This window comes from Haliotis cracherodii, unplaced genomic scaffold, assembly GCF_022045235.1.
Source record: "Haliotis cracherodii isolate W230 unplaced genomic scaffold, xgHalCrac1.p SCAF_5, whole genome shotgun sequence".
Taxonomy (NCBI): Eukaryota; Metazoa; Mollusca; class Gastropoda; order Lepetellida; family Haliotidae; genus Haliotis; species Haliotis cracherodii.
The window spans coordinates 40128494-40186875 of record NW_027266308.1 but is presented as its reverse complement, the minus strand read 5'-3'; the positions used below and the strand labels follow the sequence as shown (position 1 = coordinate 40186875).

The following is a 58382-nucleotide window of genomic DNA, read 5'->3' as shown; positions in this document are numbered from 1 at the left end:
CGAACCGGGATTCGAACCCTCTTCATACGTTTCTGGCATGCCCAAGGGAGGCAACTCTGCACAGCGAACTGCAGCTCTTTTGACGATTGGGCCCCCTGTCCAAAAATGGTCTCAAACATACGTACGTTACTATCGCTCGTTAAAACTCCGATGTTCAACATTCAATTTATGAAACCCAATATGAACATGAAATATATAAAATGTCAGGAAATACATCTGACGCGCATTCATGGGTTTCGTTGCATCAGACATTGAAACATTCCCCAAATCGTTAGTTGTCTGTATTTATATGCTTGTGACCGAAACTCAAAATATAAATGAAACATACTTCACTCAACACGTTTTGTTGCAAAAGTTTGTACATTACCGATAAAAAATTGTGAAACTAGTGTTTCCTAGGAGAAAAATACCAACTTTAAGAAACGTCAATATTTCTTAAAACTATTGTACAATGTTGCAAAGTAAAGATGAAAATGGAAATATTCGTGACTATACCAAATTTGATTAAGGAAGTCCTTATGAACTTTAGCCATTTGTTGTAACCATTAGGATACTGTGACGTTAATTCTGAATCTACATGAAAGCCATAGCTGAAATGTATTGTATAAAGTTTTGCATGAATTAATAATGTGTATATAAAACATACGTTAGACAACCCCCAGAACACATTAAACAACTCTGTCTTAAGATTCCAAATGATCATGCATTTCCGACTGTGTCACGAGTTATAAGGTCATATTTGAATTTTACACAATATAGCCCACCTGGGCGTTGGTACAGGTAAATATTAATATTTAATCTTTGAGAGAACAAACTCATTCCCGTCACTGTTCATGACCGTGACATTTCAGATGGAACCTACGTTACATAAGGTGACGTATGGTTCATAATACTTTAATAGAGATATTTAATGTTGGAACAAGAAGAAATGTTTCTTTTAATTGTGTTGAAAATGTTACCCAAAATTTGCATCAAGTCACAACAAAATATAGTATATGTAATCACAGCTTTATTGTAATGTGTGTTAGGAACAATGTCTCTCTAATAACAATGGTACCAAGAATGAAGAAATATTCGTCATAGGTAACAATGTTCTTGTTTTAAAGTTAGTATTACAAGAAATCTTACACCGATTGCTGTAGAAAAAGGAAACAGTGTATGTTCTAGGGTCTAAATCATCAGATAATTATTTATTCATAAATTGTTAACTTATTTTATTTATGTTGAAGTTCACATGAATTCATTCTAAAATGGCGTTGTCCGAGTGGTTTGTGTAACTGCTGGGATTGCATTGTGTTCCACAGATATATTCGAGATACTGCGTAGTTTGATTTAAAATCCAGTGCTGACGTGGGATTAAGTGACGTAACACTCAACTTACACACACACGCATACATACATACCCACTAGGTGGAGATTGGCTCAAGAACCCACACTCCCTTCATTTAGGTTGGTTTAGTTTTAAGTTTTTCCTATTCATATCAAACAACAGACAACACAAACCAGATAAGGTCCCAATGTGAATGACAAAGAGTGACGTAACGCTCAACTTACACACCCGCGCACACACATACATACCCACTAGGTGGAGAGGTTGTGCGTGTGTGTGTGTGTGTGTGTGTGTGTGTGTGTGTGTGTTGTCGAGTAAGTGGCTGGGTGTGTGTGTGCGGGGGGGGGGGGGGGGGGGGGGGGTGAATTGTCGAGTGAACGGCTGGGTGGGTGTGAGAGTTGTCGTTTGGGTGAGTGCGATGTGGGTAGGTACATGGGCGAGTGAGTGCGTTATTGAGGTAGATGCACTTCCATACATGTTGCCTTCTGTGGTATTAACAAAGCGATAGGAACTATCAACTTTCAAAATCTTGGTGTCAAGGTCACAAGAAACAGCCCTATCTCTCAAAACAGACGGAGCTAGCAGTGGCGTAGGTTGACAAGAGGCTCCTTTAGACATTCTCACGCAATCTGGAAGCAGTAGTCTTGATTACTAACATGCAGTTACTGTAGCAGAAATATTGCTGACTGAAGCGGGAATAAGATTGTTCATGAGCTAGTCCTAGACCCAGTTCCGCTTAAAATTCTAATCAACCAAACAGCGCCGAGGCTTCTAGATTCTTGGTGTGAATGAGCGAGCATTCAGAAATGCATATCCGAAAGCCGACACCTGATTGGCTCAAACCCACGCTCCCTTCAGTTAGGTTGGTTTAGTTTTAAGTTTTTTTCTGTTCATATCAAACAACAGACAACACAAAACAGATAAGGTCACAATGTGAATGACAATGTTATACTCTACAGATGATACCTGATGGTGAACCTTTACGCGAGTCGTGTGTCACTCATGTTTGTGTCACACATGCTCTTTTTATCTTATTACATTCCGCGAATACTATTTTGTCCAGCTCGTGCTTTTGCCATTGTTTTGTTTCCGTTTAAAATGTGATTTGGTAAATCACCGTTTGGGACATCTTCCCGAGGCAAGGGTTTTAACTGACTATAAAAGTCCAGTTTCCACCCTTGCCGAACTAGTCTGGTCTTATGGAGTTACATTTTGCTTGGACTAACGAGTCTATACATAGTCCAGGAAAAATCGCGCCCCGAAATCGATGATTGGTCCACAGGAGAGGCATAGAAGGGACATAACTCTTAATAGTCACTGGTGGCGCTACGATCGAGCCCAGGAATTCCAGCCTACTTTTAAAATCAGTTAACTCTCTTGCCTCGGGAAGATGCGTACAGGACAGTATTTCAGTGGGGGTAATTCGAACTTTACTGCTATAGTGAAACAGCGAATATACGGAATCTCAGCCTAACCTAGGAAGAAAGCCCAAAGTGTTGGAGGTCGGTGAGGTTTACCGCTTCGATGTAGCCAACAAATATTTTGATGGCGATCCTGGGAACATTATTTGGCTAATTTTGGATTCGACTAACTGCTAAGGGACGCAGCTCTGCATCAAGCCGTACCTCCTTAGACCTCTAGTCGATGATATGAAGCAAGTTTGATATTTGTATCTTGAATTAAAAACATAACAAGAGGTGTAATGTCAGTCATTTAATTCATTTGAAACAAACAATAACTTACAGGATCTTATATCAAAATCCATTTCTATCACGGTTGCCAATAGAGCCATACATACACGAAACAGATACACAGATATGCTATCTTTGTTGATATATATTTTCCAATTTCAACACCTACTACAACCACTGACATACACTCTTTTGGATATACCACGAACTGCTTTCACAATAAGGCGGTTGTTCGCGACGAGGCGCATACGGTCATTATCACAACTTCTCATTAAGCCACTATTGAACGAGTCCGTAAAACTGTATATCACAAGTTATGTTCAGCTTTTAAAAATCCGATTAAAAACAGTATATCGTCAGGAGATCATGCAGTTACTCTCACGGGATGGTTGAATAGCGTGCCTTCGCTGTCCGATATGGTATGTTCTTATGAAACAATATAAATGAAATACTATCAACTAGTGCAGCGTGTAACTACAGGATGTACTTGCGTGTTTGGATGGCTCAGATGAAATTTCTACCCATTTCAGGCAATTGCTTTTTCTTCTCATGCATATTGAAGTACGGGAAAATTGTATGATGAAAAACATATGAATTACGAGTAAGGTGTCAATCTTAGGTTAGAATTCATTTTCTATTCATAGAAAAATCGTTGGTCATTTGTCAAGAAAAATAAGGAATTAACTGACAATCATTTCGAATTGTCAGGAGCTTAACTTGTCGACAATCACTTCAGATGATCAGGACTTGATTTTGTAGGTAATCGCCCAGGACGAATAAGAATCGAACTGTTGGACACTCATTTGGGATGGTCACGGGTGTAACGTTTGAACCGTCGTCCAGGACGAATGCTAACTGTCCCTGTTGACAATCACTTCGGATGGCCAGGAATTAAGCTTGTGGACATTCACGTCGGATGGTCGGCACTGAACTTGTGAACAATCACTTCGGATGGCCAGGAATTAAGCTTGTGGACATTCACGTCGGATGGTCGGCACTGAACTTGTGAACAATCACTTCGGATGGCCAGGAATTAATCTTGTGGACATTCACGTCGGATGGTCGGCACTGAACTTGTGAACAATCACTTCGGATGGCCAGGAATTGAACTTGTGAACAATCACTTCGGATGGCCAGGAATTGAACTTGTAAACAACCACTCTGGATTGCCAGCAATTGAACTTGTGTACAAACACTTTGTCAGGAATTGACCTTGACAATCTCTTCGGATGGTTAGAACTGAATTTGCGGACAATCATTTGAGCTGGCCAGGATATAAAGTTTAAAGCACTCGTTCAGGAGGACAGCAGCAGTCGCTGGACAAAGGGACGAATTATATTACAATCAACGGCCTCCTGAGTCCCCAGTTGTCTCTGTCGATGCATGTCCCGAAGTGTCATAGACACACCAGCTCTGGATGACATCCCTCCAGTATCAACTATTCGTTACATTGCAAGAGCTATGCACAGGACAGCCGGTCGTCCGATATGTTTGTTGGCTGTCTTGAGTCTCCAAGTAACAAACTGATCTAAACAAATAGAACGTTAAATTAGAAAGTGGAGTACAGTAAACTACGGTTATAACGAACTCAAAGGGACTACTAATTTTAGTTCGTTATAACCGTAATTCGTTATAAGCACATATCCAGTATAACTACAGCAAATAGTCGGGACTAAAAAGTTAGTTCGTTATATCCGTTAGTTCGTTATAAGCGTGTTCGTTATAACCGTAGTTTACTGTATCATCTCCGCAGCATTATCATTTGCCGAGGTTTTTAAGAAGGGTCTTATGAAAATCTTGATATCACATAAAAAGACACCCCTGTAACTGGAGGACAGACTACCAGGAGACACAAATTCTGTCCCCGTGAATTAATTAAGGTCCTACCATACGTTTGAGAATAAGGGCATTGATTCTCCGCGGATAGATACTCGGCAATTCTTTGCCACGAGCAGATCATTCTATAAGTTACCAACAGTAATCTTTGTTAAGGATATGTAAACTATATTCCCCGGTATTGAAGCTCTCTTTGTTGTATATGATAACATTCACTTTAACAGCCTAACACTCAACCAAATTTAAATCAGTATATAAATATATCAATATAGTTATTATTGAAATGATTGTAAATTCGTATAAGCACATTATCTTGAAATCTCTACCGTTTTTGAACGACATTGAAAGAGTTTATGAGCAGTGTTTATAGACACGGCGTGTCAGTTTACTGTGAAGGAAAGCCATAAGTGATGCAGGTCTTAGACGTTCACCCCTTTGGTGAAATCCACTAGCACGTGTATTGTGTTAGCAAACCTAGAAACATATTCAGGGCAAATCAGGAATCGAAACAACCGTCATATGTTTCTTGCACGTCTAAGGGTCGCATCAAAGCACTTAAGTCCTGGATCTTAGATGGCTGGGCCACCCATGCCTCTCAATTATTTGATTAATCGACTGTAGATTGTATAAAAACATATAAGAAGATACCTGATAAGTCATACCTCAGGTGAAGAAGGCATTTGGTCTCTGGCTTTCATCTCTGTATTATTGATGTAGTTCAAATAGGAATCCAGCAGGTTTTGCATTATCTTTTGCTGTACATCAGTTACGGCTGTTGGGGCCATGATGTCCGGGATTTGCTTCAAGTATTTCATGAAGAGATAGGGGGAGGCAGACTCAAACACCTGTGTGTTCCATACACCTGCGAGAGAGGATGGTATGGCGGACATAAATATGTCTCTGGAAACAGTGTTACCAGACTGTTGTTGTGGTCCTTGACATAAACATAGTCCTGTGACTTGAATACACTTACAACTACATTCGGTATCAGTCTCTGAGTCGGAATCTGTTGACATGTTACAGCTTTTAGCCCTCCGAGGCCACTCCGATGGTGCATTGTTGTCATATGCTTTGTCATACAGAACCTCAAACGCTTTGCTTATTTCCTTTAAGGATTGGTTCTCCTCACCTTGTTCGTAAACATCCCGAGTCTTTATAATGTTTGGTAAGGGGGCAGAATGTACGTCTCCTTTCCTAGTAACCTTTCTACGATTTGAGGCATCACTGTCCCTTAACGTGGTTTGATTCCGAGTCTTGCGTTTGTGCCAACATCCACAGCTACATTCTTGGCCGTACAGAGAATGGGAGCGAGTGCTTGTGGAATGTTGCTGGGACCTTAGAATAGAGTTGACGCTTGCATATGTAGTAGTGCCTACCGCTGCATTACCTGTGGAAAATTCGCCTGTTGGAGGTTGAGCCGCTGAGTATGTTGCACCAGTTGTAGCCTGCGGCGGAGACTGTCCATATTTCCTTATCTCGAGACCAACAGAAGATTTCATTGCCGATGTCCCGCTACCATTATTACTCTCAACATTTAGTTCATAAATACGCTGATTGCTCGTTGAATGATACTGTTTCCCTTGCTGCCAAGATGACGGGGGATTGCTTGTGGTCTTGAGAAACCTTTCACAGATGGTGCTTGTAAAATTTCCACTGTATCCCTCCTCGTTGTGACCAACATCAGGCTTTCGTCGTTTACCCCCGGTATCTTCCATGCTGCTGCTACTCTTGCGACGACAACTGTGCGATGGTGAGGCTGGCCTCTCGAAGTCCTCCAAAAGTTTCAACATTGAATCAATTTCATCACTGGACATGGAGTAAAGTGCTGACGGGTCTGTGACTGGAGCTTCATAACTCGTAGAATCTGTTGATGGACTATCCGGACAGGTACATTCAGATTCCACTGGCAAAACGGATGCTTCCTCCAAAATATAGTCTTCCTGCGCATCTTCCTGCTCAGTGGTAAACGGTCTTCCATAGACATCGTCATTATCAAGCCTTTTCTCCTCATCTTCATAAGTTTTATACTCAGATGCACTTGTAACAGTTGAAGATGTTGACGGTGGAATATAGAGGGAGCTTAACGATTTAAGAGACAGCCTGTCCCTTGGCAAGCTTGTGATCATCTGTTGCAGTGCATACTTCGACCAAGGTGTCCTCAAGACATTTGAACCACTGATCCCAGTGGACGTGGGTTTGGAACTGATTATTGGTTTATCAACAACAGAGTCTTCGGTTGTTGGCAAAGAGTAGTCCAAGGGAACTGATGAAGGCGGAGGATTTGGTCGTGCTTTGATCTCAAGCATCTCAATGTCGTTGCTAGAGTCACTTTCATTTGAATGTAAAACAAGGATCTCCTCAGTTTCGTCTATCATTGTCGGGTAACCACTAGGAGTACTTGTTCCTTCTACTCTGCAGCAGTCCAGATCCTTTTTCTTAGGTCTACCCATCTTAATAGCTGCAATGAATGAAGAGATATGTAAAGGTTTACATGTATAGAAGGTTCCATACTTGATAAGTTGAGACTTAACGGACAGTTTATCTTTGAGGTCATTGATAAAAATTGTACACTATCAATTTGATGTACAGTAAAACGGCGTAGCTTCCGTACAAGACATGATGAGTTATAACCGACAGTTATCAAGGTAACACTGCCTACCATCACGTGACATTCCAACGCTAAGGCACTTCCGGTACCGGCATGCCCTGCATGTGTTCCGGCTTCGTGGATTTATGACACATGTGTTGTCGCCCTTGCATTGATAGGTTCTATTCTCCACAAGACCGCGGCGAAAGAATTTCTGAAAACAATGAAATCATATCAAGATCAATGTCTCGGCCATCTGTTTTATTGATTGGGTTCATTTCAATATACCAACACAGTCCCCATCGTATACTGTAATTTACACACTGAAACTATATAGAATGTAATAGCAAAGACAAGGTAATTGAAGAATAGAGCAACAAAGCTGCGAAGCTCACCTGAAGTTTCAAGAAATATGGGCGTATAAGTAATATTTAGAGACACACTGTAGGTAAGATTATTGATGCAAAATGTTCCAGAGGAGCTGACGAAAATGCAATCACACTAGAAAAACAGGGGTTCTAGAAGATCAAAAGTCGTAGCTCTATCAAAAATCAAAATATGCCACGAAAAACGCCGTAGTTTATATCATTACCCAGACCACATACTTGTTGGACATGAAATCTCATAATGAGGCATGCAGGAATGGCGAGTAACTCTCAATATTTTTCAATATACCGGTCGGACGAGGCGAGTCTACATACGCTCACTTAAGGTGAGCTAAAAGGTAGTACCAATGCTCATTAAGTAAGCTACATACTACCCAGTCAAGAGCATGTCCCGGCCACAGGGAAGTGAAACTTATTTTGCTCGACTTTCTTATAACAGTCATTTATTGGTAAATAATTAACTAGTGGTTTAGTCACAAACCAAAACAACAAAGGTACAAATACATTTTCTGTTTAAATTAGTGCAATTTATGTAAAAAAAAAGCTTATCCAAAATCTCAGTATTACAGTATATACGACCAAAAACAACTAACTTAATACACAAAATGTATTTCCAGAGATGAAGGTTTAGCTTTGCAACACGCACCTTACAGCCCTCGCACGTGTAGACACCGAAGTGGATGCCATTGGCGAGGTCCCCGCACACAAGGCACAAGTACTGACCCTCTTCAGGTTCGATCCACTCGGGTTTTTCTGGGGAAAAACATAACATAGGAAACACTTTAAAATAAAGAGTACATGTACTCTAATGCCCTGGCCATGTTCCACGAAGTGACCTCAGAGCTAAGACGCTGATAACACTACATGGAGCGGGGCCCTGAGGGGTAAAGAATAGTGACATTTATTTAAGGGACAGGGGGCACGGGTGGCCCAGTCGTCTAAGGCGCCGCGATTCGATGTGCAGAGTTGCGTCCCTTGGGCACGCCAGAAACCTATGATTGCAGGTTTGAATCCCGGTTCGCCCCGATTATATTTCTAGGTTTGTCAGCACCATACCCGTGTTCGTGGGTTTCACCGAGGTGGTAAACGTCTGAGGCCTGCTTCACTTCGGGTTTTCCTCCCACATTAAGCTTACACGCCGCGATATGACTGGAATGCTGTTAAAAGTGGCGTTAAACCCAACTCACTCACTCACTATTTAAGGGACATATTGATATCATAACTGTCTAAAGATGGGAGTTATGAAGAAACATTTCGCAGTATCTGAAATGATCACAGGTATGAAGGAATTTGTATAATTGCATTTTGAAGAGACCTAGTATAAGGTCTGTCACGGATCTGCGTTCCAGAGACCAGGGTGTCATAAAACAAGATTCAAGTAATAATGACAACAAGGGAATAGGATCACATGTTACTAGCAGCTAGTTGTATCAATAGGCGACAATATATAGGATCAAAAACCAATTTACACTGACAATAATCACTGATTAATCAGATCAGAGCAAATACACAAGCTATTTACCTAAGCAACTGTATAACAGTAATAAAATGAGAGTAGCAAAATCAACACTTTGACAAGATATTGACAAGATGCGTAGACAGCCAATTAAGTCGGCTGCCACCAATTAACACCTGGGGTAATTAATTATATAAGTCAACAGTCTACCGAGAGAATAACCTCGGATGTGTTCAATAGCGGGTAGCGGGTCCCTAAAATAAATATCTTTGACAATAAGATAGGCAAAAGACGCCTGTGTATGAAGTAGCAGCCGTGTAGACTAAAGACTTAGTCACTTTAACTTGGCACAGAATTTCTAAACTTCCCCAAAATAGAAGGTAATTGACCCCAGGAGTATCTAGACTCAATAAAAAAGGGTTACTAGACCAAAAGAGTAACTTGACTCACAATAGTAAACAGGCACTTGATCTAAACTAGACAATCGCGGGAAAGTTGGTTATCCACGGATTACTGGCAAAACCCTAGCTAATAAGTTTAGCTCAGATAACCAGAATAAGTCAGTACTAGTTTTTTTAACACTGCCCCGTAATCACTTACGAACGAAACCTGAGTTTTGAATGACTACCCAATATCAAGACGACCTGTAAACTGTCTAGCGGAGCCTGATACAAAAGACACGTGATTTTGACAAGGGCGTGTGCGCGGACGTCGGTGAGAACAACCTTCTTGGTAAGCCGTGTGAATGCAATAACATGGAGAGCTTAGCCAAGTGTGTTTCTTAACATAGGAAACTAACTACTAAACCAATGCGGAAGATGTAAGCACCAAAATAAAGCGCTGAACATAGTCTATCCAACGGTACCACAACTGATTTACAAGCAGATATGTACAATAAATACCATAAATACATGTGAAACATCTACACCTAGAATAAATCATCCTCATTTGAGTGTTTAACGTCCACTTCTGGCGTTCCAATTTCGTGGATGGGGGCTTAATAAAATGATAAATGTGTAATATGGAATAATCATAAAAAAATGTCCCAAAAATGTTACTGAAGGGGGTAATTACAAAAGTAACAAATATATCCAAGAGCGAATAAAATGTTTTGAATAAGTGTAGTTAATTAAAAATATATTTAAAATATATCTTGATAGGAAGGGATGAGTATCCCAGTTAAGCTGATAGTTATAACAGGGGCCTATAAATAAAGACAAAGGGTTTAAATTTAGAAGTCAGAAGCCTCATTTATAAAATCCCTCTAATATGTGAAAATCATAGTCACAAAAATAGATTCAAAACATGAATAAGGTAGCAAACATATATGAAATAATATATATCAAATAAGTACATGGTACAAAGTGTACCATTAAATCGCTAGAGAATGAAATATATGTGTCACTATTTCTCAAACAATAAAATGCAAAGGCACTGGACAACGACGACTGCCGGAGTTTGCCGAATGGTAACGAAAGACGGTCAATTAAGGGAGAGGGGTGCGGTCGGGTCACTAGACCGTGACTAGACAGTTTATTTTGACCCGGTGACAAGGTCATAACAAAGAGATTACACGTTGTTTCGTATCTATTGCAGTTGTAACCTTACGGTCTCTATGTTGAGGTATAGGAGGTGCTATTGCCCGGTGAGATTGTAAAATAAGATAAATCCCATAAAACAACGTAATGCTTATTTGTTGTTGAACGTGGCCTGTACATAATGACGTCAGGACCAGACAATCCAGTGATCGATATTGTGAAGAACCACCCAATCGACTGTCAGCGTGTCTGACCACGCAGTCCATTTAGTCGCCTCTTACAACCAGCATAGGGGCGGTCGGGTAGCCTAGTGGTTAAAGCGTTCGCTCGTCACGCCGAAGACCGGGTTCGATTCCCGACATGTCTACAATATGTGAAGCCCATTTCTGGTGTCCTCCGCCGTGATATTGCTGGAATATTGCTAAAAGCGGCGTAAAACCTCACTCACTCACCCACTACAACCAGCATAGGTTGGTGACCTGTTCTAAAACTGGAATCATCACGGGTGTCATAGACAAATGACTGTGAGTGTCAGAATAGGCCCCAAGTACACCATGGTGTTCATCAGAGACTACTTAAACGTGGATTGGATGGTCAGTCGTACTCCTACAGCGTGATGCGACGCTCATGGTATCAACCAATGGATTGACCGGTTCAGATACGATTATTTACATATTTACAGGTCGTCGTACCATACTGCCGAAAGCAGTGGAAAACCACAAATATCACCGAACATGCATTGGTTGTACTGTATGTACACAGTGCCCTAGCCAGCCGGGTGGTCGGGTGGGGGGGAGGGGGATTTTTTTTTATAGAAGACAGTTTTTTTTAATCAAGTTGGGGACAAGTGAAACTTGTACAAATATTTGCCCCCCCCCGCCCTATCAAAAAAAGTTAACTACGGCCTTGGTACAGTGCTTAAAAGGAAAAAAATGGAATACTATTTTCATGTGTTGCTATTTATTTCTTTGAGCACAATCGTTTGTTTCTTAATGCTTAAAACTTAACAGATCTGACAAACTAGACATTACTTTGTTCTGGGGATAATGATATACTGGTAAACGAACCTCTTCTTGTCATTCCAGCTTTCAGGCACTTTTGGTATCTACAGGACTGACACCGAATCCGTGCTTGCTTCGTGACGTCACAGGTGCCATGGCATTTACTAGAAAAAACCGGTTCCCCCTCTTTCGTACAGCGTATGTAAAAGCTCTGCAGATAGAAAGATTTATTAAAATATAGATATACACTACGCGGTCACATGAAATCAATATGTGGGAAGGTGTCAGGACAGGAATGTTTCATCTCTCATCCGCATTATCAATATATCACAGGGATAAAACACATTATACAGGTTGGAGGAAGGCAGTTTGTATCGACCTTGCGGTCGACCTAGCAACAAAGTGTTTTACTTCAAGGTCGAAGTACATATATATTCAGGGATAATTGATGGTTAGTGATGAGTATCTCAGTATGGATCTAAGTGAACTAAATGAATGTTAATGTGCTTACATAGACCGAGATATCGAGAGTGCTCGCAATAACAGCATGAACAAGCGAAATATAAAACTTGACCTTGACGTTGATTGTCTTCGAAATTATTGATATGTGCCTGTCATTACAAAATTGTCAGTGAAACCATGGAGGGTAATATATCGTTAACAAATGTCACAAGAATCGGTTTTGTCTGGTATATATAATCCTGTTTGATTAGTAGTTCAGAAATGTCAATATTGACCAGGTTGTAACGCAAGAGTTATCTTTCCTGGCATAATCCATGCGCTTTGTTTATTAAAGATTTTGAACTCCGATTCTGTCTACGAAGACGGAGAGAAAAGTGATTTGGTGGTGATCTCGTCATTTGGACAATATGCTACCTTGCCCTGTATGTAAGAAATAAACGACGAATGGGAGTTGTTTATCGTACAATAAAACACTGTAGGACCCTCATGGTTTATTCTCCCTGCAGTGTTTTATTGTACGATAAATAACGACCACGAGTCGTTTATTTCTTATATGAGAATCAACATTCTGTTATAAGGATGTCAATAGATTGTACGCGCTTTAAAAACATTTACCCGTATATAAATAATGATGACTCCCCGAATATAATCCGACCTCGGCAATGTAGGACTACGCCATTTTATGTATAGGGGCGTTAAGTTTGGTATCCTCACAATTTTCACTTTGTTTATCTGCATCCTTTCTCTAAATACCACCATATCTCTCCCACCTTTGAGTGCGATCGTGGCGTTCATCTGCACGACGTCATTAAATAGCTAGCGCAAAAATGACGTCATGGTAGAACCCTGTTTTGTCGGGGAATAAACCACGCCTCGTTCGTCATTGTTTTTTTAGATTTATCGCGTAGCTCACTCACTCACTGTATACGTTATCGACTGGTCAAATGCCGTGTCATACTGTACTCTATCGTTGCACTGTTAAATTGAGTGAGGGAGTATGGTTTTACGCAGCTTTTAGCCATATTCCAGCAATATCACGGCGGGGGACACCACAAATGGGCTTCACACATTGTACCCATGTCGGGATTCGAACCCGGGTCTTTCGGCGTGACGAGAGAACGCTTTAACCACTAGGCTACCCGACCGCCCCGTTGCACTGTTAAAATAAATATGGTTTCCCAGTGTGCTGCTGTACAAATATTATCAGCAGCGGTATTTTATGAACCTTCAGCCATTGATAAAGTTTCTGTGTTTCAGGTTTATAAAGTGCAATTATTCGGTGTGTTTGTAGCACGGTTGCATTGATTGGCAAACAAGGCTTCGCGAGATAAATTATGGAGAAGGAAAATATTCCAACATCGATATATGGAATTGGATCCCACAGAATAGATCAGAATATTCCCTTGTATTATATCAGGTCAATGCAAGCATCGATGGTTTCTGAACGAAATAAACACGAGTATTTGTATTTTCTAGACAGATCGATAAATGCCGTCAGTGAATTCATTTGTTTCAACACAACAAACGTGTTATGGATTTCTGCTTCTGTCGTCGAGGAGAATTTGGGTTCATCACTTCTAAAATGCTAGTTTTATAATGTACTCTTCTTGAGTTGTGTCAGACCTGTCATATGTGATTGTATAGTTGTGTCATTTACACGGGCGCATATATACTTACCGCCCAAAGAAACGCGAATATCATACATGTTGGTTGGTTGGTTTGTTGTTTAACGCCGCACTCAGTAATATTCCAGCTATATGACGGCGGTCTGTAAATAATCGAGTCTGGACCAGACAGTCCAGTGATTAATATCACGTGCATCGATCAACGCAATTGGGATCCATGACATGCATCAACCAAGTCAGCGAGCCTGACCACCCGATCCCGTTTGTCGCCTCTTACGACAAGCATAGTCGCCTTTTACGAAGCATGGGTTGCTGAAGACCTATTCTACCCCGGATGTTCACGGGTCTACGAATGCCATGATATTTGTATTTGTTAGTAGTTATTGGCCCCCGGCAGTTCAAGACAAAGCAAACAAAATATATACAAGAGCAATAAATTTTTTAAAGAAAAGGACACAATGCACAATGAATAATTGTCTTGAAATATAAATTCACCAACAGATGGAAGATATTAAGTATTCTTTTATGCACACAACATTGACATTAAAACAGCAATGTACCTTCAGGTTGACAATCACACAGTGGTTGAGCAAAACGTATGCTTAGTCTGCTATACATCTGTTCGTATTAATGTCTGAGAGTTAAAAACATATTGAGTCATAATGAATAGCCAGAAGCCAAATGTATGCCCATATCTGTCTCAGTAATGTCATTGCTGTTACGTTGCGTGACGCAAGAGAGCACAGAGGAACGATCGGGTTAGAGAACACATGATTTTGTATGTCATGACACATAAACCGCAGTGGTGAGTTGAGGTGAAATGGGGTTTAACGTCGCGTCCGGGATCACCGTGTGCGTGCGTGCGTGCGAGCGTGCGAGCGTGCGTGCGTTCGTGCGTCCGTACATTGTGGATGTGAGTGACTGCTTGTACTAGTCCGGGCTAATGTCGATTTTATAGTGCTATCCCACTGAGACACCATGCCGCAGTTTAACATGAATACCCCACTCAGACACAGTATACTGACCCCGAGCCGACCGGCCCTTGTTTGAGCCCCTTAATGCCGAGTGCCAGGCGGGCTTACAACAAGTACCATCTTTTAACTTCTTTTGGTATGACGCGGTACCACTAGATTACTGAGGCGGCCTTAAACCGCCGAAGGTGGTGACACGTAGACTATTGACCGTAACAGTGGATGTTTATATGTATTTAGCTAGGATTGAATATGCAAATATTTGGTGAAATTCTCTGCTGAAGGTGATTTGATAGATATTACAGTAAACTACGGTTATAACGAACACGCTTATAACGAACTGACGGATATAACGAACTTACTTTTTAGTCCCGACTATTTGCTGTAGTTATGCTGTATATATGCTTATAACGAACTACGGTTATAACGAACTAAAAATAGTAGTCCCTTTGAGTTCGTTATAACCGTAGTTTACTGTACTTAGAAGTTGACGGATGACAAAGTAGAAACAATGTATGGATAACAACTTCTTTAAAACTGTAAATAATTCGCCTTTACAGTATCAAAGAAGTTGTTACCCATAAATTGTGTCTACTTTGTCATTATCTAATAGACTGACAGACAGCAACAAAGACACATTCTGATCCAGCAGACAAAACAAAATGTATTTAAGGGATTTGCAAACAACCCTATACTGACTTTCTTGACCCTCCTTTATAGTTGGATACTCTTTCCAGAAATCTTCAGAGCAAAAAAACAACCTCCATGGTTACTTTGAGCATGCTGTATATATCTTGGCGCATTGTATCGCTACCTCAAGATATTACCTATCCCGACCGTAGACGCGTGAAGATCCGGGGTAGAATAGATGTTCAGTAACCCATGCTTGCCATAAAAAGGCGTCTATGCTTGTCGTAAAAGGCGACTAACGGGATCGGGTGGTCAGATCGCCATCATATAGCTGGAATATGCTGAGTGCGGTGTTAAACAACAAACAAATAAAAATAAAATAAATAACCCGATCTTACGTCTTTGATACTAATAGTGAGTGAGTGAGTGAGTTGGGTTTTACGCCGCTTTTAACAGTATTCCAGTTATATCACGGCGTGTCAGCTTAATGTGGGAGGAAAGTTGATACTAATAGACCAACCTGTAGGTCCCGTGACCAAATCATGGAAACAAAGGTTTGAAAGTGTTTTTGAGTTTCCTGATGTATACTGAACAATTTTGACTTGGGCTGCCCGGTTGAAAATCCCGGGCATTTTGGAGAAGGGTCGACAAAGGTCAAACAGGGGTCAAAATTCAAAATTGTGTCGATATGCATATCAAATTACTCGTCCAGTCATAAGGAACCTAGAAATATATAGTTTGTTATACTTCCTTAAATGGGGGAGCTATGGCCATAAACGTTGAAAGGTCAACGCACTTTTGGCAGTCGGTGAAATTCACAAACACAGTTAACATTGTCCGAAAGTCATGATTTTAGTGTCTAATAATATGTTTTCTGACATGACAAATTCAACCAAGCAACTTTTAAAAGTAAAAAGGGTTACCTTGACCTTGAAAATAGAAAATGGTGGAATTGGCTGCACGAAGAATTGTCATGCTTCAGCAAAGTCATTGGGAACAGGATCCTCGGCCAATAAAGCAGCATATTTCAGAATCCATTGTCCAGAAATGCTTTTCTAACCTTACTTTAGTGTACAGTTCATCATCCTACTCTGTGTCATACCAATCAGATGCAGAGTCGGAATCACTGTCACAATCACTAGTATCTGAATCTGTGTCCGATTCTACAGAGCAGTTTGCTCTGCTATCACACAGATGTTCAGGCAGTGCTGGCTGTGAATATGCTGCGTTATTGGCCAAGGATCCTGTTTCCAATGACTTTGCCTTCGAGGACTGGACTACTGGGCGCTTTAGTCGCCTCTAACGACAAGCATAGTCACCTCCCACGGCAAGCATGGGGCACCATAGAAAGTATGAAGTGTTTTTTTGGATATATATGCTGTTAACATTAGTATTGAGTTGTTAATGATTGGTGTCAAAAGAGGACTTGCAGTAAGAATCCCTCTCAAAGCAAAGTTGTCGAAGAGAGAGAGAGAGAGAGAGAGAGAGGGAGAGAGAGAGAGAGAGAGAGGAGAGAGAGAGAGAGAGAGAGAGAGAGAGAGAGAGAGAGAGAGAGAGAGAGAGATGGCCGGATGTTATTAAGTGCGCATTCACACGTTTCTAATGTTGATGCCTTGGGACACTTAAACAAACATTATTGTTAGTATTATCAGCGCAATTGACAGTCCCGAAATCAGGGTAGTTTGTTTAATTTGTAATATGTGCATAACAAATATCCAACTAGTTCCCTGTTGTGGTTCAAGGCCTATGTTTCTTCACCTATGACACATCACGGGGGTTAACAAACATAAATGTGAAATCCTATTAAAGAAAAGCGTCCACGTCAGCTGTATCTGTATATTTCAGTCACCGCAGTCACGAGCGTTCCCCGCTCTCGAGGGGCTTGACTCTTGTCATGGGTTAAAATCTAATAGCATTCTTTTCATGCCCCCTGTTTCATTTTTCTCTATTTTTCTACGAATGATTAAGTTCGCTCTGAAATATGTTTGATTCATGGCAGGGGCATTCAAGAGAGGCTATTTGTTATTAAACATTAATAAGTGACCCATGTCCTTGGTTTATCCCCTTATTGCCGAGCGCCAGGTAGGGTAACAAGGTTTTTGGTATGACGCGAACCACCGACCTACCGGTCTCTGGGCTGACACTCTACCCACTGGGCCACGGGGGCGGTCCTGAACGTGACAGGCAGCGACAGTTGAAAGGTGATTGATAACGTCCGAGATCTGGACCAAGATTCTAGTACACAAACAATCCTAATCTAATCGAGGTTGATACGCTGCGTACGGATGCCCTAAGTAATTTGCTGATATAATAATAATGGTCGAAAGGGGCGAATGACGATACATGTACAATTAAAACATTAAGAACAGAAATTCAAATTTTGATTCAGAAGCAAGACGGACAATGGTCGCAAACCTTATTCCATTACAAGTACCTAATGCTGCCAATGTCAAAGAGACCTTAATTAAGACACTCGCTCCCAGCTCCTCATCTGGATAAAGCAACTCATTGCTGTCATGCAAGGAAGTCAAGACCATAAAAAAACATAATGTCCACGTTGGTAATTTTGACCGTTTCCAGAAATTATTTAAGTAAGAAAATATCACATTTCGTGAATGTATACAATATCTGACTCAGATGTTTTGTGTAACTATGGATCCACATTTAGGAAAGAGAGAGAATGCTACGAAAATATAACTTAAAACAGTTAATACTGTCCATGAAAGTAAGATGAAAATTCCCATTCTTCAAGTCCAATTCTCAATAATACACCAAACTATGAAAACACGTAAGATGTATCTCTTACTCTCACTGTATGCGTATCATATATGCCATACGGGTATTCTATGATTGCAACTTCTAACCGTGTGCTTTTCCCTGGAGAGAAAGAGTGGTCGAGGTCGAGGTCGAGAGAGAGAGAGAGAGAGAGAGAGAGAGAGAGAGAGAGAGAGAGAGAGAGAGAGAGAGAGAGAGAGAGAGACGGATGTCATATTAAGTGCTCACTTCTAATGTTGATGCAAGCACCTTGTGACACTTAAACAAACATTATTGTTAGTAATATCAGCTCATTTGACAGTCTCGAAATCTGGGTAGTTCAAGGTTGAAGGAGAGAGAGAGAGAGAGAGAGAGAGAGAGAGAGAGAGAGAGAGGGGGGGGGGGGGTATGTTATTTTATCAACTTTACACAGGTGTTTTTGTACAATTACTCTTGGTATAGCCAAGCAATATTCGAGTAATGGTAATCAAATATAAAATAATACACTTCCGTTATTGCGCAGTGAATCGTTTACCACAATGAATACCCGTCAACATATCAGCTTAACTGTGCTGAATGGGGCACAGGGAACCGATGCAACAGCCGGATATTCATAGCGTCAATCCACAGCGAGGCTTTTGCATTACCTTGTCCCGCCCACGTAGTGTAATAGCTATGTATGGATGATGTTGTCATTTATGTTTAACCAGTTATTTATAGTATGCTGGTCATCCTACAACGGTTGTCAATAGTAATGGGTATCAGCTCACAGGATGATCACTGTATGCGTATCATATATGCCATACGGGTATTCTATGATTGCAACTTCTAACCGTGTGCTTTTCCCTGGAGAGAAAGAGTGGTCGAGGTCGAGGTCGAGGTCGAAAGAGAGAGAGAGAGAGAGAGAGAGAGAGAGAGAGAGAGAGAGAGAGAGAGAGAGAGACGGATGTCATATTAAGTGCTCACTTCTAATGTTGATGCAAGCACCTTGTGACACTTAAACAAACATTATTGTTAGTAATATCAGCTCATTTGACAGTCTCGAAATCTGGGTAGTTCAAGGTTGAAGGAGAGAGAGAGAGAGAGAGAGAGAGAGAGAGAGAGAGAGGGGGGGGGGGGGGGGGGTATGTTATTTTATCAACTTTACACAGGTGTTTTTGTACAATTACTCTTGGTATAGCCAAGCAATATTCGAGTAATGGTAATCAAAATAAAATAATACACTTCCGTTATTGCGCAGTGAATCGTTTACCACAATGAATACCCGTCAACATGTCAGCTTAACTGTGCTGAATGGGGCACAGGGAACCGATGCAACAGCCGGATATTCATAGCGTCAATCCACAGCGAGGCTTTTGCATTACCTTGTCCCGCCCACGGAGTGTAATAGCTATGTATGGATGATGTTGTCATTTATGTTTAACCAGTTATTTATAGTATGCTGGTCATCCTACAACGGTTGTCAATAGCAATGGGTATCAGCTCACAGGATGACCTACTTTTCTGGTATAAATTGACTCCGTTCTTTTGACTGGAATGTCTGCTAATCAATGTGAAGGTCATTCGAAAACCGGTTTAGTTGAAACTGGTTTCTTGCCGTTCAATCGGTGCAAACAAAACTACCCAACCAGCGAGAGCCACATACCAATATGAATAAGGCTGATTTAGCATTTATGTCGAGGGTTATATGTGTAAGGTTTTACATTGATTGACTCACCTATGTGTAAGGTCTTCTTTAAAATCATGTCATGTATTTAGGCAGTGTAAGTCGTCGTACTTAGGACTGGATATTTAGGGGTGGGGTACGCGACACCCCCTCCCTATCATAAATGACCAGTGCTCAAGTTTATTATATTTTTATTTGGAAAAAAATGGAACTCATTCCATGAATAATCTTCTTTGTTCTATGAGGAGTTTAAGCCAACTTCGGTTACATACACTGAGCATGTGATGTAAGTTATTATCAATATTGCAGATGTATTGGTGTCTATTGATGTCGTTACAAAAAGCAATCAAGGTCATCGGTATCAGTTGCTGTCAGTGGGTGCAACCAAGTGCATCGTTTTTCAACCCAGTTCAGGTGCATTTTTGGTAAAGGGGCACATTAGAAATTAAATGTACAGCCTTTCATTCCTATTCAGGTTCAGCTTTGCAATAAAAGTAGGAAATTATTAGACACAGACGACCACCGAAGGAGCAAACTATAAACACATATAACCTTTTACTGGTGTGATGTCAAATACTCCATTATAAATAAATTTGTTTCAAACCTTTTTACAACAAATAATGCCATTTCCAAAATCATAAGAAGTCTCTACCAAAACAAAGTCCAATGTATGATAACGACTATATAATATTTATGAATCACCGTCAAATAGTGAAATAATAGCGAAATGTAGAAATACTATTGGGATTCATAGTATGAGCTCCACACATAGTAGTGTTGTCTACAGGAATACTATTGGGATTCATAGTATAAGCTCCACGCATAGCAGTGATAACGACTATATAATATTTATGAATCACTATATAATATTTATGAATCACCGTCAAACGACTATATAATATTTATGAATCACCGTCAAATAGTGAAATAATAGCGAAATGTAGAAATACTATTGGGATTCATAGTATGAGCTCCACACATAGTAGTGTTGTCTACAGGAATACTACTGGGATTCATAGTATAAGCTCCACGCATAGCAGTGATAACGACTATATAATATTTATGAATCACCGTCAAATAGTGAAATAATAGCGAAATGTAGAAATACTATTGGGATTCATAGTATGAGCTCCACACATAGTAGTGTTGTCTACAGGAATACTATTGGGATTCATAGTATGAGTTCCGCACACAGTAGTGTTGCCTACAGGAATACTATTGGGATTCACAGTATGAGTTCCACACAGAGTAGTGTTGTCTACAGGAATATTATTGGGATTCACAGTATGAGCTCCACACATAGTAGTGTTGTCTATAGAAATACTATTGGGATTCATAGTATGAGTTCCACACACAGTTGTGTTGTCTACAGGAATACTACTGGGATTCATAGTATAAGCTCCACACACAGTAGTGTTGTCTGCAGGAATACTATTGGGATTCATAGTATGAGTTCCACACACAGTTGTGTTGTCTACATGAACACTACTGGGATTCATAGTATAAGCTCCACACACAGTAGTGTTGTCTGCAGGAATACTATTGGGATTCATAGTATAAGCTCCACACATCGTAGTGTTGCCTACAGGAATACTACTGGGATTCATAGTATAAGCTCCACACATAGTAGTGTTGCCTACAGGAATACTATTGGGATTCATAGTATGAGCTCCACACATAGTAGTGTTGTCTACAGGAATACTATTGGGATTCATAGTATAAGCTCCACACTTAGTAGTGTTGTCTACATGAACACTACTGGGATTCATAGTATAAGCTCCACACACAGTAGTGTTGCCTGCAGAAATACTATTGGGATTCATAGTTTAAGCTCCACACATAGTAGTGTTGGTTACAGGAATACTATTGGGATTCATAGTATAAGCTCCACACATAGTAGTGTTGCCTACAGGAATACTATTGGGATTCATAGTATAAGCTCCACATATATTAGTGTTGCCTACAGGAATACTATTGGATTCATAGTATAAGCTCCACACATTGTAGATTTGTCTACAGGAAAATAAAAGCACAATGTTGATGATGTTAGTAAATAAATCTCCAACTTGAAATTGAAGTTGCTTTGATGTTGCACATAGGAAGAATTCAAATCACAAATGAAAAATGAAAAATATGTTTTAGTATTTTTGGCCACATGACCGGCCCATAGTACTAAATGCCACGGGACTAGCAGTAATGTGCGCAGCAACATCACTTTAAATAGAACGTGGCAACATTATTAATATTATAAAATGTGTGACTAAAAAGGTAGGTTGCTTTTAAAATACATTCCTAGATATGTTTGACATTTTGCGAAGATAATAACTGGCAGAATGTTTCTCTCGCTGGATAGATAAAGAAGTATGTCTCGATAAACTTTTTGCCTGCAACTGCATAGAAAGGACAAACAAGAAGGACGTATTATTACATGTTGCAAATTGCAGCTTCTACAAATGATTCCAATGAGGGACGATAGCGACATTGTTGTTGTGACAAACAACGAAATTTACATTTCATTCTTACAAGATCCTGTATATCTGTAAGATGTAATACATATTATTCAGGTTCAAGAATTGTTTCATAACAGGAGAATACGTATTTAGAAACGTTGAGTTACAGAAACTTTGTTATGACAATTCTGGAACTGTATAATTATCATAACACCGTTGTACAATTTGATGACTAAAAGGGTCTACATTTCCACTATCTTGGGCAATCCAAATATAGGAGAGCCAAGAATGAGCAACATTCTGAATTGGGATACCCGAGTCATTTTACCATTTTCATCAAACACGTTCAGCATTTCACAGCACACACGTGGATATTGTTTTTTATCCATAGATAACAAGCACCGTCGATTTTTTAACTGTTTTAGATACATATAAGTAAAGCGTCAAAAACTTTCCATATCCAGTAGAAAGCTTTGCATAGAGTCGATTGTAACGATGAACACACGAGAAATATCTACCGGTACTAAATAATAGCGCTATTGCGTGGAAATCAAAGTTACTAAAACATTTTCCATTCATGAATAATGTAGCTAACGTACATAGGATAACATATATAAAATCAATACATATGTATGCAATTAAACCGCTAGAGAATACGAAATTTACGGATTGCTAATTCTCTAACAATGAATGTGAAGACACTGGACAACGACGAATGGTGACGGAAGCCGGACAATTAAAGGAGAGGGAAAAAGTGCGGTTACTAGACCGTGACTAGACTGGTTTTACGATCCGGTGACAATAGATAACGTCTCACACGCCTTCGACCGAATTAATCAAGACGAAAAGACAATTCCTAAATATTTATGTGTTACAGTTTGCATTTGCGAGCCTCCATAATGCCACTTGTCAGTTTTCCTTGAGTAACCAGCATTTCTTTGCCCCATTTATTACAAAACATATCAAGGGCATACAGCTTTCTTTGCAAGTGAACAACACAATCATCAATTAAAGATATATCACCAGCAAACAACAATGATAAGATTTCATCAATGTCCTGTGAAACAAAAACAACGTAAATTCATTCACGAAGAAGATAAACAAAACTGGACAGAGAATACAACCTTGACGTACCCCACGTGATGACCTGACTGAGCCTGATTTGCAACTGTCTGCTCAATACAAGCTTCAACTTTACTATACACACTACTTAGTACATTATACATTTTACCATTCACACCCCTTGAATGAAATACATAAAGAGGTTCCTGGTATCCCGAAGGACCACCCGAGGACTGCAGTCTAAACCATACGTGGGCACCACTTGGTTGTGGGCAGATTTACTGTCCCGACCCAGGGAAATTTCTCGTTGGTAGTCCAACCGTTTTAACTTAAGTCTGTGATATGTCTCGGGGTCAAAATGATCGCCAGCAGACAATTCGACTCGGTTCATGTCACTAAACAAGACAAAAATCATTTCCATAATCACAAGAAATATCTAGTAAAAGCAGAGTCTTTTGTACGATTCCGACTATATCACAATCAGGTGTTTACCAATCACTACAAAATAGTTCCTTTCTCGGTTTGCAAAAAAAACATTGTGTTATTCTAATTAATTACACTTAATCAGGTTTACCATGACCCCAGAAAGGCACAAAGAGGCCAATGACCTTGTATACTCCGAATAACAGATGTATGAAATGAAGCGAATGACTTTTTCCATCTCCCAGGAGGTATGTATGTCAACACATCTGGAGGTAGCAGGTTGCAATGCTTTTATGTTGTGTATGAGGTTGCGTAATTTGTTCGAAGGTTACTTCTGTGTTACACATTGTATGCTGGCTGCACATACATACACTGAATCCTCACCAGTTCGGACCCTATATGACAGCGGTCAGTAAATAATCGAGTATGGATCAGACAATCCAGTGATTGACATTATGAGCAGGAAGCTCCGCTTTTGTGGAGTTATCAAATTTAGTTTGCTACAAAACTGTTTGTTTGTTATTTAACGCCGCACTCAGACATTATGAGCATCGATATACAAAATTGGGATTTTGGGATATTCTAAATCTGTTTAAATAAGTCTATCAAGAATCAAAACATTTTTTTAAGAAAGTCCCAAGGAATGTGGCATCGGCAAATAATCATGTCATAAAAAACAGATCATATATCATGTATATTTACAATGAACTGGAGCGGATACAAAACCACATACACATAGTCTTGGGGAACGCCCGCTGTTCGACGGGGTCCGATTTACGTAAACAGATCGGTGTCGATTTGTCATGTAATGCAGTAATAATGTAATAATAGACATGTCCCCTCTCATTAGTCAAACCACACCAGACACCCAGTTAGTTGTCTGACAGTGGAAATGAAGAATCATTAACGGAACAAGTATTCAAGTCTTCGATTGGCATTTAAAAGTTGGAACGACATGAAGACGTGAACTTCTTTGTCAATTTAGAAGCTGTTATCCCGAAACGGTTTCATGTCTTAATGACAACTTTTGCTACAATGGATCAGTATTAATTACGATATTCTCTGCAAGAAGCTCCGCTTTTGTGGAGTTATCAAATTTAGTTTAGCACTCAGCAATATTCCAGCTATATGACGGCGGTCTGTAATTAATCGAGTCTGGGCCAGACAGTCCAGTGACTGACGTAATGAGCATCGATACATGCAATTGGGGTACGATGACATGCATCAACCAAGTCAGCGAATCTGACTACCCGATCCCGTTAGTCGCCTCTTTTACAGGCATAGTCGCCTTTTACGGCAAGCATGGGTTGCTGAAGGCCTATTCCACCCTGATCTTAACGCGTCTGCTCGAATACTGAGTCTCAAGAGAACAACTGACCATTTTTAACATGTAACGCATTACAATTCAGAATCAGTTATTATGCGTTTGAAATACAAAATCCCAACAAAAACAAATAAATTAAAGACTTACATATTTAGAAATAATGCACGATGAATGCGTGCAGGTGGGTTATAGACATGTGTACACAGATGACCAGTAGGTGTAACGAAGCTTTACAGGATACGCCAAAATAACAAATAAACTATTGCTTAAAGATAATTTCCTGTTTTTCAAGCTAAATGAGTTCTGTATTCAATACAAAGCAAGGTAAAGTATATAAATATACCATTTAAATAATGCACCAACACGGAATTTAGGAAATTAGAGTATGCAACAGTTAGACACACACCATCTTCCCGAGGCAAGAGAGTTAACTGACTTTAAAAGTCCAGTTTCCACTTTTATAGTCAGTTAACTCACATGCCTCGGGGAGATGGACACACACAAGTTCTTAATGAAAATCAAATATTGAAAGATATGTACCAAGATCAAAACGGACAACCCCAATGGCAAATCAGGTGTGGTGATGCATCTCTTTAAGTTCAGACAGTTATACCAATACACTTTTAAAAGGTTATACTTGTATTGGAAGAGTTGTATTTTAAAAACGATGTGTTAATATACCTGACAATGTTATCAGCCACAATGAATTGCTAAAGAGCCTATCTTTTTTCCCCCTAAAACGGATGGTCTTAATTCTGCATGGTCTTAATTCTTATATTTTTGGAAAATATTCATAATATATATTATAAGTTTCAAGAGCAATATGTATTTTTGTGTTTGTATATTTTGCAGTAAAACATCTCGCGCGTTTATGTGTGATGTGACTGTGTGTGTGTGTGTGTGTGCGCGCGCGTGCGTGTGTGTGTGTGCGTAGGTGGGTGTTGGTGAGTGTTTATGGTGGACGTGTGTGTGATGTGTGTGTTGTGTTTGTGGGTGGGTGTGGGTGTGAGTGTTTGGGATGGGCGTGTGTATGAAGTGTGTGTGGTATATGTCGGTGGGTGTGGGTTTGGGTGAGTGTTTGGGGTGGGCGTGTGTATGATTTGTGTGTGGCATATGTCGTAGGGTGTGTGTGTGGTCGTGGGTGAGTGTTTGGGGTGGGCGTGTGTGTGATGTGTGTGTGGAGCATGTGGGTCGGTGTGGGTGTCAGTGTTTGGGATGGACATGTGTTTGTGGTATATGTGGGCGTGTGTGTATAGGTGGGTTTGGGTGAGTGTTCGGTGTGGGCCTGTGTGTGGTGTATGTGTGTGCGTGTGTGTGGTGTGTGTGTGTGTGAGTGTTTGGGTGTATGAGTGTGGGTGTGTGGTTGGGCGTGTGTGTGATGTGTGTGTGTGTGTGGTGTATGTGTGTGGATAAGTGTGTGATGGGCGATTGGGTGTGTGGTTAGTTAACACTCTATTGCACCTGTTATCTGCACCCACGTGTGTATTTGTGTATGGTGTGAGTGTTTGGGAGCGTGTGTGTGTGTCTGTGTGTATGTGGGTTGGACTGTGAGTGTTTGTGGTGGGCGTATGGGTGGTGAATGTGGGTGGGTGTATGTGGGTGGGTGAGTGTGAGTGTTCGGGGTGGGCGTGTGTGTGATGTGTGTGTGGTGTATGTGTGTGTGTGAGTGTTTGGGTGTATGAGTGTGGGTGTGTGGTTGGGCGTGTTCGGGGTGGGCGTGTGTGTGATGTGTGTGTGGTGTATTTGGGTGGGTCTATGTGGGTGGGTGAGTGTGAGTGTTCGGGGTGGGCGTGTGTGTGTGGTGTATTTTGGGTGGGTGTATGTGGGTGGGTGAGTGTGAGTGTTCGTGAGTGTTCGGGGTGGGCGTGTGTGTGATGTGTGTGTGTGGTGTATTTGGGTGTGTGTATGTGGGTGGGTGAGTGTGGATGTGAGTGTTCGGGGTGGGCGTGTGTGAGATGTGTGTGTGGCGTATTTGGGCGGGTGTATGTGACGGCATGATTCTTTGACTTTCAACCACTGGATTGGCTGTTTAAGCCGAGAAAGAATGGCGGAGAGATACCTTTCATAGCCCTCGCGATATGGCGGGAGAATTAGACACTTCGACATGAAACCACATCCTTTCACACACTTACAGGCTGCATCAAATCAACCTACCTTGCATGGCAAACATACGGTGGCACCAAAGTACTGTCCGCTGGCGTTATCGGCACACACAACACATTGTAGCGACGTCTTCAACGACGTCACGCCCATCTTCTCCCCCCTGCAACTGACGTTCCTACTCCCCTCCTTAGAAGGTCCGTTAGTTTCAGCACTATTGGCACGAGAATGAACAGGTACATCTACCTCGATACTTTCAGGGCTACCAGAGTCTAGTAAATCTAAGTGTGAACTGTTCTGTCCACCGCACCCTGCCTGTTCTCCTCCTAGGGAATCGTGTCTAGTCTGACCGTGTCCTCGTCCTCGTTTAGACGCCATGTCTACATGCACACATCTGTGTCTCTCTTGACGAAAAATCTGAAAAAAGATTAACCATTATAAACGTCGCAGTCTATTCGTCACGTCAATGGCCTAACGGAAACGTTAGATTAAAACGTTTTGAATACGGTTGACATGAATGATTTAACTTCATACATTTATTCATTTTTCCCGTCAATAACATTTGTAGAACCACAAAAAAATATCTTGTCGTAACAGGCAACTAAATGGATCGGGTGGGCAGGGATGGTGACTTGATTGCGTAGCCTGGTCTCATTCACAAACCGTCGTCATGTAGCAGGAATAAGTGAGGTGAGGTGAGCTGAGGTGGGGTTTAACGTCGGCGGCAAAATGTTTTTGCACTCATATAGCGACGTGCATGCACGTGTGTGTATGTGTGTGTGTGTGCGTGCGTGCATGCGTGCATGCGCGCGTGCGTGCGTGTGTGTGTGTGTGTGTGTGTGTGTGTGTGTGTGTGTGCCAGTCCGGAATAAGGCCGATTTTACAGTGCTAGGCTGCTCGCCCACTGAGATACCATGCCGCTGTTTAACATGAATACCCCACTCAAACAGAATATACTGAATCCGAGCCGACCAGTTCTTGTTTTATCTCTTTAACGCTAAGCGCCGGACAGGGTAACAATATGCACCATAATTTTAGGTCTTTTGGTATGACGCGGCTGGGGATCGAACCCCCGACCTTACGCTCTCCGGGCAGACGCTCTGCCACAAGACCACAGAGGCGGCGTCAAATAACAAACAAACAAATAAATAATGTAACTTCATTGCATATCAAATCAAGTATGTAGAACACGAAGACACGAACTTATGGATAACAATATACGTATTGCTTGTAGCGATGTTTCGAGGCTACCGCGTTTCCTTCATCACCTGATGAAAGGGCAAGAAGTAGCCCTGAAACGTCGTTATATTACATAAAGGTTACCAATAAATGTGTCATGTCTTTATTATTCATGTTCTTTGATATGCGTCGAGACTCGTATATTACAAGCAGCAGTATATATTATATTATATTATATTATATTATATTATATTATATTATATTATATTATATTATATTATATTATATTGCTAAATGACGACGGTCTATTATATTATATTATATTATATTATATTATATTATATTATATTATATTATATTATATTATATTATATTATATTATATTATATTATATTTATTATATTATATTATATTATATTATATTGCTAAATGACGACGGTCTATTAATTAGTCTGGACCAGACAAAGCAGTGATTGGTTGTATTTTCAACGTCCCACCCGTCAGGGTAGGCTGTCACACATTCAACCAAGTCACCGAACCTGGTCACCCGACTTACACGAGGGCTGATCAAAACGATCTAAGCCTGACTCACTTTCAACTATTGGCCATAGCAAAGTGAACTAGTCAGTGTAGTACATTGTTTGAGTAGTTCATTACAAGTGTATTTGGGCTGTTGAGGCAGTGTATATTAGTGACAGCCAGTTGAACGTCCAAATGGACACAGAAATGGATAAGAACGAGTGCCGTGCATGCAATTTTTTTACTTCAGAGAAAAGCACTCCTCAAGAAATTCATGACCGCATGTCACAAGTGTATCGGGATCAGTGCCCTAGTTATTCCACTGTTAAACGTTGGGCAGCTATGTTTAAGGCTGTGAGAACAAGCCGTGATGATGACCCAAGGTCTGGACGTCCCTCAACTTCTATCAGTAAAGATTCAATCAAGGGGATAGAAAAAAACATATACTTTCAGATAGAAGTATTACCATTGCTGAACTTGAGAGGACACAGGTCTAAGCCATGGATCCATTGAAACTATTATTCATGAAGATTTACATATGAATACGATACCTGGTCGTTGGGTACCAAAGTTTCTAAATTCGGATCTTAAGGAAAACGAGCTGACATAGCCAGGGAAAAAATAGAGCTTACTGAGGAGGATTTCTTCAAATTCAGAAAGAGATTAGTAACGGGTGGTAAAACACGGATCTACCACTATGATCCCGAGTCAAAACTTCAATCCATGAAATGGCATCATTCCACTTCTCCGGCATGAAAGACATTCAAGTTATGGCCAATGTATTCTGAGATCCAATGGATGGGATCCTAGTTGATTATTTAGAAAGTCGAACGACGATTACCGGTGCCTACTATGCTGATTTGCTTCATCGCCTGAGAGACTCTATCAAAGAAAAGCGGCGAGGAATGCTTATTGCTGGAGTTCTACCATTTCATGACAATGCCTCTTCTCACACCTCTCGACTTTCAAAGACTGTTGTGCGACAATGTGGGTTCGAAGAGCTTCCTCATCTTCCATACTAGCCAGATCTGGCACCAAGTAATTTCCACCTGTTTCCTAAACTGAAAGAACACCTTTGTGGAAAGCGCTATGACGACAACGATGACCTCAAAGCTGCCGTGAATGGGGTTTTCGGGTGGCTTCAGAAAATATTTTCCTGACTGGATTTGAAAAACACTTCACTATCAATATGAGAAGTTTATAGAAAAGAAAGGAGATTATGTTGAAAAATAACATTAGAAACACTTTCACAATTGTTGGTTTTGTTTGTGAGGCTTAAAACGTTTTGACCAGCCCTCGTATAGCCACTTTGTACGGCAATCATAGGTTGCTGAGGACTTGTTCCGTCCAGGAATAGTTATGGGAGAAGACGCTTCAGTAGTTTACAGAAATGCCCTTGATCTTTCTTTTGACGCCACAAAAGCCTCACAGATGTCTTAAGGCTAAAAAAACCCAAGTATCATTATTATCGTGATTCACAAATTCATAATTTATGCATATGATAAATTAGGGACTATGCTTTAAGCAGACGTGTCTTATGATTATAGAAAGGGTTTTGTGGCTTGTATTTATGACTATGGACAGAGTTGAGTGGTTTTTATTTATAACAGGCTCATGTATACATGCATATCTCATTGTTGAATAAAAGTAATCTGCATTGTCCGAGCTGGAGTGATTTGAAGATTCATTATATAAGTGAATTAATTAAGGCTCGGCAGTTTTGAAAAAACAACTTTTCACGATCGCTGAGATTAGTTTAGTATAGGTTTTTCTATATGCCACCCATTATAATTGTTTTTAGCAAATGTAGAAAAAAACGTTATTTCCCGAATGTAGAAAACTGTTATTCTACGAGGAATATTATGTTTGAAAACAATATAAATCAAACAAAGACAGACATAGAGTACACTGTATGGAACGAGGTTTCTGCACTGCCAAGGTCACAAACAATAACTGTTTTGTGGACGTGACACACAGTTTCTGATTCGTGACACGAAGTACAAAAACATTTACACAATTATACAGACATGTGGTGGTTATCGGGCAAATACAACGTTTCAACTCTCCACATCGAACTGCAATCGACTACACCCTGGTCCTTGTATATACAATTGTTAAATTGATATTATACTTGTATAAGCATAAAAACGAAATGCAATGAAAAGGTGTCTGTAAAATTATCCCCAGCACAGAAATGGTGCTTGGGGGACTTGTATCGAACTTGCTGGGGCTGCCTAATTGCAAGAGTTCAGTACCGCTTTAATGAACGAAAGACGTGGTATGTTAAACAACAAACAGCAAGCACTGAAGCAAGCGGGAAGATCAACGACAACATAGAAACAAATGCCGTGTGGTCATATTCGCGGTCACGTGTACAAAAGGTGGCCAGTTGTCTGCAATCAATGTAATAACTACCCACTTCAGCAGATATGATGCACACATCCCTGACATTGCTTATATTGATGGTTGCATATTACAGGTTAACGCTGTTAAACTGGAATAATACAAGGCTGTCCACCATAGTCATTCACTGCGGATGTTCATACCTTGTGTCTGCCTTGGATATGCTGACATTAATACCCCGAGGCATCTCATACAAGCATAGATACGTGTACATATACATAAATACCTCGAATCACACCACACAAGTATATATATATGTTTGTCTACATTAATACCTCGAATCATGCCAAACAAGCTCTGTATATATACTGAACAACAAAAGTTCCTGTAACATTGAATAAGATTTAATGCAAAGTTATGTTTTTTACCAAATCTGAAACAATTTCGGTTTGCAACAGATAAAAGACACCTGTTAAGTGTTCACATGGTTTAATTTGCCATACTGACTTCAGAAATCGCGTGATTTCATAAAAAAACATGAACATGCCAAAATGTAAATTTACAAATCAATAGCGTGTGTGTCCACCTCGGGTTGCGATGCAAGCAACACATCTTCGTCTCATGGAATGGACCAGGCGCCGATGCATCTCATCCCACATGTGCTCAATTGGTGAGAGATCAGGAGAGCGAGCCGGCCAGGGGAGGATTTTGTTTTGTTGAAGAGAATCCTGAACAAGTCGAGCAATATGAGGCCGGGCGTTGTCATGTTGATAGGTAATGCCTGGGCCATGACGATGCAAAAACGGTAGAACAACAGGGCCGATGATCTCGTCGCGATAGCGCTGTACATCGAGATTTCCCTCTACCATTATCAAACGGGTCCTCTGTTTTGCTGTAATCCCACCCCATACCATAACGCTGCCGCCCCAGAACCGAACTTCTTCCATGACACAATGATTGACGTAACGTTCACCTCGACGTCGGTACTTTCGAAATGGGACGTCTGGTGGGTCTTCTGGCGACAATCCCTGCACATCTGAGGCGACGACGTACGGTTTGTGAAGATTTTCGTCGAAGGCCAGGGATGCTTCATGCAGTTACTGTTGCTGGCTGGAATCGATTCCGTAGGTGCGTTGTGCGATATCCAGTTGTCTTGTGGATTATTGGTTACGCGTGTCCTGTCACTCCGAGGATGGTCTCTGACTGCATTCGTCTATTGCCAACGTTGCCATAAACGCCAAATGGCGTTTCTGTGGACGTTAACTTGTCTTGCAACATCACGTTGACTCAATAATGCTTCAAGCATACCAATGGTTCTCAGACGCTCATTTTCGGACAGGCGTGGCATTTCGTAATGTTGAATAAATGCGTATTTTTGTTGTTTTTCTGAGTGGTTGTTTATATACCCATTCTTGGGTACTGGAATGCATGGGCCTTGCATAAAAGTCAACTTTTGCATGGAATGGATGCTTTTCTGTAGCAGTTGCGTTTTTGTGACTGATTCCATTCATGTACTACAATATTTAAAACCAAACTTTACTTGTTTAAAAAAAACCCACTAAAATATTGGTGTCACAGGAACTTTTGTTGCTGAGTATATTTCATAGGATATATACAGAGCTACAGATAAGCTGCGTATTTGCGTAGAATACCGCCTCCACCCCCCAAAAAACAACAAAAAACATAAAATAAAAAAAATAAAAAAATAAATGAATAAATAAATAAATAAATAAATAAATAAATAAATAAATTAATTCAAAACCCAATTACTTTCACAAATAAGAGCTAATTTTACTTCCGAGACAAGCCTTAAGTTAGAATCCTAAAACAGATCATATTTTTTTTAAATCTCAAAATGTTAACTCATTTTTGGAACAACCTAATAGATGTACATTTACACCACGATTCATGCAATAAAAGGATAGATACCTGTATATGTACATTTATACCACGAGTCAAGCCACACAAGCATCGCTACATGTATATGTACATTTATATCACGAAGCATGCCATACAAGCACATATACATGTATATGTACATTTATACCACGAGTCATCCCATACAAACACAGAGACATGTATGTGTACATTTATACCAGGAGTCATGCCATACAAGCACAGAGACATGTATGTGTACATTTATACCACGAGTCATGCCATACAAGCACAGAGACATGTATGTGTACATTTATACCACGAGTCATGCCATACAAGCACAGAGACATGTATATGTACATTTATACCACGAGTCATCCCATACAAACATAGAGATACATGTATGTGTACATCAATACCACATGCAATGCCTACTGTCTATACAAGCATAGATACATGTATGTGTACATTTATACCATATGCAATGCCGACTGTCTATACAAGCATAGAGATACATGTATGTGTACATCAATACAACATGCAATGCCTACTGTCTATACAAGCATAGATACATGTATGTGTACATCAATACCACATGCAATGCCTACTGTCTATACAAGCATAGAGATGCATGTATGTGTACATCAATACCACGTGCAATGCCTACTGTCTATACAAGCATAGATACATGTATGTGTACATTAATACAACGAACAATGCCTACTGTCTATACAAGCATAGATACATGTATGTGTACATCAATACCACATGCAATGCCTACTGTCTATACAAGCATAGAGATGCATGTATGTGTACATCAATACCACGTGCAATGCCTACTGTCTATAAAAGCATAGAGATACATGTATGTGTACATTTATACCACGAGTCATGCCATACAAGCACAGAGACATGTATGTGTACATTTATACCACGAGTCATGCCATACAAGCACAGAGACATGTATGTGTACATTTATACCACGAGTCATGCTATACAAGCACAGAGACATGTATATGTACATTTATACCACGAGTCATCTCATACAAACATAGAGATACATGTATGTGTACATCAATACCACATGCAATGTCTACTGTCTATACAAACATAGATACATGTATGTGTACATTTATACCACATGCAATGCCGACTGTCTAAACAAGCATAGAGATACATGTATGTGTACATCAATACCACATGCAATGCCTACTGTCTATACAAGCATATATACATGTATGTGTACATCAATACCACGTGCAATGCCTACTGTCTATACAAGCATAGAGATACATGTATGTGTACATCAATACCATATGCAATGCCTACTGTATATACAAGCAAAGATACATGTATGTGTACATCAATACCACATGCAATGCCTACTGTCAATACAAGCAAAGATACATGTATGTGTACATCAATACCACGTGCAATGCCTACTGTCTATACAAGCATAGAGATACATGTATGTGTACATCAATACCACGAGCAATGCCGACTGTCTATACAAGCAAAGATACATGTATGTGTACATCAATACCACGTGCAATGCCTGCTGTCTATACAAGCAAAGATACATGTATGTGTACATCAATACCACGTGCAATGCCTGCTGTCTATACAAGCATAGAGATACATGTATGTGTACATTAATACCACGAGCAATGCCGACTGTCTATACAAGCAAAGATACATGTATGTGTACATCAATACCACGAGCAATGCCTACTGTCCATACAAGCATAGATAAACATGTATGTGTACATCAATACCACGTGCAATGCCGACTGTCTATACCAGCATAGAGATACATGTATGTGTACATCAATACCACGTGCAATGCCTACTGTCTATACCAGCTTAGAGATGCATGTATGTGTACATCAATACCACGTGCAATGCCTACTGTCTGTACAAGCAAAGATATATGTATGTGTACACCGATACTACGTGCAATGCCTACTGTCTATACAAGCATAGATACATGTATGTGTACATCAATACCACATGCAATGCCTACTGTCTATACAAGCATAGGTACATGTATGTGTACATCAATACCACATGCAATGCCTACTGTCTATACAAGCATAGAGATGCATGTATGTGTACATCAATACCACGTGCAATGCCTACTGTCTATACAAGCATAGATACATGTGTGTGTACATCAATACCACATGCAATGCCTACTGTCTATACCAGCATAGAGATACATGTATGTGTACATCAATACCACGAGCAATGCCTACTGTCTATACAAGCATAGAGATACATGTATGTGTACATCAATACCACATGCAATGCCTACTGTCTATACCAGCATAGAGATACATGTATGTGTACATCAATACCACGTGCAATGCCTACTGTCTATACAAGCATAGATACATGTATGTGTACATCAATACCACAAGCAATGCCTACTGTCTATACAAGCATAGAGATACATGTATGTGTACATTAATACCACGAGCAATGCCTACTGTCTATACAAGCATAGAGATACATGTATGTGTACATCAATACCACGAGCAATGCCTACTGTCTATACAAGCATAGAGATGCATGTATGTGTACATTAATACCACGAGCAATGCCTACTGTCTATACAAGCATAGAGATACATGTATGTGTACATTAATACCTCAAGTCATAGCTTCACGTCTATGCAGGGAAAAAAACATTTATGTACATTAGTACTTCGAGTAATGCCTACTTGTCCACACAAGTATATAAATAGATGTACATAAATACCTGCAGTAATGCCTACTGTCAATACACGCATAGATATACATGTATGTTTACATTAATACCCCGAGTCATGCCTACCAATCTATGCAAGTAAACACATTTATGTACATTAATACCTCAAATAATGCCTACTGTCCATACACGCATAGATATACATGTATGTGTGCATTAACACCTCATCAATTTGGTAAACATCTGAGACCGGCGTCCCGTTTGGCTTTCGTCCCATGTGAAGCTGCCATGCCTGGACAAAACTGTATTACTCTTGAAGCGGCGTTAACCCAACTCACACACCCATCCTCCCATGTATGCCCGTGAACAATACGCCCGTCCCTAACCTTCGCATAAGCAATGGTTTATAAGTTTAAAGAACAATCATACCGTTGCAATTGGAAAGAGTAAAACTACGAGCCACACGTCGCCAGTGACATGAGTTTTCATCGTACAGGCGACAGGCCTTCGCAATGGCGTTTAAATGTTACGTCAGCATATTTTTTTCAAAAACGATTTCTTCATGGATATGAAACACGGTTTATTAATCTTGAGCTGATCGATACCCAAACATACCTGTGCAGATATGCAGCATTATATATGCATACAATTATTTGTGCTTGATTGACTAAATTTTGGCGACAATACTTTTGTCCATCGTTGTAAGTCCATTGAACGAGATCATAAGTATGTGATAGTGTTGATATAAGGTGTTTCTACATTTAACTATTAATGTAGCATTAGTATCATGTTCAAATACACTCTTCCTGGAAAGATAAATAACATTATTTTATTACACTCTTGAACTATTTGCAGGTATTATTCTGAATACAATCAGACGATTTTTTACATGTAATAAACTGTAATTCTCCCCATCTTATACAGAGTATTCTCTGTATATCAACAACGGAAAATGCCTATTTGATTAAGGTCTAACGCTTCAACAGTGGTTCACGTATTGATTAGAATATGAAATTCCTTACTTAATATTTTCCTTTGCGCTCATCATTCCGATCAAGATGTAAATCTGTAAGATAATGTGTAGGTTTAAAGTTTGATGATTAAGTAGCGAAAGATATTCGCATGAATAGTGAAGAAATATTAGCGTCAACAATACTATCGCTGATGTAATTTAAGTTATAAAGGTACATGAAGGACTTTTAGAGTAAGTGTAGTATGTTACGCTTCGGCGATTAATAAATACAAAAATTATCATTTCACATGAGTATTTTACATTAAGCTAACTGTTCCTAGTTCAACTCTTGTAAGGGGGCGCGGGTGGCCCAGTCGTCTAAGGCGCCGCGATTCGCTGTACAGAGTTGCGCCCCTTGGGCACGCCAGAAACCTATGATTGTGGGTTCGAATCCCGGTTCGCCCCGATTATGTTTCTAGGTTTGTCAGCATCATACCCGTGCTCAAGGGTTTCACCGAAGTGGTAAACGTCTGGGATCTGCATCACTTCGGGCTTTCCTCCCACATTAAGCTGACACGCCGCGATATAACTGGAATACTGTTAAAAGCGGCGTTAAACCAAACTCACCCACTCATCTCTTGTAAACTCCTCTGCAAACATTGTCGAATTTAGCGTGATTGTGCACTGGGGTATAGCCCGACTGCAGATATCTTCCTTACATACCTTTAATTTACATTTACAGTCAAAGTTCACTTGTGTTTACTATTGTTATTAATGTTGCATCCAGATACCCTTGTCTTGATTAACAAGATATTTGTTGTGGACACACGATTGATGAATCTCTGAAGTGATGTCTACATCCCAATTCTTATCGATTTCCAGTTGTCAGTAGATATAAATAAACAAATACCTTTGCTTATGAGTAAATTAACATATATAATTAGAACATAACGACTTTTCCATCATGACCTTGACTACCACACTCACCATAGACATACCCTGTAAATGAAAGCGAAATAGTCCATAACCATACGAAATACCTGCAGTGGACTTTGATATGGAAAGTTTTTCACTCCTGATTTATAAATATAACTCTCAAATGCAGTTCATTTTCAAGGAGCGGCTGTGTAAAGGAGGTGTGGGCGGTTCTTCTATGCTTGTTTGAACATGCATGGAACATAAATACCATGTATTGAAACCTTTTCCCAAGTTCATACATTCAATTTCTTTCCAGAATACAAAGGTATGCACAAGATTGAGGGGCGGTCGGGTAGCCTAGTGGTTAAAGCTTTCGCTCGTCACGCCGAAGACCCGGGTTCGATTCCTGACATGGGTACAATGTGTGAAGCCCATTTCTGGTGTCCCCCGCCGTGATATTGCTGGAATATTGCTAAAAGCGGCGTAAAACTCACTAACTCACAAGATAGATGGTGTCGACATTGTCGATGTTTTCAATGGAAGCCTCGAACCTCCAACCCAGTGCATTTTTTAGTAAGTGAGTGAGTGAGTGACTTGGGTTCTACGACGCTTTTGGGATCATATCCGCAATAGCCCGGCGGGGACACCAGAAATGGGCTTCGCACACTGTACCCATTTAGATTATCGAACACGGGCCTTCGGCGCGAGGAGCAAACGCTTTAACCACTGGGCTACCCCACCTCCCCATTTTGCATATGTTCTTTCGTCATGTATCACTAGACGGCCTCCGTGGTCTAGTGGTAGAGCGTCCGCCCGGAGAGCGGAAGGTCTGGGGTTCGATCCCAAGCCGCGTCATACCTAAAGACGTTAAAAGATGGTACTTGTTGTTACCCTGTCTGGGGCTAAAACAAGAACTGGTCGGCTCGGAGTCAGTAAACTGCGTCTGGGTGGGTTATTCATGTCAAACTGCGGCATGGTATCTCAGTGAGCTAGCACTATAAATCGGCATCAGTCCGGACTAGTACAAGAAGCCACACACACACATGCACGCCGCTATATAAGTGCAATAATCTTGGACGCGACTTTAAAACCCATTTCACCTCACCTGATGTTACAGATCATAATGACCAAATGGGCAAAGCAAACTACGGTTGATATTAACATAATATTACCAACCCTAAATCCACCTTAATATGTCAGTAAGTTAAGCGAGGTCATTATAATTGGTTTGCTTTTAAGAAACTATATCATTTGCTGGCAGTATGTATTTTCTTATTTTTGTGAACTTACTGTTTGCTTCTTTGTTGCATAACGCCACACTAGGAAATATTTCATCTGTGTGACGGCAGTCTGTAAATTATCGAATCTACACAGTCCACCTACGCAATTGAGACACGATGACATGCATCAACCAAGTCAGCAAGCCTGACCACCCGATCCCTTTAGTCGCCACTCATATGAACTAATTGACACAACTGCAGTTGACACAGTGAATACAATTGATGTTTGGTTAAATTCAATTAGTTCTCAGCCCGTACTTGTTTTGAATAAGTAACTAGACTTTGAGATGAAACGACTTATCTTATCAAACAAGTGTTTGAACTTTTCTAATACTGTACTTTATTATCAACACACAAAAAACATGAATTTTGATCGTTATTAATTTATTCCTGGCTTAATAATGTAAGTAGAATTACGTTAATTAGCATTTGCTTATTGTACTTGAAAACTGATATTTGCAGCCTATATTTGTGGTAAACTGAATATGACATTTTATACTTATGTACGTGCAATGCATATATTTCTTGAAACATATTCAGAAAACAATAGTATAATATATACAAAAAATCTAGTTATGTTTACCAAGCTCTATCTAAAATACCCAATGCGTTTACATGTCTGCATATGCAGACATTTAGCGTATTATAATTATTTGTGAGACAAAAGCTAAACTATAAATTTGTAATTCCTCACAAATTTTATTAATATTTTTGCATAATAAATTATATTCAAATAATATAAGGGCAGTGCATGCTTTCCGTGAAGAGAAGGTAAAATATTTTGGTTTTATAAGACACAGCATGGACTAAAAATGATAATAGAAAACAATTAATGCGTCAAAATGGAATACCGATTTATTGAAAGAAGATAGCTGTGTGAAAGCAATTATAACACAAATTAAATCACTTTATCTATGATCATATTTGCAGTAGTTTTACGTTTAATAATTGTCTTTTAGGGCACTGCGTTTATTTCACGTGAAGCTTTTATTGTCCTTGACTGTGTATTATTGATATGAAAAACACGCCGATTGCGACAGAAACCTACGTAGTGTTTATCATGAATATTTTTTCATTTTTCATTGCCTGCTTATGCATATACAATACTAATCAACAATAAAACCAATTAGCATAAATAGATTCGTATCAGCCAATGTATACGTCATTCATCACAATACCATGCTTCACAAAATAAAGGGATTTTCACATTGATTTCGTATAAATAAAATTAATTATACCATTAATGGAAACAAATGTCCTAGCAAAATAAACGACTGACTTAAAACATGAAGTTCTGTGCACTGTACATAGACATTTGTAGATGAATATACTCAACGCCATATACGATTCGCTTGGTGACATTGTTTTTAAACTGTGTCGAGTAAACCAAGTGAAAATAAACACATATATATTATATCTAAATGTTATGGAGTTAAATGATTACTGGGATACGAGACCTTACCTTCTACCTGTCATGACTGTCGCCCAGGTAAGCTCGATGGCAAGTGTGAACAGCAAAACGCAAACTACAGTGTGTCAGTCGGGCCTTATCACATTGTCGTCACATCTGTGTCATGTAAAGACCTTGACCTTTGGACTCATTTGCTTCGAAACGAGGGCATGTCAGACCCGCCTCCTACCGACACACACCTTTCGCAAGCACCTTTCGTTCGGGAAAGAGATCGACCAACTTGCACACTGTACATTTAACGGACAGATTTTTTCGATATACACCAGATTTGATATACAAAATATACGATAAATTTACATGTCAGTGTCGTGACAACGACTCTCACCGATTGTATTAGTGTTTTCTCGGGATTGCTCTGAAAAATATCATATCGATGTTACTGGTTATGCTTACCTGTTAATTCCATGTGCACGATTCTGTATCAATAGCCACTGAATGTTGTGATAGAATCGGATGAACGAGCGGTGTGTAAACCCGTTATAACGCGTGATCGGGAGGCGTGATGAAACATATTTAAACTGAGGAAGAACGTGGTTGGGTTCGAGGTTTTTTCATGAGCTCATGTTTTGATTAATTGGCTTGCAGGGTCAGCATTGATTTGAATGAATGTGGTATTAGATATAATAGCACAATATGATACATTTGACATTTTGCATGACTAAATGGTGTCAACTGTGTGGGAATGGCATGCACACTGTAGTTAATAGTACGTGTCTGTATTTGAATGCTAATCGATGTGAATGGGTTTGGGTGATAGGTATTGGTGTGTGGTGTGGGAGGTGAAGTGATAGGGCTTTAACGTTGGGTTCATGATTATTGCACATAAATAGCGGCCCGAATGCATGCGCGTGCCGCTGCTTATTCTAGTCCGGACTAATGACGGCTTTATAGTTCCACCCCACTGAGATACCATGTCACAGTTTAGCATGGATAACCGACTCACACACATATAAATACTGACACCGAACTACAGTTAGTCCCCATAATGCCGACCGTCAGGCTGGGTAAGAACATTGTCGGATCCAGAGCGGGGCGGAGTGTGTTGGGATGGGGGTAGGGATTTTGTGTGTGTGCAGGGGGTGAGCACCCCTATTTTTCAGACAACTTGTACGTGTAAACTGGCTATTATGTGCAACCCCCTTTTTCAAAAGCCTGGATCCGCCTCTGAGCAGCAATTACCTACCATATTTCAATTGTTTTTTTTAGTTTAACGAGGCCTGGGGATGGCACACCTTCCGCTCTCCGGGCAGACTCTATACCTGTTGGTCCCTCACCCAGACCAAGCCTCAATAGTAGATTTATCGAGAGGTGGGCCTGTTGTACACGCGCGTATAGTTCAACTATACTGTATTTAAGCTTCCGCGCGACAAAACGAAATGCGCGGCTAATAATAGACAAATCCCAGTCAAAATAATAACAATTCCATACATTATTGTCTTAATAAAAAATAATGAAAAGCGAACGCAGTATTGTTGGGCACATTTTTCATAACAAAAAAAGCGGTAAAGGAATACTTTATTCTGTTAGCCTTAATATACGGAGTGTAACAAGTTTTATGAAAGTGCTCATATATAATTCATTCAAGATTATTAAATTCGACACATTTAAAGCAATTGTTTTTCACATCTGTGCTGTTAGTAGGGTGAAGATTGAAACCATCTGTAGTTTGATTTAGTCTCTTTAGACACCATGGTAATATATGACACTACCCTAAACTAATAATTACATGCACTTTTGTAAACTCCGTTTGATTAGATATAGAACGCCATATACATAGATGACACATCTTCTAGCAAACAAAACCACCAAGACCAATCTACGAGCCAATGGCAGAGGCAACTGCAGCGCAAGTCCCGACCCCAGAGGACGTATATACCAGATCCCCCTGCAACTGTGGCCACCAATACATTGGAGAAACGCTCAGACCCATCAACACCAGACTCAAAGAACATCAGCCCTCTGCCAACAAACTAGACCTAAATTCCGCTATTTCCGGACACATCCTCAAGAGCCACGATCATTACATCATATGGGAATCCACCAAAGTTTCTACCAACAACAACTGGCGACAAAGACTACAAGACGCCAATGACGCCATCAGGAGACACCAGCCAGCCATGAACCTGACTAGGGAACCTATCTGCCCAGTGCCTGGGACTTAATGCTTTGAAACTGTCTTTGCTAATTATCCAGTTGGTTTCCATCCATAGCACCCAATGTTTCGTCCTCTGTCATTTCAATTGCTGTTGCCAATCAGGGATAATTTAAGTCCTGGCTTCCAGTTGACCTATCAGCGCCAGTTGACTGTTAGTTTCTCTTTACTCCACCTTTGTTATCTTATTACTTGTTCTTACAGGTACATATATATGTTCTCTGGTTCATCGCATTTCTTCACCCGTTAAAGGACTAAGTATATACTCCTAAACGTTGTGTTCCTCATAATAAAGAAGTTTACATCCATAAATTCTCTTCTTTATGTGTGTCACTTCTAAATGTCTTTTAAAGACTTATAATCATGTTGTTAATCATATTCTGCTCTCAACAAAAGGATTAATTTATTTATCAAATGTTAATCAACAAAAAACGTTCTTTGTTGTATTCATTTACAGGTTGAGTGATATTTGTCAAATCCATTGTTATCACAAGACGGGGAAGCAACTGACTTCTACTCTGGCCACAGTCATGAAGCGTTCATAAAATATTTTATCCATGTATGAGCCGAATCACTGTCCACTTCAAAAACTGTATACAGGCCTTCCATTAATATTTGTTTTATGATGCCTTCTACCTAGATTGCAAATGTACTTGCCCACTCTATATATGTGTTAATATGTACTTGGAAATGGAATAAAATTTATTTAGACACAAAGAAGTCTGAAAAAGCTTATTTGACCAATAACATACTGTTTGGGTACCATAAAGCACCTGCAGCCCTCAGTCCTATTTCTCACAATCAATGCCTGTCAGGAGTTATTTCCCCGAGTAGGCAACTGAAGGCCACGCAATGTTGTAAGCATTAATCTGACATACGTTTTGGTCACGGTAATCAAACGGATGAGCAGACAGAGAATGTATAATGTGATTAAAAAATCCGAGGGGGAAGCATACCAACTGGGCGCCGACCTGATCGTTGAAATTGCGCAGCGTGTCAAACACCGGGAACCCGTTTCAACACCAGTGAGGGGAATCCCATAAATGGCCGATTATTTTCGTATTGGGCTATTTCTGGGTTTTATTTATGATTAAGTACTGCCTTTTAAACTAGCCCACATAACCATTGTAAATTACTTAAGATTATGAGTTAATTTTACATGCATATAAGTACTGGCAGTTGACTTGCGTTACAAACAGCATCGTATGCGATCTCGTCAGGAGAATCCTCAGTCAACTTTGACAGCACAATTTACATGAACACGATAAAGGAAGTGTGGGTCCTTGAGGCATCAGCATATCGGATTTATGCAATGGTTACGGGTAATCTCATAATCCAAATGTAGCAGCCATGCATTTTCTGTGTCATCTGATAGGATTCGAACCACAAGTTATCCGATCTCAGGGAAGATACATTGTCAACATGACCAAAAGCCCTCATCAGCATGCTGGGGATGCTAGATATCCTGCATTAGGAATAAACATTGTATTTAGCAAGCGTTGGAGAGCTAAATACATAGTGTTTATTCCCATTACAGGATATTTACCATCCTCAAACATACAAGCGTGATAACCCCTTAATTATATACAGTAAACTACGGTTATAACGAACTCAAAGGGACCACTAAATTTAGTTCGTAATAACCGTAGTTCGTTATAAGCACATACATCAAATGGACGGGGCCAAAAAAGTTCGGTATATTCGTCAGTTCGTTAGAAGCGTGTTCGTTATAAAGTCAATCTTCAGTTATGTTCTCGAAAAATCTTGTCCCAGCTCTCACAAACATTACCTGAACATTTCAAGTTTTCCTGGATATATATATATTTCGTTGTATATATAAGTTATGCGTCAGTCGGACTATCAAAATAGTGCCAACTGAAACCTGCTTCTTATATACAGTGGCGTAACTACACATAAAGGCAAAACAACAAATGCCTACACGAATGGTTTCTACCTGCCTTTCGCGGCAATCCACCGGTCTGTCCGCTAGAGTAACTGCCCTTTATCAAAGGGAAGCTACTCTAACCCTAGAGTCTATGCGACGTCACGTTTGTTTAGAGTCATAACGTTACGAAGTGCATTCAGATGTACACATAATGACAAAACGAAACAAAGTAACAATTAGAGAATAATCCGACCATATCCAACGGTTCCGATCCGCAGAGGTCTACAAGCACAGATATGGAAACTGATCCCGCAGGGCTAAGTGTCCTCGCTTAATTGTTTCGCAATTAATTTCTCCAAAGTTGCCAAAACTTGTATAAAGCCTTAGCTACGTCACAGTCACACATATGTTCAGTATATTAGACTATTCTTTTGATAACAAAAGCGACTATCCCAGTTGTTTCTCCAGATTTCCGATGGTAAATTCTGACTCGATTGCCGAATGACAAGGGCGACGCCATGTTTGTTTGTAAACGCTGAAAGTAGTCCCTAATTGACCTTTGATATTTGCATCTCTATCTGCATAGGATCCCTACGGATATCACTCTTATCCGTTGGCTTTATCCTACCGAGAAACCATTATATATAAAAATAACAATATAATTATTGTTTGACATTATTATTATCAAATGGAAAACTATAAGATTAAGCAAAGGGGGAATACTGAAACCATGCTCAATTTGATATCAGAGTCAAAGTAGAAACAATGTTTTGACGAAAGAGTTTATATAACTGTAGGTTTTCTTTTATAGCTGTGGTAAAGATGTATTTACTCTATTCACTACGTTTGATTGATGCAACTGACTTGCGACAGTGTTACTACTTAAGAAAAATTGGGTGAAAAAAATCAAAACAAGGCAAAATGGGAGCACGCCTCACTAATACCCCCGATCATCGACTCCAACATCAGCTGAAGAACAATTTTGATATTTGAGATATATTGATTTATTCCCCACGTGGTAAAGATACAGGTGGTAAGATACTAAATCCCATTCGTGACCAACTCGTGTTATTCCGGGACAAGCCGAATAGCGACTCGTGCCCCTCTCGTGGCCATTTTTGCAACCGGTTCCGTCTTAGCGCAAACGGGCATACCTAAAACAATTGTCAACTCGTTGCGCAATGGTTCACATATATGTCCCCATATATCATTTATATTTCAGATGCAATAAAAGCACATCAGGATATGCGAAATGATACAGTATGATTGAACACATTTAACTGTGTCTTGGGTATATTTTTAGATGCAAGACATATGTAAAAACAGAAATTATTTCTGCGGGATTCTTTGACGAAGAACTTGAAATCATACGCGCTTTCTGATTGGTTTGTCGTATTTTCGCACATAACATTCATCGATAGGGGTACGAGTCTTCTTGCAGTTTACGGAAAGGGGCGAGTTGTGACGAATGTCTAAATCCGTCGTCATACGTCTGTCGTACAAGGTTGACCTCGTTTTTATTGAATTACTGTGACCCCTGCCACACCGGAACTACTTTTCTATTTAAAAAAAACAACAACAACAAAAACGACAGGCCATTTCAACAGTAAATGAGTGAACAGCTCCGTCAGTAGCACTGCGCGCGAGTAATGAATGGGAAGAGTCGTGTCCCTTGCAAGAGGCATACCGCTAGATAAACGTAGGGCTGAGGCTTAGATACTTACGTGACCTTTTGAGGTTATCATGAATGTAAAATCACGGACATCAATCAACGTTTATCATACAATAACTTCACATGGAGGTGCGAATGCAATTTGAATGCACACTGCATACTTCCTTGAACGCGCTGAAGGAGTTAGATACAAAATATAAAAGCAGAAGTTGATACAGTGACCTTTATTAGAACAGACACCGTTAATCCGGAAACCTCACATTCCGGACTATCACAGCCCGGAACGCTAACATGTATTCAAAGTAACCTTAATCCCGACATTTGTTAGTCCAGACGAATTTCAATGGAATTTCCAGATTAACAGGTGAAGTGAGGTGAAATGGGGTTCAACGTCGCGTCCAGGATATACTAATATATCGACGTGCATGCACGTGTGTGTGGCTGCATGTACTAGTCTGGACTAATGCCGACTTATAGTGCTAGCCCACTGAGATACCATACCGCAGTTTAACATGAATACCCCATTCAGACACAGTTTACTGACTCCGAGCCGACCAGTCCTTGTTTTAGCCCCTTATTGCCGAGCGCCAGACAGGATAACAACAAGTACCATCTTGGTATGACGCGGCCGGGGATCACTCTCCGGACGGACGCTCTACCACTAGGCCAAGGAGGCGGTCTCCAGATTAACAGAACGTCTTTGTATAAGAAAAAAATGCATGGATGGGTCTACGTGGATGTTATTGTAAGGATATCAACAGACATGTATGTAGCTTTCTTTCAGCATGACTTCCTCGTCGTTAATTTCCCCTTCATGTCGAGCGCCAGCTTATGGCGTCCATATTTCTCAGCTGCTAACATACTTAAGAGCATGTACATTGTATTCAAACTTTACAGGAAAAGAATTGTCAAAGCCAGAGAATATCCTGTCTAGATTATCCGCGTAGAGGGGATAATACCTGTGACAATTATGTGAAAGGACCTCTGAAAATCAGTATTAGACACCAGGTTTCGCGTAAAGGGTAAAGGGTAAATGGTAAAGGGTAAACATGTCCTTTCACACAATATGCAAAACAAAGTATATAGCCCGGCGCCTAGTCTGTCTTACAGACCCTGATACAAATATATATCCAATATAGCCCATGCAAGTCTATAATATTTGGCAAGTCTAGATCACTGCAGTATCAGTATTGTCTGAAAATGAAGAGAGTCATTTGGCCCCTTTTTGTTATATTTTTATTAAGATAACTGAACAACTATTTATTTCTGTACGATATGTCATTTCAGAGACTAGATATTAGTCTACCCGACGCCGCACAGCAGTACCACTGCAATATGACGTCTGCATGTAAACAAACCAGACAATCCAGTGACACGATAGGGCATTTATTGATTTTGTTGAAACTAATAAAAAAACATATGTTAATTTTGAATTATGTCTGATGTGTACAAGTGCAGATATTCTGCTGCTTATAAGTGAAGAAAAACGTTTAAGAAATACATTCGGTGAGGTAGTGTCGTGGTTAAAGAGTTAAAGAGTATACCCGTGTTCGATTCCCCTCGTGGGTACAATGTGTGAAGCCAATTTTTGGCATCCTCCGCCGTGATATTGTTGGAATATTGCTAAAAGCGACGTAAAACCATACTCACTCACTCACATTTACAGGGTGTTTTCACGCCTTGTTTACTGACACTATAATGGATCGGGCTGTCAGACCTGTCTGACATCATGGCGTTGTACCACAACGAAGTGGAGCATTGTTCATTATACTTGATTAGACTCGATTAGTTACAGACTGCTATCGTATGACTGGAGTACTGCTGTGTGCGGTATTGGGAAACAAACGAATACTTGCGTTTCTATGCAAATTGTGTAAAGTGGCGGGTGCTACTGCTACTGGCCATGTTTACTCTTTTCGCGAACACCTGGTGTCATGTATCTATGTGTCATTATCAAATAGTGATGACACCAGGCGTTCGCAAAAGCGTGAGCGTATCCTCCCTCACCGGTGACACTCATCACAAACACATGCAAATGCAAGTCAATTGATAACCTGAAAAAAAAGTGTGTGTGTGTGTGCTTGTACTAGTCTGGACTGATGCCGACTTGTAGTGCTAGCCCACTGAGATACCATGCCGCAGTTTAACATGAATGACCCACTCAGACACAGTATACTGACTCCGAGCCGACCAGTCTTTGTTTTAGCCCCTTAATGCCGAGCGCCAGACAGGGTATCAACAAGTACCATCTTTTAACGTCTTTTGGTTTAACGCGACCGGGGATAGAACCCCGGACCTTCCGCGGTCCGGGCGGACGCTCTACCACTAGACCACGGAGGCGGTGGTAGGAGATTGAGCCGAAGACCGGTAATCTATGTAGACTGGCGTCGTGGCAACTTACACCTGTGTACCTATGTAATACCGTCAGTGTCTTTAGATAGGTCAGCTATATTTTATTACTGACTAGTTTACTGTCAGTGCTGCTAGCTTGTGTATATTCGCCAGTTTAGATGCACTTTTGCTTTCCTCTTGATTTTTTCTGACGTTGAGTTGGCTTATCATTGTCAACGCTATATATTCATGATATTCATTTGTCGACTTAGCATGTGTTCTTAATTTCACTATTAAATTCCATGAGTCGGCTCTTGTGTGGGTACGGAGAATGGGAGGCGCCGCAATTCGCTGTGCAGAGTTGCGTCCCTTGCGCACGCCAGAAAACGATGCTCGTGGGTTCGAATCCCGGTTCGCCCTGATTATGTTTCTAGGTTTGTCAGCACCATACCCGTGCTCGTGTGTTTCATCAAAGTAAAAGACGTCTGAGACCTGCATCAGTTCGGGTTTTCCTCGTTTCCCACGTTAAGCTGACAAGCCGTGATATTACTGGAATACTGTTTAAAACGGCATTAAACACAATTCACGCACCCAATTGTCTGTGGATGAAACGTTACTTTAGCGTTACGGAAAAGAAAGGACTTGATAAAAGACATAGAACAAATACAGGCTAGTATTCAACCTTTCATTTCTTTCCCGAGAATTTGAAAAGGCAATGGAGACTCGTTTACACGAACATCTGACGTCGCACGATTTGCTTGAAAAACACCAAACATATTTTCGTTGTGGCCAAAGCAACAACTGTGGGAAGCAAACAATGGAAATAAATCAGTTCTATTATCACTTGATTTATCAGGTATTTTCGTTACAATGGATCACAGCAAGTTTTTCAACATAATATAGATATCAGCCTCTTCATCAGAATTTTAACCCTCAAGTCTCAGTGTGTTGACACTAAAGTCTGAGTCTAAAAATCTACCCCGTGGTGTTCCGCAGGGTTCAGTCCTTCCGCCCATATTATTCAACCTGTAGAAAAGTCAACTTCCACGGAGACACAATGTACTCCAACACCAGAATGCAGATGACAGTCAGATATGCCTGTCATTTACTCCTGAGAACATCTCAGCTGACTTGACCACCTTACAGACCTGCTATGAAGAGATCCTGAAGTAGATGACTCGCTGTCTTCTAAAACTAACCGATTAAAACACCGAGTTTTTAATCGGCCCGATGAGAAAACTAAAATAAATAAGTAAGCTCAGAAATCAACCCAGCACCAAAAGGTAAAAACCTTGCAGTATTAGTAGATGAATACCTCAGTGTGATCGAAACGTTTACGATATTGTCAAAAATACGCAATACCATCAGCGGAAGATCGGGAGGCCCCAGCCATATAGGACACAAGACGCTACAGCCAACTAATGTCATCTCTTGTCATTTCCAAACTCGACTACTGTCACAGTTTGTTAGTCAACGTTTCAAAATGTCAGCCGCAACCTCTGGAAATGATCCGGAACACAGAAGCAAGAACAGTCACAAGAAGCAAAAGAATGGATCTTATTACACCAGTCCTCATGAAGCCTGACTGGGTTACTAATATCAGCCAAGATCCAAAGTCGAGCCTACAAGTGTTTCCAACAGGACGTGCCTTCTTACTTGACAGATCTCTTGGAGGCATACAGGTTCATTAAGATCTGAAACCCGGCTACTTTTCAACATCCCAAGAGCAAAATCCAAATAGAGCTTTTGCTTACTGCTTCAACTAAATGAAGCGGCCTCCCCAATGTACATGAAGGCATACTAATTCAATGGGCACTAATATGTTGGATAATAATTATTTCTGTATTAAATTAGCTATAGGTTTCCAAGTTGATTGGCTGTCTTCCACAAAGATATGTTCCTTTGTAGCATTTGCCACCTAGGGGACTTGGAGGGGTATGCACACACATGGGTTTCACATTTCATGTAAATATACCTATCGTACCTTTGCAAGCTGAGGAATCAAACTCGAGTCCCCACCGTGACAAAGAAGCACCTTAACTACTGGGCTACCCCAAACTCCCCTTAGGAGACAGGGGAAATTGAAATATAAACCTCGAAACAATTCCACTTCGCTTCTTCATCTTGTTTTCTTTTTGGTATTGTGTGCAAATAAAATGTCAATCAAGTGTGCTTCCATCACTAAAACCTATGGTTCCATAACTTTCCCGAACAGAAAGATTATCTCTTTACTGAACTGAGTTTGGTTATATCAAGGATTTTCAGATTAAAACGGAAGGAAAGCCCCAAGTGTTACCCGGCGAGATTTAAAGTAGCAAATGTCTATCAACCACTCGTTCAGACGCTGTTGCGTGAGTTATTTTTATTACTTGGTTTTAAGGCCTGTCGACCCCAATATTCTCAAATGCCGCCCGGATCTGTTTGAGAATTTTAATAGTGAAAACTGACCCAGTTAACTGACACATTACACAGTAGAGTAAGTCAGGGTTAACGTCACGTCTCAGTGATTCATTGCACGATGTGTCTGCTTGATGTCTGAATAAATCATTGGGACATTTTTGCAAAACTTGCAAATCAGTCACTTATCAAAATAAAGTCAAATTTAGCTCGTAATTTTCTTCGTGAGGCAAGACGTTTTTGATGGTTTAGCATATCTAAAACCACGGTGACCTGACATGCTTCAACGTCGAGTTACCAATACTGAACTTAGCTGAAAAAATATAATTAAAGAGTCATATAATTTAGATATTTTAAGATTATTTCTTGTTGGTTCCGGTGTAGGTATAGTTATTTGCCGATCCCCACGGCACAATGATTGTCATAAGTCAGTGATTAAGCAGGTGTCCGACGCTTTTTGCAATTTCCGAACCATATCATGGTCACCAGAAACTGACCGCCTCCGTGGTCTAGTGGTAGAGCGTCGGCCCGGAGAGCGGAAGGTCCAGGGTTCTATCCCGGGCCGCGTCATACAAAAAGACGTTAAAAGATTGTACTTGTTGTTACCCTGTCTGGCGCTCGGCATTAAGGGGCTAAAACAAGGACTGGTCGGCTCGGAGTCAGTATATTGTGTCTGAGTGGGGTATTCATGTTAAACTGCGGCATGGTATCTCAGTGAGCTAGCACTATAAATCGGCATCAGTCCGGACTAGTACAAGCAGCCACACACACACATGTACATGCACGTCGCAATATAAGTGCAATAATCTTGGACGCGACGTTAAACCCAATTTCACCTCACCTCACCAGAAACTGGTTTCACACACTCTACACATATGGGAAACCGATCGTCTTTTAGACCCCCTACTCTCACCCCCGGCTTAGAGTTAGGATGGTTGCAATGCCTTTGATAGTGTGTCGCTATGCCCCGAGCACGTGGAATATACCTAAAAAAATTAATTGACAGTTAAAATGTTCAAGCTATATGGCAAATTACATTGTCAGTGGCATGTGAGATATCAATGAGATATGCTTAAGACCCAAAGTGGTTTCTATATAATAAAAGTAAAGAAAATATTTCTATAACCACAAGAAATCTCTGCTAAAAGTTGAAACACTGTACGATTCCGATTAAGCATCACTTGACGTGATTGAACTGAAATACTGCTTGAACGATGTAGACACCCTCGGTCTGATGTACTCACGCCCTGTATTTGGCACAATATTTTCAATGTACAGTTTGAATATATGTTTTCTGGCACATTTATTTCAGAATATTGAGTGAGTGAGTGAGTGAGTTGGGTTTAACGCCGCTTTTAACAGTATTCCTGTTATATCGCGGCGTGTCAGCTTAATGTGGGAGGAAAGCCCGAAGTGGTGCAGGTCTCAGACGTGAAGGCGTGAAGGGGCGGTGCGCTGCTTTTGGATAACCCGTCTCACATTAAAACATATGCGATAGATCATCTCATATTTCATCTACGAAGTTGATACTACTCGCATCCACGTGGAAGATATTTTCATTCACGTATCTCATATTAATCTACACAGAAGAAAATGACCGCCTCCGTGATCTAGTGGTAGGGCGTCCGCCCTAAGAGCGAAAGGTCGGGATGGGACAGTTTCTAAAAATCTGGCTGTGCCTCAAGAGGCTAAGAGGGTGACTTGAGGCCCTTTCAACCTGACTTGCTTCGAGTTTTAATTACTTGCCACGTGCGGTTTTGATACTTGGTTGGAAACACTTTCCAGGTTTCAACACTGTTCTGGATTTTAAAAAATGAGACAGGCTTCTTTCAAGACATTCAACAGTGACATTATTACCATTGTATTGTTTTTATTGTAAACATAAAACTATGTGTTCAAATGTTATTGATTATTCATTGAACTTGTTGTGACATTTATTGATTTCATAATTTTGTTCTATGAACCGATTTCTGGGTTAAGCTCTGCGTTTCAGTTTGGAAATCACAAAGGTAAGCAAGACGCAAGGAGCAAAATGACAGTAAACAACACAGAATAAGCAGACCGAAGGTTAGAAAGACGAATGAGGATGGAAAGTAAGCAAGACAAAAGAAGCAGACAGAAGGTAAGCAAGACATGCGTTATTGGTCGGGGACACAAATAACGTGGGGACTAGAACCCAAAACAATAAACAGTAGATCGGAGTTACCATAGTAAGACATTGAGGGTAAAAAAGATACAAGTAAACTTTTAATCAGTAAGTCTTCCCTACAAAAAACTACACACGCGCCAGAATAGGTCCAAGACAGAACCCAACACAGTAAGCCTTTAACCAGTGAGCCTACCCTAACTACACATACACCAGCAGAGGTCCAAGACAGAACCCAACACAGTAAACGTTTAACCAGTATTTCTTCCCTAACTACACATACACCAGCAGAGGTCCAAGACAGAAGCCAACACAGTAAACGTTTAACCAGTATTTCTCCTCTAACTACACATACACCAGCAGAGGTCCAAGACAGAGCCCAACACATTAAACCTTTAACCAGTAATTCTACCATAACTACACATACACCAGCAGAGGTCCAAGACAGAACCCAACACAGTAAAGAGGTCCAAGACAGAACCCAACACAGTAAACGTTTAACCAGTATTTCTTCCCTAACTACACATACACCAGCAGAGGTCCAAGACAGAACCCAACACAGTAAACGTTTAACCAGTATTTCTCCTCTAACTACACATACACCAGCAGAGGTCCAAGACAGAACCCAACACATTAAACCTTTAACCAGTAAGTCTACCCTAACTACACATACACCAGCAGAGGTCCAAGACAGAACCCAACACAGTAAAGAGGTCCAAGACAGAACCCAACACAGTAAACGTTTAACCAGTATTTCTTCCCTAACTACACATACACCAGCAGAGGTCCAAGACAGAACCCAACACAGTTAAGAGGTCCAAGACAGAACCAAACACATTAAACCTTTAACCAGTGAGCCTACCCTAACTACACATACACCAGCAGAGGTCCAAGACAGAACCCAACACAGTAAACGTTTAACCAGTAAGTCTACCATAACTACACATACACCAGCAGAGGTCCAAGACAGAACCCAACACAGTAAACGTTTAACCAGTATTTCTCCTCTAACTACACATACACCAGCAGAGGTTCAAGACAGAACCCAACACATTAAACCTTTAACCAGTAAGTCTACCATAACTACACATACACCAGCAGAGGTCCAAGACAGAACCCAACACAGTAAACCTTTAACCAGTATTTCTCCTCTAACTACACATACACCAGCAGAGGTCCAAGACAGAACCCAACACATTAAACCTTTAACCAGTAAGTCTACCATAACTACACATACACCAGCAGAGGTCCAAGACAGAACCCAACACAGTAAAGAGGTCCAAGACAGAACCCAACACAGTAAACGTTTAACCAGTATTTCTTCCCTAACTACACATACACCAGCAGAGGTCCAAGACAGAACCCAACAAAGTAAACGTTTAACCAGTATTTCTACCATAACTACACATACACCAGCAGGGGTCCAAGACAGAACCCAACACATTAAACCTTTAACCAGTAAGTCTACCATAACTACACATACACCAGCAGGGGTCCAAGACAGAACCCAACACAGTAAACCTTTAACCAGTATTTCTCCTCTAACTACACATACACCAGCAGAGGTCCAAGACAGAACCCAACACAGTAAACCTTTAACCAGTAAGCCTACCCTAACTACACATACACCAGCAGAGGTCCAAGACAGAACCCAACACAGTAAACCTTTAACCAGTATTTCTTCCCTAACTACACATACACCAGCAGAGGTCCAAGACAGAACCCAACACAGCAAACCTTTAACCAGTATGCCTACCCTAACTACACATACACCAGCAGAGGTCCAAGACAGAAGCCAACACAGTAAACGTTTAACCAGTATTTCTTCCCTAACTACACATACACCAGCAGAGGTCCAAGACAGAACCCAACACAGTAAACGTTTAACCAGTATTTCTACCATAACTACACATACACCAGCAGAGGTCCAAGACAGAACCCAACACAGTAAACCTTTAACCAGTATTTCTTCCCTAACTACACATACACCAGCAGAGGTCCAAGACAGAACCCAACACAGTAAACCTTTAACCAGTATGCCTACCCTAACTACACATACACCAGCAGAGGTCCAAGACAGAACCCAACACAGTAAACCTTTAACCAGTATTTCTTCCCTAACTACACATACACCAGCAGAGGTCCAAGACAGAACCCAACACAGTAAACGTTTAACCAGTATTTCTCCTCTAACTACACATACACCAGCAGAGGTCCAAGACAGAACCTAACACATTAAACCTTTAACCAGTAAGTCTACCATAACTACACATACACCAGCAGAGGTCCAAGACAGAACCCAACACAGTAAAGAGGTCCAAGACAGAACCCAACACAGTAAACGTTTAACCAGTATGCCTACCCTAACTACACATACACCAGCAGAGGTCCAAGACAGAACCCAACACAGTAAACGTTTAACCAGTATGCCTACCCTAACTACACATACACCAGCAGGGGTCCAAGAGAGAACCCAACACAGTACACCTTTAACCAGTATGTCTTCCCTAACTAAACATACATCAGCAGAGGTCCAAGACAGAACCCAACACAGTAGACCTTTAACCAGTAAGCCTACCCTAACTACACAAGTTTTACAATATACACGTAGTTATATCCAAGACGTCGCAGAACAGCATACGTATCGTGGTAGTAGTCGTAATGGTGCTCTGGGCCTAGCTTGGCTAATGTTAAGTGCATGACCTTTAGAGTTCGCGTCATAAATGTTGATGACATTGATGGATATGTAAATGCGTCATTTAATAATTGAGATAAAACGATTTATTCTTTCTTATTTTTTTTGGTTTCCTTTGAAACATCTGGTTTTGTTTCATTTGACAGTCTGGTCTGGTGTTTGAAAACCAGCGGAAGAAAGAGATCACAGATGACGCTCTTAACCCTTTACGTGTCGGTGATAACGGCTGGCTTTGAACATAAACTTTTAAAGTTAATTTCAATGACTAACGCAGAGGATGATCAAACATATAAGAATGCATTACTTTCATGTCGCCCTGTCAGTGACATCCATTATCTGTGCCAGGATCAGCTAAGGTAACGTTGCCCAATCTGCCTTGATTATGATCCTTGTTGTTTTCTCCACAAACATGCTCGTGGATTTCACCAGGCGACTCCGGCATCGTTTATCGTCAGGGAATAAACTGCTGATTGCGGTTTGACCAACGTTCATTAACTCAGTCACAAACTCAATCATGAATTCACGAATTCACAAATTAATGAACTCACGAAAACTCAACTGACTGTTTGCAAGTGCAAGAACAGAATACGATAATACAGGCATCATTTCATTTTGGCAAAGAAATACAATACCAACGTTCGTTAAAGAAGAAATGTGTGATTTACATTTCTGGAATACCTATTTGAAAGAGGACGTGTGACAGTACTTCATTGGTATATAACGATACAGTTACATAGCCCTTTCGTTCTCACAACTGTATCTTTTCATCCTGATAAAACACTGTCACGTACCCATCTGCATCAGAACACGGCCAAATGCCGGCGTCCCACGGGTATTGAACAGCTCGCGAGCATTGTTCATTCCACTCAGGCCATACATTGATTGGTTTACGGATCCCCCGACTTAAATCTTTTTAGAAAATGATTGAGAAAATATAAATCAGAAGGGTAAAGATCGCTTTAACTATAAAAATGATAATAAAATGCTATTTTGGTATTCATAATATTGATGAGGACGCGAATCAAGCCAAGATTATAATCTTTATCACAATTTAAGATTATTAAACAAATCCTGTACAATGCATATTTTTCTGCCTAAGTGTTTAAGTCTGGCCTCAGGGTCCCCGTCCCGTGCTGCGTGAGCTCGATGAACACGCAGTTCGAGAAGCATCGAAGTGGGAGGTGTATCGGATTTAATAAAAGACCAACGTGAACGAACGTCCGTCAGATCAGAGCATTGTTGTGCCATCCAGTTTGTATTGCGTAACACCCTCAACCAACCACCTTCTCTAGGCATCCGGCATCGCACTTACTCTGTCTTGGCATCTGTTAAGACATATCGGAGTACGCAAGTCAGACTGGGACTTTCGCATAGAATACATGACCACGCGTAATCAAGCTGAGAGCTAAGTATTGTATTGATTAGCGCTCATTGCAAGAAAAAACGAAAAATACCACTGAAACAATGAAACACTGAAATGCTTTCATCAGCATAGGTCATGGCATCCAGCGTACTGCATTGTCATCCGGAATACCATTTAACAGAGTAAGGCATCCGGCGTACAAAAGTTGGTTGGAACCCTCTAAATTGTCATTCTCTTCTTCATCGACGTCAAAAGTTTAATCTTACGGTTGGGTGAAAAGGAAAATTGTTGCTCTTAAATGGTTAATTGCACCCAGACTAGGTAAAAATGAAAGCAGTTATATGCATTAAACAGCTAGAGCTGCAGGATATGCAATTTCATAATTACCCTGTATCCCAAGGCTGTAAAGCAGAAATTACAATGGATTGCTGGTGGGGAATTGACGTTCTTTACAATAAATCATTTAAGAGACAGTTGTCCAAAATAAAACTCCTCACGGCCGTATGCAGAAGGGAGGATATTAACTGATCCGTGTCTAGACTTGCATTCGAAACTACGATCAACGACGCGACACGGAACCACTAAAAAACAAAATCAAAGATTGTATAATTTCCTAACACTGCAAACGTTCCCAGGTTCAATGGCTGTAAATACTGACACACATTACTACTGATATAGGGGACAGTAGGGTACTTTAGTCGTTAAAGTGTTCGCTCGTCACGCCGAAGTCCCGAATTCGTACTACATGTGCACGATATGTGGAGCACATTCTTGGTGTCTTACCCCCGGGATTTTGCTGGAATATTGCGAAATGTTGCTTAAAACTGACTCACTCGCTCACTGCATGGGACTATAAATTGAACTTGAAACAACCAGTCATTCGACACATCCGGGTTAAAATAATGATTAAGTAAGAGTTTGCCGGGACAAGACCGAGAGTTCGTCTTAAACGGGTATTCGATACATCCCAGTTATAACTGTATAACGTAGCGCAAGGTGGTAAGAAATAATATATACGAATCACATCCTACTGGTAGGGCGGGACATACTCACCCTGTTCGTGAACACCTGGTGTTATTATTAACTTTCAGGGATCCATTCATATAATTGTCACCGCTAGTTTGCATTTTACGCCTAATCGGATCTGTTTTACTCGGATAATTCTCTGGCGTCGACGTCTTATGTTTACTATAATAAATTATT

General features: G+C 40.4%; 1 protein-coding gene across 2 annotated transcripts; it reads right to left on the bottom strand.

Annotated features, from left to right (window-relative positions):
* Positions 1–4258: 4258 nt before the first annotated feature.
* Positions 4259–40577, bottom strand: LOC139442806 (uncharacterized). Of its 2 annotated transcripts, none has more exons than XM_071223697.1 (7): positions 40530–40577; positions 27347–27709; positions 11892–12036; positions 8477–8583; positions 7517–7658; positions 5520–7315; positions 4259–4549 (listed from the first exon to the last, which is right to left on the bottom strand). In XM_071223697.1, exons 2-7 carry the CDS (start codon positions 27668–27670, stop codon positions 4481–4483), a joined length of 2583 nt encoding a protein of 860 aa, XP_071079798.1. In that variant the 5' UTR covers positions 27671–27709; positions 40530–40577; the 3' UTR covers positions 4259–4480. The 2 variants fall into 2 exon arrangements, with proteins under 2 accessions (XP_071079798.1, XP_071079799.1); XM_071223698.1 differs by lacking the exon at positions 40530–40577 and adding an exon at positions 36347–36377.
* Positions 40578–58382: the final 17805 nt, after the last annotated feature.

Excerpts from the sequence above, each read along its gene's own strand:
- LOC139442806 (XM_071223697.1), bottom strand. The coding sequence starts at position 27,670 with ATGGCGTCTAAACGAGGACGAGGACACGGTCAGACTAGACACGATTCC. Across the intron at positions 7,316-7,516 it reads CGTTGGAATGTCACGTGATG|CTATTAAGATGGGTAGACCT; the intron begins GTAGGCAGTGTT and ends CATTCATTGCAG. Across the intron at positions 4,550-5,519 it reads AAATGCCTTCTTCACCTGAG|ATCAGTTTGTTACTTGGAGA; the intron begins GTATGACTTATC and ends CTATTTGTTTAG.